At 43.9% G+C, this 72,089-nt stretch overlaps 1 protein-coding gene across 1 annotated transcript; it reads right to left on the bottom strand.

Annotated features, from left to right (window-relative positions):
• Positions 1 to 47,969: 47,969 nt before the first annotated feature.
• Positions 47,970 to 48,506, bottom strand: LOC116905884 (60S ribosomal protein L19-like; the record flags this gene model as incomplete). Its single annotated transcript, XM_032908874.1, has 1 exon — positions 47,970 to 48,506. A coding segment is annotated over exon 1 (537 nt), but the record flags the coding sequence as incomplete, so codon positions are not given.
• Positions 48,507 to 72,089: the final 23,583 nt, after the last annotated feature.

Consider the following 72,089-nt stretch of genomic DNA (forward strand, 5'->3'; position numbering starts at 1 on the left):
ACCGCAGTTTCAGATGGCTGCGAGCGACCATGTGCATGCTGAAGACGGAGTTTTGGTCCTCTGTAAGAGCAACAAGCGCTCTAAATCACCGAGCCACCTCTCCGGCACCTCATAGTATGCTAAAACACATCTGATGCAAAGGGGGGACTGAAAACGACCTGTAACAGTTAAGTAATTGCCAGCAGCATTTATTGGAAAGAAACCACACTTCTTGATTTAAAATGCCCTCCCTTTCTGGTGGGCCACAGTACTGCAGGTCTGTTTCATAATTTCTGACTGTACTCCTTGTTCTGCCTTTGTTCATAATACTTACCTCACCAAGCTCCTCGGGTGTCACCTGTGCTTCTGTATCTCACAAAGGCAACTTAAGCAACGAAGAGATTATTTTAGCTGAGAGGAGGGCAAGTAGTCTTCTCTAGGGAAGAGCATACCAATTGGTTATCCAACACCAAATGGCCAGTCCTGAAACATGCACATACATGAACATTACATGGACTGATAAGATAATGTTTGTATATTTAGGAATACATACATATAAACATTCATGTAACAACAATGAGAAAAGAGGCCATGAATATGTGAGCAAGCAAGAGAAAAAAATACATGGGAGGGTTTGAAGGGAAGAGAGGGAAGAGGAGAAATATATAATTACATCATAATACCAAAAAGCTTTGAAAATTCTAATAATGTTTCTAAAAGGAGAACCAGAATTAGTGTAGAAAAAAATTAAGGAGAACAGATAGTTTTGAGGGAAAATAACAACCAAAATCCTGAAGAAATTCACTTGACATAATCGGGTCTCTACTTGAGAGATGTCACTACTAGACCAAGGAAGAGCTACAGGTACACACCAAGTTATGGATTCAGGAAGCATCCGGAAGGTCTGACTCAAAGGGGAGGGGAACACTCCACCATTTAGAAGTGCTATCTGTGAACTGAGCGAACACTGGAGGGAGATCTGAGAGAGTCTAAGTTGTAATTTTGGGTGCCTAGGAGACATCTTAGCAGACCCATTAAGTAGACTATGCATGAAAACAGAAATTTGTGAGAATGGAGTGGAAGATACAAATCAGGGACTGTTTGTGTTTCTTCACTGTGAGAATATACCTGAGGCAGACCACCTAAAAGGAGGCTTCAGAGTCATGACTCAAGATGCCTAGCCTCTAATCAATGGCCTTGTTGCTTTTAGACATTCGGTGAAACGGTGACTCATATTTGAAAGCATGTGACACAGGACACCTGTCACCTCATGGAATCAGGTGGGCAAGGTGAGAAAGGTGCTGAGTCCTAATAGGTCCCTCAAGTCCAAGTCCCCAAAGCTTCCACCACCTGCCAATAGTACCAGGGCGGTTACCAAAAGTTTTCACACGTTTTTGGGGGACACTCCAATTCAACTTAGCTCAGAGTTCACCCACACATAGAGGAACAAATAGGATTCCACAGGTATATACAATTGCTGTAGAGTTAAAATCGCCACTAAAAAGTGTCTAGGTCCTGAGGAAGTTGAAATCAGCACAGTCAGGTTCAGGGAAAGAAGCTGATGTGGTAATGGTGAAGACTTTAAGAGGATTTGGGCTGGAGAGATGGCTCAGTGGTTAAGAGCACTGACTGCTCTTCCTGAGGTCCTGAATTCAAATCCCAGCAACCACATGGTGGCTCAGAACCATCTTTAATGAGATCTGATGCCCTCTTCTGGTGTGTCTGAAGACAGCTACAGTATACTTATATATAATAAATAAATCTTTAAAAAAAAAATAAATAAGAGGATTTGAGGACCTGAGTGGGAAGGGAAGACTACAGAGTTTAATTTGGTGATCTTAACCCATTGGAAAAAAAAATCCTTAACTATTTTTATAAAAATTACATTTCTAATGGACCTTTCTGAAAAGAATCATGTCATGATTCCTAGCCTAGTACTAGATTCTCCAGCCAAAATCAGCAGGTAAGCTCACCTGTGGGGTTGGGCCACAAGCTCATAGGCTCTTGAAAAAGATTACCCTTCTCTGCTTACAAGGTCAGGTGTCTTTCTTCCTCCCAGTAGAGGGTAGGATAGGAGCTTTCTCAGAGCTACTCAACAGGCAGGATTTAGGAGCACACCTGTATCAGCATGGGGCAGGCAGGCACTTCATTTGAAGTCAACAAGATGCCTCACTAAGATTAATGTCATTACCCTGTTGAATCAGTCTGTCAGATTGATGCTATCAGACTGCAAAAAGGAGACACTGTAAATTCAAACAAGCAAGAAGAAACTCAAATATATCCAGGGCTAGGCTTGCCCATTAGTTTTCTTAAGACAGAGAGCCAAGGGAAGATGGGCATCAGGCTACACACGGTGGCCACTGAAGCCTGGTGGGTCCACCTGGCCGTTCTCTTTGGTCAATAAAGCACAGTTGAGTATGCTGCATCAGGCTATCCTGGGCCCTGAGGATAGAGCACACACAGGTTACACTCTAGTGGTGGACAGACAAATAACGGACTGAGAGGAAAATATAATCAAGGGAGAGGAGTGAGAATGGCTAGAGGTACTCCTGGGTGTTTGATTAGATCATTCCATGACAGAAGCAAGTACTGAGAGAAGAAGGTGTCTTAGCAGCAGGTCCAACCCGAGATAGATAGACTGGGTAGGACTTCCCACCTGACCACACATGCTAGACAGAGCGAGTTTAAAGTCTCTGATGAGGTAGAGTCTGACAAAACTGCTCAACTGTCTATGTTTTAGCCCTTTCAGCTGGAATACCAAATACACGACCCAGGGTATCTCGAAGGGGCACAACTCTTACTTTCAAAGTTACGCGTTAGAAATTCATAATTCCAAAGCCTCAGAACTTCTAAAATAGCACAACTTCTAGGTTCATACGTCTTAAAACACCACAATCATAAATTCAACTTTTGTTTCATGTTTCATGTCTTTAAAAGCAGGAGGAGGGAGCTGATGAGATATTCAGTAGGAAAGGGTGCTTGCTTTCAAGCCTGACAGCCTGAGCTCTGTTCTTGGAACCCACATGGTGGAAGAAAAGAACCAGTTCTCCAAAGTTTTCCTCTGTTTCTCATATTCTTTCTCTCTTTCCCTCCTCCTTCCCTTCCCCTCCTCCTTCCCTTCCCTCCCCCTCCTCTCTCCCTCCCCCTCTTTCTCTTTCTCCTCTTCCAGAAGTGGAAACTTCAGGTTTCTTGAGAAAGTCAGTTAGGTCAAATGATGTTTTGTTGGGGCACACAGGTAAAGGATATTTTGCTAAAGCAGACAGACACATGCAAGGACACATGATGTTTAGCAGGAATATAAATATAACCCAACAGGCAATGCTATATGGTATTAGTACCCTCTACCACTCTTTTTCAGCCATTCCTTGTGACCTCATAGAGAGAAATGCACCAAAAACTTCTGGTGGTGTCCTGGTGGCTTCTTGCTGCTTCGGTGGACTCCGGTCGATTGGCAGAGTGAAGTTGAAGTTGATAACAGACTTAAGAGTTTTGCTTAGACAGACTCACTTGGCGTTTTGCTGAGGCAAGACCCATGGGAGGACACGTGATGTTTGGAGGGAATCTAATTAGGACTCAATGGACAGTGATGGCTGGCTTGCCTGGCTAGCTTTGCAGCACTTCATTGGTCTCACATCTTTGTCCTCACTGATCTTCACTTTGTTAGAGAGGCATAGCAGAGAACTTTCCCTGGTGTCCCTGCTGGTTCTGGTTGCTCCTGCTGACTGGTGCTTTGGCAGAGGCCTGACTCTTTCTGCTGTTTGTGCTACCACTGAAGATTCATGTTTACTATCCTGACACTACTGAGTTTGACTTCTGGTATCCTGACCATTGGAGATCGAAGCTGCCCCAAAGAACTATTTCTAGAGAGGTCCGCTTCCCATGTATCCTAATAACTTTTTTCCCCTACTACCTCTGGCGGGTGGTGGGCTAGAAGGGGGGTGAAAGCATTTAAGAACCTTTATTAAAGGTAAGTTTTGAAAAATCAAAGCCAACACCTCCTCCACAGAATAAATAAATAAATATTAAAAAAAATAAATTTTTAAAAGTCCCAAGTTAAAAAAAAAAGTAGTATTGCAAACAGACTTTGAAATTGTAGAACAAAATTTTAAAATGGAGCTTTACTAAAAAGCTAATGTGTTCCTGACAGTCCCTGTACAGCAGGATGGCGGAGATGACTGACAGTTTGGCGGCCACCAGCCCACCCTGCTGAGCACAGAATCTTCCTCTTGCGTTCATGGTGATGGCCATGGTCAGACAAACAGGAACACCTTCTGTTTCATTTGACCAGTGAGGGTGGCTCTCACTGCCATGACGTGACCAGATGCAGGGTCCAGGACAGCTTGGAAGTCACTTCTTCCCTGTGAACCCCAGAATTGGCTTTTCCAGGACTGGGGTGGGGCACAGGCTTCCTACGTACTATCAGCTTGTACATCCTCAGACTGCGGGCTAGTGTTCACAGAGGTCCTTGGTAGTTATCGTGTGTAGGCTCTGCAATACGTCACGGCCCAGTACCAGGGACTCCCCCCCTAGGCTCATCCTTAAGACTTTCTTTATCTTTCATGTTTGCAAATTGTTCAAACAGTTTGAACTCTTTATCATCTTTGGTCTGTGCTTCATGCAATCACCAATACAAACACCCATTTATTATTGATTATCTTGTTTAAAACCCACCTCCTGGGCCAGGTGTGGTGGTGGTGGTGGTGGTGATGGTGGTACCCGCCTTTAATCCCAGCGCTCAGGCAGGCAGGGATAGGTGGTGGGTCTCTGTGAATGGGAGGCCAGCCTGGTCTCAAGTTCCAGGAAGCCAGGGCTACACAGAGAAACTGTCTCAGAAAATGAACCACAAAGCTCCCTTCCTGTACCTCTTGTTAAAGCTGGCTACTCTCATGTAGTATAGTACTCCATGCCCTGTAAAGTATCAGTGTAGTGCGGTGTACAGACACACACACACACACACACACACACACACACACACACACACACACACACGCAGATCTGCCCCTAGGGCCCATTCTGAACCGAGTATCTGCATGCCCCCTAGTGCCTCCTACAACGTGGCTGGCCAAATTCATCCAAAGAATAGGCATATAAAAGCATTCACAATACAATTCACTCTGAGTAGCTGTTCCTTGGTTTTCCTCCTTTATAGTTCCTCTTTAAAACCTGGAGCTGACTTCAGTGTCCTCCCAAGTCTTAGTCATTCTATTCAGTAACTGGGCCAGGATTGTGATTTTGACAGAGAAAATGCCATGGCCTCCAGAGAAGCATCTTTGTTAGGAGGGGTCCTTCCTTCCAGGTTGGACTCTGAGTGCTGCCCTATCTCGTAAGTGCTCTCTCTCTCAGCCCATTAGTGAGCAGCACGGCCAAGAAAAAGTCAAGAGGTGATGCTTAATTTTTCTTGGTCTAGAAGTGCAGTCAGGGAAGGAGCAGCCAGCCCCCTCCCCAAGGTGCCGAGGCTTTTAACTGTGAGGCCTAACTGAGGTTCTTGAGAATGAAAAGGCACTCTTGAAACCTTCAGAAGTTAAAAATGGAGATGAATTTAAGTTATTAATTTGAAATCTAAGTTTACAACATAAAGACGATTACCAGGAACAATGATGAAGAACAAAAGAAAAATTACGGCCAAATAGCGTCACATTTTGCAACTTTAAAACTTTCACCGTGCCATTTCACACACACTCAGGCACAAAAATAATCTTCTGGAACACTTTTGCTACAAGAAAATTACTTATATATTTCAATTAGAAGAACAAAAAAAGAACGATCCTTTTCAACATCCCCCCTCCCCCCAAGAATAATGAGAGTAACCAACAATGGGTCCAAAATCATTCTTTTTTCCACATCGGAGAAGGCTGGCCAGCGCGACCAGCCAGTCTCCTGATTCTGTGGATGCCCTCAGAAGACTGCTATTTACCAAACTTTCCTCAATGGGTCAGCTATTTCATTAGCTAAGCACAATTTGTAGATCCCACTCTTTCACCTGGAGAGGAAGAATAGCGGGAGGGGAGCGAGGGGAGGGGGCTGAAGGGTAGCCCCAGGGCAGCCGGGCGGGGCGCTTGCTTTCTTCCCCTCTCCTCCTAAGTCCCCGCAAGTATCACTGAAGTGTGACCAGCCACCGCCACAGGAGGATGGCTGGGAACCACCCCGACCAAGCTCGGCTTCCTTTGAGCCCAAAGAGATCAAGGGGTTTGGTGTTTACTCGTTGGAGAATGCCCTCCCACTCCCACCACAACACACCACCTTTCCAAGAAGTAAAAAAACAAAAAAACAAAAACCCAAACCCAGAGCCTCCTGCTGCAGGGAGCCCCGAGGTTTTACCTGTCTTTAATTTATGCAGCATTTTTTTGCAATTGTGCTACCTCGGCAGGTGTGACCGCGCTTTCGCAGAGCCTCGGTGCTATTTTACCTGCTTGAATCTGTCAAAAATCCATTTGTATGCGCCCGGCTAATGTACTAGAAATAAAAGCCCCGACCTGTCAGGCAAACTCGCTGCACCTGTTCCAAGCAGTTAAATTGTCCCATCTGCCACTAGCCCGGGAGATCAAAGGCCCTCCCCAGGAGGGGGCCTGGAACCCCGGCGAGGATGGGGCTCCTGGGCCCGGGGTTTAAGAGGATGGCGAGGAGCCCCGCAGAGAGGGTGCGGGCGCCGGCTACCTGAAGGAGCCTTTGTTCGGCCCGGGCGCCGAGAGCGCATTCTTTCACACCAGGAACGGCGGGAGAAGACGTTCATTCAGTCCGCTTACTTGGTGACGTAGTTGGGGCATTCATGTGTTTTTAACCTTGAATAATTTTTGTCTCTAAGCTCCAAACAAGCCTTATCCTGTCCACAGGTCAGTTTTGTTACAGAGGCCAATTAGCAGTGCTACCTTTGCCTGGGGCAACAAGCCAAGCGGTGCAGGCAGTGGCGGGGTAGGCCCTAGGAGAGGCGACTAGGAACTCCGGAGGGCTGTAATTTGAAAGGGGGGCCTTTGAAGCATTTACCTTACATGGGACGCCATTGTCACTGCAGGGTGTTTGATCTTAAAATAATTTACTTAATGATCTCACCATGGGAGCAATTGGCAGAGTAAGATTAGGCTGGAAGGCCTAATGGATATGGGAAAAGTTAAAATTGCTCAGGGGAAGGTATGTACAGACTGAGATTCGTTGGTGTGGTGTGTTCATTACTCCCAGGGGCGTAAAGCCCAGCCATGGCCGTTAGCAACCCACAGCTTATCTAAGAAAAGCAGAGGCAGCCTCTCCAGGGATGTCAGGGTTTGTGGGGATCAACTCTCTTGCTGCCCTGTGCTGCACACCGGAACTGGGAAATCGAATCAGGGTTGGATATAGATGGGAAGGTGCAGTTCTGTCCCCCTTCGGTGGACACAAGGTGATTGACATTGTTATGGAGGAAGCGTTTTAAATGAGCATAGTTGTAACTCGTGTCCTATGTCTTACATTCCTGCCAATGAGGCTTCCGTGGCCACCTGGAAGACACAGGAGAGGTTGGATGCTATCTCAGGACAAAAGCACTGCAGGTCTGAATCTTCTCCGATTTCAGGCTTCCTTCACTGTTCAACGTGTTTTTAATTTCAGTCGCCACAGCCTCTTGTGAAAAGCATCATATTATTCTCAATTATGAAATCAAAATGGATTAGTAGTCTAAGAATTGCCATTCCAATTTATGCGTTCGATGCTCCAACCTAGAACTGGGGTGTGATGGGCTAGGTACAGTTGCTAGTTAGTGTGGAATTCCTGCTATACAGGTTCTTAGGAAAGCAAAGCAAATGCAAGCAGCATGGCGGCAGTTCTTTCTGGAGAGCAAAACATAAAAGGGATGGTTCTAAATATATTTACAGGTCAGGGAACATTAGTCTGATTCTCCAAGATAGCCCCCCCCGCCCCTTCCCCCCCTTCTCTGTCTTTCTCCCTCCCTCTCCCCCTCCCCCTTTCCACATCCCCTCCCCCACTCTGGCAGTGTGATGGAAAGACAGTGAAACTAAATATTAGCTTGTGTTCATGCAAGAAACTGTGACCATGCATCCCAGTTTGCTTGTGCAAAGGTGTGGCCCACAAGCCTTTAAAGTCTGTTTCAGGTTTGTCTGTTGAGATAAACCCAGGAATCTTCAGCTATCAGAGCAAAATAGCGCTCCTTTGAACTTTTCTTTCTAGGCCTTAACCTGTATTGAAAAAGTAACAACTTATTAATGGGCTTCAGTAACTTCTGCTGGGGCGTGCGGGGTCCTCGGTCTTCATCAAAGTTGATAAACCGTTCGCATTCGGCCCTTGTTAAGTGACTTGTTAAATATCACGGAGCTCATGCTTTTCTTCTGGGGCCAAGAAGGGCAGCAGATGGGAACTGGCAACCAGCCAAAGAAGATGATATATGGAAAATGAGAAACTAGGCGCAGATAGTGTGGGAACTAAGGTGACATCATGTGTGAGAACCCCAGCTGGCCCTATGCAGGAAATAGAAGTTCAGTCTTGTACTCCTCTGAAATCAGTCTTCTCTCCTTGTTCACAGGAGTCTGTCAAGTCTGGTATGACTGAAGCTGTGTGCAGTCAGTAACTTCGAATGGTAAGGTTGTTTATAACACTCGGATCCTTCTGGAGAAAATCCGTGGAGAACACGCACTGAGCACACGCACCTAGGTGTCCTGTAGGTAAGTAACAACGGGGCAGCCTTTCTGCATCCTTCTTTCCGTTTGTTTTCCATTCCCCCTAATGCTATCTTTACAGGAAATTTGGTTGTGTTTGTCATAAGGGGTTATAACAGTTTAGAAGCCGAGAAGGGAATAGGTTATCCCTACCAAGAACTATTGATGATAAAGAAAAGGGGGGCTGGCGAGTTGGCTCAGCTAGTTTAGAATGCTAGCTGTTCTCCCGAAGGACCCAGGTTCAAGTCCCAGTAGCCACAGAGTAACTCACAACTATCTGTAACTTCAGTTCCAGGTGACCCAACACTCTCACACAGACATACATGCAGGCAAAACACAAATGCATATAAAACTAAAATGAAAAACAGTTTTAAAAGAGAAAGAAAATAGAATAATTAGGAAAGATAGGAGAGCTGGAATATTAACATTTTAATAAACTTGGAAGTATTCTTTCATTACCCCCCCTTTCCTTCCTAGTCTCCTTCTTTCTCTTTAGCTACATCACATCCACCCTCCATGTGACTCTACTCCTCACTTTATTAACGCTGTGTTAATTTTTTGTCTCACTCTTCTACGATTTCATCAGGTCTCTGTCTCACGTTATTTCTTACCCTGTGTAAACCTTTTCTTCCTCTCAATCTCTTCCTGAAAGTCCAGGATCTAAATTTAAAGATCAGAATTTGGTGTTTGAATATTAGCCATCTTTTTGAAAAGACATCACCAATCAGTAATGACTCGATTTTTCCAAGCCAAGGCCACAAATCATCAAGCTTGTTCTCAGATCTCCCAATCTGCCTGGGGACATGTGGGTCAAGGTGCACTTGACCATCTCTCACAGAGCAGGCAAACGCTGAGACATCCTCAGCTTGCTCTCACAAAGCAAGGAACAACTGCTCTGTAAGTAGCTGCACTCACGCTGAAGGACAATCAGAAGGAGATGGGTGAAAAGACTAGGTCGGGGGTCAAGCCACTTACCCACCCCCTCCCGCCCAGCTCTCCTCCCCTCCCTGCTGATTGCAGTGCTAAGTGTCAGGTACTCCCACTGGCCTAGAACCATCATCTCATCCAGAAGACACATAAATTCCACCCAGGTAGTTCTAAAATCACCCAGCTGATCATTCAATTTATATACAGTATCAAGTGTTCATTTCAGAGCTGTGATTTCAGACCCACTGACCTACCAGTCCTTGACATGTGCTTTGCCGGGGCCCTCCAAGACATAAGAGTAACTTTTTAGTACTTGCAGAAAAAGCAATTGAAGTTCATTTCTCACAGATTACAGGCCCATCAGAAATGAAAATATCTTCAAATGGCCAACAGGCAATTTTCAAACACCTATCGCTGATGGTAGAATGACCCTGTCCGGCGCCTACTGGACAGGACTTGGGACTTCTCGTACTGGCCTTACAGGTCTTTGTGTTCTGTCACCTCTAAGTCTCTGAGAAGACATTACATCACCAGGAAACAGATATCACCAGGATCTCTGTATGATTTTTATTTGTTAATTTTTCTCATGTCCCATTTTACTCTTTATACAATTGGCAGGCGTGATGCTGAATCTGGAGGGGAACTGGTGGTTTAATCCAGTTTGCATGGCTTCTAGAGAGATGGAGGTAGGCAGTGGTGTACTCACTCAAGCTAGAAGCATCTCTGTCAGGAGATGCCAGAGGAGGTCTGCTGAGGAAGTGACATTGTGCTGTTCCTCTCTCTGTGGTTCTTCCAGCTCCATACCCTTCTTCCTCTATCTTACAAGGAAGATCATGGCCACTGTTTCCTATAAAATGCACCTCTGCTCTCTGCTTTGTCCCCATAGGCAGTTTCCTCTCACTGCTGTCTGAATCCGATTCGCAGGAATCTTGGGAACTTGAAAGACAGCTAATCCTGCCCCAGGAACCCCCAAAGGTCACTTTAAGATGATATGCACAGTAGTTTTGAAGTACTACAACCAGTGTCTTCACAAATTCCAGGATGGGAACTCCTAGAAAATTAGTCCCCTGGCTGAATACTACAGTCTCTTTCTCAAATAGCTTCAATTAAAGGGGGGGGGGTGGCAGGATGCGTTTTTATGTTTAAATGATGAAAGAAAGAAAAAGAAAGATAGATCCCAAGTCCCAAATCACCCAAGTTCTTAAAGATTACTGCAGAGACTTCCCTTTCTTTAAAATGACTGCCATAAGGCAACATCCAAATAGGTAAATTCTAAATTTGGCCCGAGTTTGTCAGTCACGTGACCTTAAACAATCTTCCATCTTTCTTTCATCCATCATTTTGCTCTCCCATCTCAAGGATAAACATCAGTAACAATGTAGCCTTAAAACGGAAACAAATCTCTTATCTGTTCAAATAGGTTGGGGGTAGGGGGCCAGTAGACATTTCCTTTAGGTGTAGAACGCAAGTGATTTACAATGTATACTTTCAGATTAGCAAATTATATATGTTAGCACACCCCAGTGAGAGGCAGAGGCGGAAAGATCAGGAGTTTGAGATTAGGTCCTGCATCATAGTAAATTAGAGTCCAGCCCAAGAGACACTGTTTCAAAACCACAAGGACTTTCAGAAAAGCATGTGTTACAGGGAATCTTGCTGTAACTCCTGGCAAGTCGAGTTTTAGTGTTTCCAGAAGGGGACTTCAATTCGGTTGTCCCCAGGCCAAAAGATGCTGGAATGCTTAGAAATCTGTTCCCTATAATAGGTACCAGGGGATGCTTATTTGTCATGTCTTGTTAACGGTTCCTACTGTGGTAGTTAGTGTAGTGCTGGATCCAGCAGCTGCCTCCAAAGACCAAGCTCGTACTCTAATTGATGAAGACCTCTCTAGAGAAAGACTTCCCTCAAGGCAAGGCCCTCTCCCAGTCGGGGTTTAACCCCTCTCTACATAGGTGGTGATAAGGAAGTACGATTCCTTATTCTCTTATTCCTCCACTGCAGGGCATAAGAATGCAGTGAAGAACCAGTTACTGTCACTGCAAGTGAAGTAGTAGAGGGGAAGAACCAAGTTTGCATTTGAACTTTAACTAGAAATGAAAGGAAGCAGGGAGCAGAAGCCAAAGGGGGAAGGCTTAGGTTGGCCCCACCCATGAAAGGATTACTGTTTAACCTATCAACATCTTGACACCTGTAACTCTGAACACTAGACTCCTCCCACATCCTTTTTGAGGTTTGGGTCTCTTGCCTCCACTCAGGCTACAGGAAGTCACCTCAGCCCCATAGCTTTCTGGGAGTGCCTGGGGCCTTCTTGGTCTTATTTTGCAGTTTGATTCTTCTGTTCACTCAAGGTCGGTGGTAACTGTCTTTTTCTTTGTCAGAAGCCTGGGACATGTGGCTCAGTATAGCTAGCTATATAGCTTGGGGAGTCCTTTTCAGACACAGCTATTGGATAATTTCAGGCCTAGAATTTACTCCCCATCTGTCTTTATATGGGTTTCTTTTGTCATCCTGTCAGATAGGAAGAGGAGGACACCATTACATTGCAGCAAAGGGCAGTTAGTAGCCACTTTGGTCAACCAGACAGGTTCCAGTTGTTTGAGGAGGAGGGGTACTACTATTGCATCAGCTTTGGGTACCAACCAAAGCTCTCTTTGGTCCTCTGTGCCTATTTAGCTTGCTTGCCTCATCTTCACATCCCCAAAGGTATAGTTCCTGCAAGCCCATCCAATAAACTTCCTGCTTGAACAATCATGAGAATTCTTCCCCAGAATTGGACTTGAGTTTGTAAAATGTAAATGCTGCTCCTGGGTAAGTGCTTCATAGTCTCAGGAAAGTGAGATAGCTTTCTCTGGTACACTCATCAGACAGGTGCTGTACCTGAGACTAAACCTTAGTGTCTGGCTATTGACCCAAGAGGCTCTTGCAGAGATAGTAAGAGGCATGTGGGTATCCGTTGTAACTTTTCCTTTAACAGGCAGTGAGACACTGCCTTTGTTAGATGGCACCAACTCCTCATGTGGGCCCAGAGAGCAACTAAACATAGGTTGACGGCCTGGTACCTGGCATCTCTGCCTTCAATCGTGTCTGTCTCTTGTACTTAGGATCAGACGCCTGTCTGATTCTGCACAGGAGTGATCACTCACGGTATTCCTTTGCCTGATCAATTTCTTCTCCCTGCAAGGCTGAAGGAACAGAGGCATTGCTGTCCTAAACCTGCAGTCACCTTTGGATTCTAGGAAGGGCAAACCAGGACAGGACATTCCCTGGGTAGGGACAGTTATCCATGAAGGCCAGGTCACACCCTATTCAGGGTGGTCATCCATGTTGGCTAGACCATTCCCTGAACAAGAAATGATCTCATTAGAATCAGCCTACCCTTCAAGCCAATTCTTAGGATTGCTTAGCAGGACCAGAGCTAAGCCTTCACTAGAACTGCTTGATCGTACAAACCCCCTTACCCTAACCCCTCCTCTACTTAAATCTGATGCTCACACCAGTATATCAAAGATGAACTTGTGAGGCCGGAGAGATGGCTTAGTGGTTAAGAGCTCTTGCTGCTCTTCTGGAAGGTTCAAATCTGGTTCATAAGCACCATGTCAGGAGACTCAAAAACAGCCTGTGACTTCAGATCCAAGATGATACATCTCTGGCCTCCACAGGCACCTGCATGCACACACACACACACACACACACACACACACACACACACACACACACACACACACAGGATGCAGGGAAAATCTGGATCCCCTCTTGGGGTTCTCAGTATCACTAAGAAAAGGCTTTAGGAACATACTCAAACAGAAGGTCAAGGACAATTTTGTTATAGTTTAAAGAAAGACCTCAGGGCAGGCACCTGCCCAGAGGAGTAAAAAGTGGGGTTGGGGAGCCATGCCATTGAATCAGATGTGGAGCATTGATGAAGTGAGTAAGTGTCTGTGAGGCTGGACGAGGGGGAGGGGGAGGGGAAGGGAAGAGGGGAAAGGGGATGAAAATTGAATTTAGAAAGGAGATAGACAAAAAGGAGAAGTTACCTTTTTTTAAAAAAAAAAAATACCTCAGAAAGCAAACAGACTTAAGACTCTCAGCAAGGCTGCAGTCTGAGTTACTATCCCAGAGGCAGGAATTCTGGGAAGGAAGAAGTACAGTATCTCATTAAAGGACTAACTATCCCACCCACGTCTCTCTGGCAGGATGGTAAAGATCAGCATCCCTCTAAAGATGGTCCCTTAGTCCAAGTGACTGAAGTGTCCACCCAAGCCAGACAGTTCACTCTCCTAACCAGGAGTTTTGGTGTGTTGTTGTTGTTCCATACTCTAACAATAGCACACAATTAAAACTTGGAAAAGAAAATCATTTCAAAAAAAGGAAATGGAGTTGGAGCCATTGGATCCTTTTTTATTTCTTCTGAATGTGTCTGCTGTTGAGTGACTGTCTCTGCTGTTGACCGGTTCTCTTCTCTTTGAGTGGCTGAGTGAAGCCCCCTGGGCTCCAGGAGCTGGATGGACCTTATGACCTGAAACTCCAGTTATACTAGTGAATATATTAACTCGTGAGGCTCTTCCTTCACTAACTCACCTTTACTCTTCGTTTCTATCCATGGCTGTTAACAAAAACTCGCTGTGTGCCAGTCTCCGGCCCTGGAGTGTGCTGGTTGCCCCATGGGGGAACAGCGCTGCTGCAGACATCTTGCCTCCCGGAACTTCCGTGTTCATGGTACGGACCCCAGCAGGGGCTGACTCTGCTCCCGCACCTCCTTCTCCAGCTTTTGGTGCTTGGTCCCCAGGGACTGTCAGAATCTATCAGTGCTGGCTGACCGGTGGAGTGTGTGGGAAGTTTCCAATTCTCTGTATTCACACCTGGCACAGACCTGGCTGCTCGACCTGAGTGCCTTGTTTCAAAGCCGATCTCATCAGAGCTGATGTCTGAATCGCCTCTTTTTTTTTTTTAAACAGAGGGCAGATTTTGCTCAAGTTAAATGATCAGTTACCTAAGCAGGTCACTGGCACCTGCTACAATTCCAACAGGCCAGGAGGGGTCTCTAGTTCTTTGATTGAGTTCATGGAAGCCTCTAAAGTCCCCCTGGAGGCCTAGAGGCTCAGGCTAGTGACCAGAGAGCAGAAACCCTTCTTTGTGCTCCTGGGCAATCCCTCTGGGGCCTATTCACTGCCTGGAATCCCTACTGCTTCCTCAGCCTGGGGGGATTTTCATCGTACCCTGAAAATCCTCTGATTGGCAAGCTCAGTGCACACCAATTAGCTTCTTTGCTTTGCCCCAGGGCAGGTGTTTGGGGAACTAAAGGTTCCTGTGACTTGGTTTGGGCCTTTGAGTTTGCTCTGAGTCTTTGAGTTTGTTCTGCTGAGCAGTTTTTGTTTTGACAGTATTTTTATCGGACAGGATTTAGGAGATGTTTTTCAACCTGTGGATGGTCGGCAGCAGTTACTGCCCCAGAGTCCACCTTTAGCTGGAAAAGCTAGAGAAATATAAACAAACTTAGTGACCAAATGAGCACCTTGTTCTTCCCCTTAACTGCTAACTACAGCATCAGGTACTGGGCCTCTGGTGACTACTACCTAGTGTTAGTACTGGCCGAGGTACTGGCCCTGTGTAGTGTTAAGTAGCCCCACTTTGAGCCAGTGTACTTCAATTCAATCTTATCGATTCTGAACTTGACTTTAAATGACCTTTTAAAATGAATGGACTAATCAGTTATGAGTCCTCCCGTAACTCATCTATTCTAGAATTTGCTTTATAACTTTCTTCTGTGAATCCCCCCTCCCCCAGCTCCCCTCTAGTGCTGAGAGGCAGCAGTGAGAGCTTAGATTCAGGTTTCCTGGACTCAGGTCAACCCACTCTGCCCAGTTAGCTGGGTAGCCTTAGGCAAGTTGCTTAACCTCTCTGCTCCATGGTTGCCTGTCTGAAACTTGATTAGGAAGACCATTGTGCAGATTAAAGTCTTACAGCAGAGACACAGGAAACATATTCTACACTTACAGGATCTCACTCTGCTTGTATTTATATTACCTTGCCTTGGTCTGTTCAATCTTAAGAGATCTTAAAACACTGTCCTCTATGTCACTAGCCCTTTTGTGCCAAAGCACAGGAGACGATTTGGGACATTTAACATCTGCCTCCTAGGCTAGTGCTTCAGTTTGTTGAGGACTTGAGAGGGTGGACACCCTGTTTGTAACCTAGGAGAGGGGTGGAGGTGAATTTTTTTTAAAGTGTTTTTCTGCCAGCCTCTGAGTGGGTTTACTAACTTTAATGGGCAGTGAATGTGGAGAAGGAGGTTAGTGTTCTATACAAACTCCCCTTTTGAAAAGATCCCAGGAAGGGTCAAAGACCAGGAAGTACACTCACTGTACTTCTGGCTTTCAGCTGAATTAGACTGGCAAACAGGAATGCAGGCCTGAATCACACCCCGTTCCGGGAGCCTTTCTCTTTGCATCATAATGAACCTCGGCCCAACAGAGGCAAATTGCTAGGAGATTCAAAAGGATAAACTCTAATTTCTATTAAGCCGCTATTCTAACTACAGCAGCTGCTTGTGAAAGCAAAACCCAGAACCTCCCGGTTCACGGCTTCCTCCAAGGTGCATCTCTGTGGTACCTGAGGAAGGCTGTGTGTTTGCTGACAGGCTAAACGTTCACTGTACACAGAGCCAGCACTTCTCCTTGTCGCCCAGCACCATCTACTTCTTTAGCAGCGATCTCGTTATTTTAAAGCTGTCTCCATTCTCTTCCCAACACCGTAATTAGAAGCTGAAAAGCCTCCAGCACTTCTCGAACCCAGTCAGGTCTCAGGATGAACAAAAATTTCTCCAGGGATTCAACAGGTGACCCTGGTTAAGCCAGGGAGTGAAGCACCGTGGCCCACAGCTAGGCAGCTGGTGGTCTGTTGAGGTGTTACCCAGAAAACCCATCCAGGTTTGAGATTCTGGGTGATGGCTGTGTTCTAACTGGGTCTCTCTTTTGTTGGTTTTGTGTAGCTTTCGTTTTTTTTCCTGTGGAGAAAGGTGGGAAAGCCTGTTGGTGCTCTGGGAAGAGTTCTTGGTGTCCCTGAGAAGTGGGAGGTGTTTTGTAACCAGTTGAATCAGGTAGAGAGTTGAAGTGCTATAAATAGTTGACTGAATGAGGAAGAGGGGGGGGAGGGGGAGGAGGAGGGAGGAGGGGGAGGAGCAGGGGTAGGAGAAGAGAGGAAGGAGGAGGGAGGGGTGAGAAGGAAGGAGGAGGAGGAGCTTTTAAGGTGGACTAGTTTTAAGGTGGAATGGATTATCTGCTTTCCTGGATCACGTTCTTGTTTGGTGTTTTGCACTCTTTCCCACTACTGATTCTGAACTCTGACCAAGTGTTAGTATTTCACATGAGTATAAAACCCATGAGATATTCTCTCTCTCTCTCTCTCTCTCTCTCTCTCTCTCTCTCTCTCTCTCTGTGTGTGTGTGTGTGTGTGTGTGTGTAGAAAAACAGGAAAGGGGAAATGAGAATGGGAAGAAAAGGACAAAGATGAAGGTTGGAAGAAAAAATTCAAAGGAAAACTAAGAAGCAGTATATTTTCATGTTTCTCCTGGGTCTGCTGCTAAACTTGAACCCCCTTGCTTGAGCACCTCTGTGCCCCTTTCTATGTCATCAGTGACCTTGGGACTATTAGGTGGAGGAAGGGGAAATGTATCCTGGCATCTACAGCCCTTCCAGGGAACGCTCTCTGACACTGGGTACAAATGAGAGCCTGCCTGACATGCATCCTCATTCACGGGAAGCATCTGAAATGTGAAGAAGAATCTTGGGAGGCTTTTTTTTTTTAAACTTTATTTTAGATTCTGCAGGTGAAACACTGAACTCTGAAAAATGGGCCCTGTCAGCACCGTTTTTCATAAATCTACCCATCTGTCATGTGTTTCTTCTGGTTCCTGTTTGCTAATTGTCACATGGTATTTCTCTTATTTCTTTAATCTCCAGGACACAATGAAGCCTATCAATCAGCATAAACCACCGGAAGCTTCCTCATCTCTTAGATCCCTTCCCCGCTTCCAGGGTTGTAGCTTCAGAGTCTCCATATCCTACCGGCCAGCACCCTCCCTGAGGAAACTCTTCAGAAGCACACTGGTTCTCTCTTCTTTGCCTCCTGCTGTCCCCACCCTACCATCAAGGAGCTCAAGAAGTATGGTCTGACGCTCAAATCAATAGGAAGTGGAACCAAGTTCCCTGGGTAGACAGGGGAGGGACCCTATTTCTATTTTGCCTGGCCACAGTGGACAGCAATTACTTACTTACCTGAACACAACAGTTATTCCTGTGCAGGACAACCTTTCTGACTGAAAAGAGAAAAGAAACGGGAAAAGAAAGGGAAAATGAGTTAGAATTATTTCCTAATTTGCCTTGATGACAATGATGTTGTCAGGCGGTCCCAACTGTCCTGGAACTTTCTATGTAGCAAAGGGTGACCTTGAACATCTGAATCTCTTCCTCAGCCTCCTAAGTGCTGAGTGCTGAGTTACTGGTGCACACCAACACACCCAATTTATGGAGTGCTAAGCATGGGACCCAGGGCTTGTGCATGCCAGCCAGCTGAGCATTCTATCATCCAAGCTATATCCCATGATTATTTTAAAAGCTAAGTCTTGAGTTGATATTGAACTCAATGGTTTTCCTTCCCTCTCTTCCCCACATTAATCTACTGTGAAGCCCATGGCAGATCGCACTGGGCTCCTAAGTAGCAAAGGCTGTGGATGGATGCCCTGTAAAGTATGTCTCTGCCTGTAATTAGGTAGAACCAAAGCTCTAAGATCCAGGACAGAAATCTCATTTTTATCCATCTATCGATCTCTCTATTTATTTTACACATGTGGGTACTTTGTCTGCATATATGCACACCAGAAGAGAACATTGGATCCTACGGGATTACAGTTATGGATGAGCTGCCATGAAGGTAAGGTACTGGGAATTGAACTCAGGTCCTCTGGAAGAGTAACTGTTGCTCTTAACCACTGAGTCATCTCTCCGCTCCTAGAAATCTTATTTTTTGATCCAGCAGAAGGAAAATAGGAAGGTTCCTCTTTCCATTATTAAGTTCTAGAAAAGTCAAGCCCAGTACCAAGGCTTCATTTGGAGTCCGGTGATTCCACTAGTCGTCCATGGTCATCAGCTGTTTGTCAGGGACCATTTAAGGACCAATGGTTTTGTTCAGAAGTGAAGTGTGCGGGAGACTTTTAGAAGAAAAATTAAAATTGAGCATTTGAGGATGTCAGAGAACATAAGCAGCTCTGCACCTAGAGAAGGCATGGACAGTCCACAGAGGTCGGTCAGTAAGGATATCATTGAGGAGCTAACTTGCTGTGGTTTGGAAGGACTGCTGGGTAGGCATGACCATGGCGGCTGATCACAGTGCTGTCATGAACAGACCACTCTCCACGCTCCCGCTGCTGTGCCTGCCCTGGAATGATGCCCTTAGACTGTGAGCCCGAATGAACCTCTCTGTTCCTTTAAGTGTCTGGTCTCAGTTTCAGAAGAGTTGACTCTCATAGACAGCCACTTCCCAGCTGTGCCACCACTGCAGGAACCAGAAAAATCTGTACGAGAATCTACAGTGACCTCAAAATTAAATGCTGGATTTAAAAAGAGAAACTGTTTCAGTGACTCGTTCTACCCACTTTTAATTAGTTAAAGGCTTGTAGAAGCACTCACTCTCTTTGGGAATGCCGAGAAGTGGTCTGGTTTATTAAAAACAATAACATCCTAAGAGAGATTTAGGCATTTTATGTAATCAGATTGACTTATCAACACACATGCTATTTATCCAACCTTTGAAAAATACCAGAAACCTGTGCCCAGCTGCTTTTGAGATCAGTGCCGTTCTATTGGAGTTCTCTTGCTATGATAAGACACTTTGCCCAAAACCAACTGGGGAGGAAAAAGTTTATTTCAGCTCATACTTTAGGTAACAGTACATCACCGAGGGGAGTCAAGGCATAAACTCAAGGGATGAATGTGAAAGCAAGGACTGAACCAGAGGACACGGAGGAGAGCTGCTTACTGGCTTGCATCCCATGTCTTGCTCAGCTTGCTCTCTTATACACACACTCCAGGCCCAACTATCCAGGATGGGCCCACTCACATCAATCTGGGCCTTCCCATATCAGGCATCAATCAAGAAAATTTCCCACAGACATGCTCACAGGCCAACCTGGTAAGAGGCAATTCCTCCATTGAGATCCCCTCTTCCAAAGTATGTCTCGATTTGTGTGAAGTTGATGCACAGGCTGTCTGCAAGCCCTGGTTTAAGTCACTGGTGCAAGCCTGACAGGGGAGCTGGACACAAGCACCTGCCCATGGGAAGGTGAATGCTCACTTAGGAAAAGCAGACAGGTCATCAAAGATGGGGCTGGGAACTGTGACAGCCAACTGCAGGCCAGAAGAGCTCCAGACAGGTGGGGAGAAATTCTGGAGAGTTCTGCAAGGGGCTTTAGCTGCTGGACAGGGGCAATACAGTGGCCAGGAGGGACATGGTTGACAGAAGGAGCAGGAAAGAAGAAACAGAGCCAGTCCCCAAACATCATCTTGGGCACAGTGGAGGCAAGACCACACAGAAGGGACGGTAAACACTTGAGCAGAGAGAGGGCTGTATCCAGACCTGGCAGAGAAGACAATGATGGGGGAGGGCCTGAGAGCAATTTTGTTTGATGACTGCAGGGAATTGGAAGTCGGCAACCATGGGCTGGATGTTTATACTCCCTCAAATTCAGACTGGAACCCCTGTGTGATGGTCTTTATAGCAGGGCCTTTGGATGGTGGTGATGGGTCATGGCAGTGGACTCCCCAGGGATGGTACACCAGCAGTTTTTAAAGAATCCCACAGGGATCCCTTGTTCCTTTCACCAGGTGAGGACATAGCAGGAAGGTGCCATCTATGGACGAGGAAGTGACTTTTACCAAACATGGAATCTATAGGTAACTCTAGCCTCTGGAAGAAATCAGTCTCTGTATTGATACTCCACACTGCCTAGGAGCACAGAGACAATAGGTTAAGTGGCTAGAAGGGAAATGAGCTAGGTGATCCCTGGCTGGGAGGGTGACCAAGGGAGCTGAAGTCCTTGATACATTTCCCTCTCTCCTTGACACAGCTAGTCATTCTCTAAGTCCAGTCAGTTTTCCTCTGTCATATCTCAAAAACTACCCTGTCCTGACCTAGCTACTTGCACTTCAGTAATTACTTCCTTAACCTTGGCCTCCTGTCTCAAGGATTAAAACATGAACCAGACCAAGACATCCCCTGAGTTTAAACTCCGTTGTGCCTCCAACATAAAACTTATTCTTTCAACATCGCCTCTGAAGTCCTTAGAATCTAGAGTCGGCCAACACTGGTGGCTTTGCAAGCCTTAGTTTCAAAAATTGTTTTTAGAACATGACATCTTCTCCTGTGCTGTATCGTTGAACTTCTCTCTTCCACAAGACTCCTTTGCTGTTCTTTTTGGTTTTCCTCTTGAAACATGGTCTCATGCAACCTAGGCTGGTCTCAAGGTTGCTATATATCCAGGGATGCCTTTGATCTCCCCCAGCCACCACCTCTGTAATGCTCAGATTACAGGCCTGTTGCACCATACCCAATTTAGGAGAAGCTGAGGACTAAACCCAAGACTCGCATGCTTGGTAGGCATTCTACCAACTGAGCTGCGTCCTCAGCGCCTTCGCCAGTTTCTGAAGGGTTGAGCAAACGACCAGTCAAGAAAGCCATGTCAAGAAAAACTAGTGAGTTCTGCCTATGGAGAAATAATTCACCACCACGTTTGCCTAGAAATGAGCATTTAAAGATGGAGAATCAGTGCTGGGATTCATCTCACAGCCCCGTGCACTCCAGATGTCCCTTGCTGCTATTATACCCGAGTATGAACCAGTGAGAATCCACAGACAACACCGAAATGCTGAGTTCAGATGCTCAGCAGAAAATGTCCTCCTCAACTTTGGTACACAGAGTGAAGCGCTGGCCAGTGACTCCAAATGAAAGACCCTGGCTTTTATTCCTAAACCGCAGGAAACAAGCAATTAACAGGGCTGGGGATTTGTATAGAGCTTTAAGCACCTTTTCAAAAGATGGCAGTAGGTCGGTTTCCTCTCTGTTCCTCCAAGGCCCTTTGAGCTAAAGGACCCATCTAATTCTTTTCCAATGCTGACGTCATTGGAATCCAAAAGCTCCTTAATTCAAAGGCATCTAAAAGTCCTAATACAGGGTTCAGCTGCCAGAGCCAGCCTGCCTCCAGGTGCTGCTATTTTGAGGGCGCGGGGTGGTGCTGAAGCATTCTAGGTTGCTGTCTGCCTTACACCACCCTGAGCTGGTTTCTGGCAGGTCACAGGCCTCCTATTCCCATATCGCCAAACTCGATGCCAGTAGCTTTTGCCAGACAGCCCCTGCCTCCTTCCTGAAACCCCTTCTCAGTCCCTTGTTCTCCTCTTAGCTTCTCATCTTCCCAGCTCTCAGCATGTGCCTTAGTGTTCCCATCACTGTGGTGAGACACCATGGTCACAGCAACTCTTACAAAGGAAGACCTTTCATTAGGGCTGGCTTACAGTTTCAGAGGCTTAGTCGATCATCATCATGGCGGCGAGCATGGCAGCGTGCAGTCAGATACGGTGCTGGAGAAGGAGCTGAGAGTTCTACACTTGAACCAAAGGCAGCAGAAGGAGACTGTGTACCACACTAGGTGTAGCTTATGCATATGAGACCTCAAAATCTGGCCCCACAGTGAGACACTTCCTCTAACAAGGCCATACCTACTCTAAAAATACCATATCTCCTCATAGAGCCATTCCCATGAGCCAAGCATTCAAACACTTGAGTCTGGGGGTGAGGGGTGGGGAGGGCATTCTTATTCGAACCACAGCAACATGGCCCTGCCCACAACGTCATTTAGAATTTCTACTCCTATTTGTCTTCATTTATACAGGCCACCATCTAGTCCCATGGCTCCCAGGGTTACTTACAGGCTGGTAATGTCTAAATTTATGTTTGATACTCAGCCTGAGTTGCTGGCTGCAGGAGCAAAATTGTACACATTGTTTACAATGACAGTGATTTCATGTTGAAGACTAGACAGCAGCAAGGGTGAAGTATTTACCAAAAAGACACATACTTCATGCTGGGGTTCTGCCTCCAGTTCCTGGGAGCCCAGTGTTACCCAGCACTGTCTTCCTTCCAACTGCACCCTAGAGGTATGTATACAAGCACCTGCCTGCTAGCTCCCTTTGGAGGTTTATCTCAACCCAACCCATTCTAGCTGTATTTCCCAGCTCCTGCAAATGGCACCCCCTATTTCTGCAGCTCAGATAAAAAAAAAAGAGAGAGAGAGAAATGTAAGAGTCATAAGATGTGGAGGAATGCAGTGAGATGCTGACTTCTAGTTGTGGCATAGCTGTCACACTCATGAACTCAGAGCAGCCATGAACACCTGTACAAGGTCAAGTTAGCCAAAATTCCCGCCTTGGTGGGAAGGTGATCCCCAGGCCTCACTGAAGAGCTACTGGCAGGTGATAGCTGCTGGGGAGGGAGAACCATTCCTTTCTGAGGGTGTGGTCACCAGTAGATGTCCCTACATCCACGCACATGTGCACAGCACTAATTGACTTAGTGGGTTAACAAATCCAACAAGAAGATGGTGGGGTGTGGGGGAAGTGATGTTAGGGGCATTGGCAGGGAGAAACGATCATATCTCAGTGTATGCGTGTGTTAAATTGTCAATGATAAAGATAAAAACTTTAGATGCTGCCCTTGGATTTCCCCCTTTTATTTTCAAAGCATGTATCTAACTCTTTGGTAAATCATATTTACCTTCAATTTGTAGCTCAAATTACTTCTCTAACATGTGGAACATCTTGGACTCAACATATATACAAGCAGGCAGGTGGGCAGATAGACACAGACAGACACACACACAACACACACAGACACACACACAATACTTATAGTGCATACTCCTTAGGATGTATGAAATTACATATCTGTCATACAGGCTATCTTAGGGTTTCTATTGCTGTGAAGAAACACGATGACCACAACAACTCTTGTAAAGGAAAATATTTGATCGGGGTTGGCTAACAGTCTCCTGCTGGACAGGTTAGTCCATTTGTATTCATAGGTAGAATCATGGTGGCATGCAGGTAGACATAGTGCTGGAGAAGGAGCTGAGAGTTCTGAATCTTGATCCAGAAGCACCAGGAGACTGAACTGAAATGGGTATAGCTTAAGCCCAGGAGACTTCAAAGCCTGCCCCCACAGTGACATACTTCCTCCAACAAGACCACACCTACTCCCAAAAGGCCACACCTCCTAGTAGTGCCACTCTCTATGGGCCAAGCATGCACACACATGAGTCTATGAAGGCCATATCTATTCAAACCACCACACATAGCTTCGCTGACATCCAAGAGAGAAAAAAGAGGCACTATGTCCCAGCAGGATTACTCATTCTCCTTCCTAGTCTGCCTCTTCCCATGGACCAGCTTCACACACAGGCACAAGAACCCTTGCCTCTGTTCTAAATTGGGTTCCTGTTGTATATCTCCTTATATCCTGTTTTTTGAGGAAATCCACAGGCCAGGTCATGAAAGGTAGAAGTTTTAAGGTTGTCCCCCTAGACAAAAGTTTAGAGGAGAAGAAAGAAACTGGTTGGGCCCTGGAACTGCAATTACACCAGCCAGTTCAGCAACTCTCTCCCAGGGACTAACTGACCATAATGTTAGATTAAAATCTTAAAGAACAATCTTGAGAAACAGGAAGCTTCTCCTTGTGATTTTTCACTGGTATTCTCGACATTTTCCAATGACGCCCTCCCTATCCCCTAGGGTTGTGGTTTCTTCCTTTAAATACCTCTTCTCCGAGCCACTTGAGGTTGAACTCCTCTGCCCCTGCGTGGGATATGAGTCTCGACCCCAGTGCACTTGTTCCTATCAATAAACCTCGTGTTTATTACAACAAGGATGGTCTCATGTGAGTCCTATGGGGGTCGCGTCATCCTGAGACTTGAGTGAGGGTCTCCCCGCTCCGGGGGTCTTTCAGTCATTGTTACCAGGGGCCTTTCCCTAGTATATTATCTTCAACTTTACAGCTCAAATTTCATTTTATAACTAGCTTTTAACTAACAACAAAAATATAAATGTTGTACATACTAGTGGGGTACCCAGTAATGCTTCAGAATACACACACACACACACACACAGGGGGCTAATGTTTAGACGAGGGCAAATAATCTACTTATCTCCTCATACATCTTCCTTCCTTCCTTTTTCCTTTCCTTTTCTTCTTCCTTTCCTCCTCCTCCTCCTCTTCCTCTTCCCCCTCCTCCTCCTTTTTCTCTCCTCTCTCTCTCTCTCTCTCTCTCTCTCTCTCTCTCTCATTTTGTAAATGAGCCCAGGTTGGCCTCTAACTCATATAGATCAGGATGACTTTGAACGCTCCTGTCTCCATCTGTTTCTTGGGTAGCGGATTACAGGTGTGAGCTCTGGGTTTTCTGTGGTGGTAGAGTTGAACTTGGTTTTCATGTATGCTAAGTAAGCACTCTACTGACTGGGCTACATACTTCTTCAACTTCATTATTTTTCTGTGGGAAAAGGCATTAAAATGCATATTTTCTAGGTTTTTGAAATGCACAGTATAGTAGCAATTGACATTCACTCCCAAGTCCAGATCTTTTTGCCCCTTTTAGAGCTCAAATAGTCACTCAGAAGTGTCTTCCCATCTCTCCTTAGCAACAATAGATTCTTTCATTCATTACCACCTTTGGTTCTCAGTCAGAAACAACTAGTCAAATGCAGACCTCAGTGAAGCGAAAACCCCTCAAGCTTTAGGACCCGTCCTTTGCTGGGGCTCATAGGACATGGGAGAGGACAGTCCTAGTGAGCTTTCCTGGGAGTCTGAGAAGAGGAAGTAGCTCCTTGTGCTTTTAATTTTTTAATCAAGAAAAATTTAACTTTATCCCCCCCCCTGTTTCTCTGTCTCTCTGTCTCTCTGTCTCTCTGTCTCTCTGTCTCTCTCTCTCTGTGTGTGTATGTGTGTGTATGTGTGTGTGTGTGTGTGTGTGTGTGTGTGTGTGTGTGTGTGTGTGACGGTAAGAGGATAATTTGTAGACAGTGGTTCTCTCCCCCCATCCTGTTGGCAAACTCAATTCATCAAGCTTGCCCATAAGCGCTTTGCCCACTTAGCTACCTTGCCTTCCCTGCTACAGATTCTAAGTAAATGTTTTTGAATTGTTTAGTAGAGACTTGAAAACATAATCTACCTCAGGGTTATCTGACCAAATAAGTTTCATGGTGATTTCACCTGGATCTTTTGGGTTTTCAGCCACATCCCTGGTACTGAGAGACTCCCAGTCAGGGCCAGTTTCAAGCAAGAAAGAAATGCAACTGTTGAGCTTGGGACAGGGTTAGGTTGGTGGGCAGCTTGCCTATTGTGGAGGAAGCCTAGCTTTGGTCCCTAGCACAGTGCAAATCAGGTGGAATACCTGGAGCTGCAACACTGGGAGGTGGGGGTGGAGAGAAGATCTACATTCAAAAAGTTACCCTGGGCTACAAGAACCTCATGGCCAGCCTGGGCTACATAAATCTCAAGGTTAGCCTGGGGTGATGAGTTTATAAAAAGATAAAGAGTTCTATGGAGGTGTGGTAAGGTATGAGGAAAGGAGGTGCCTTAGTGGGCCCATCCCTTCCCCCTGAGGGACCAGAGTTTATTCAGGACATGGGGAGGGGAGTTAAGAGGGTAGTAGGGGTAGAGAAAGAGAGGGAGAAGGAGAGGGAGAGGGAGAGGAAGAGAGGAGTAGAAGAGTAGAGACCGTACATGAGCACATGGAGAGAGGGGAGAGGGGAGTGGGGAGAGAAGGGACAAAAGGAGAAGAGGGTAAGAGATAGACAGCAAGAGACCAAGAGAGTGAGGTGGGCACAAGCACCCTTTTATAGTGTCAGGCATATCTGGCTGTTGTCAGGTAACTGTGGGAGGAGCATACCTGCTGTTGCCAGGTAACTGTGGGGGGGTGGAGCTTAGACAGAATGCTAACATGGGGAACATGAGAAAAGGCAACTGTTATTATCCTAGGACATTTCATTTGCATCAAACACAGCTTCAGAAACCACAATCACTAACATCTGCTTAGCAATGCCATCATCTCTCAACAATCTACCCCACCCTCATACACAAACATTCTAGAAGACCTTGCTGCTGCCATCTGCTGAGAAAAGCACAGGACACGCTGTGCTTCCCACCGAACACAAGAAAACCACAGGAAGACCCTGAAGTTAAGAAACAAAACAACACTAAACAAAAACAAACAAACAAACAAACAAACAAGCACCCAGTTTTCTATTCTTTACAATTCTGGTTGACCAGTCTTTGAATGGTCGAGCTGCAGGCAGGTTATCTATCTTAAATGTCACCCACTGTCCTGTCAGTGGGCAGGGACAAAACAAGCAGATGGCTGAAGAATGGGACGGAGGATGAAGGGCAGATGGGGAAGGAAAGCACTTCCTGCTGATGTTCGGCTCTTGGTTGGGGCGAGTTGTATGTGCAGAAAATTCTGCTGGAAAAGTTTACAGGAGTTGGACTTTGGGAAACACTGTGAGATTGGATTACATCTTTACAATAATTGTTCACATAAATGGACTCAGCACACAGGAGAAGCCTATATTGACTTTCTGTTTCCCCAGAAGGGGGAGGAAAGTACCACACAAGCTTTTCTTTAACTTACAATGGCAATCTTCTAATAGCAGCACTGACTAGCTCCAAAATACAGGATTCAGAGGTTGATAATCATCTTTGGGCTCTGGTTATTACATGCAATTTCTCACATTCATTCAGCTTTCTTCATATACCTCTTACTAAAGCGACTCCCTTAACAATGAAAGCTTTTATGGAGCCCATTACACTGGAGAGCTAACCACTTCTGGGTTCCTTTCTTTCTCTTTTTCCCCCCCTTTCCTCCTTCATCGTCTTTTATTGGCTCCCTGGAATATTTATGGCTGTCTTTGTTCTCACTGCAACAGTGTGCCTCTGGCTGTGTGTGGTCACTTCTGTCCTTCTTGTTGTTATTTGACAGGTAATAGATGTGTATGTTGATGTTTGGGTGGTGCCATCAATGTAGACATTTCTGTTCATCTCGTCATTGCTGTTTTGGCCCTACAAAGTTTGCTCCCTCCTTGAAACTCTCTCCTGCAACCACATCATGTAAAACTAACTCTGTGCTCTGTTTCCTGATGAACACGGGAGTCCCCTGAGGAAGGGGTCCAACAGGGAACAAAATTCCCCTTCCTAGACACAGAGCGAACAAATTAAGCTCCCTGACAGTGTCAGGAACAGATTTACATCAGACAACAGAACAAGGAAACTTGGTCTCCAAGGCCAGTGGACACCGGTGCTGTGCATGGGTGAAGAGAGGTGTGCTCTTCCTGCTGTGTTCAACGACCTCCCTTAGTGAATGAAAATGGAAAACAGAAGAAAAGAAAGCAAACACAACTGGTCCTGGGTTTCTGCTTCAGATGAATGGACAGACAGAAAGGATGAAGGAAGGAAGGAAGGAAGGAAGGAAGGAAGGAAGGAAGGAGGAAGGAAAGAAGGAAGGGGAAAAGAAAGGAATGACTGCTGCCCCTAGGAATGGTGGAGGAAACATTTTCATGTGCCAGGTGTGGGAGAGCACAGCCAGAGGCAGGGACATTTGGAGGAGTCCAGAGTGGATATGACCTTGAACCATGTAGGGAGATGGGGAGGGAAAGCAAGAGGGGAGACCAAGGGAACCGGGAGAGCAGCAGCCAGGAGGCCTAAGGTACAAAGAGGACAGGTAACCAAGATGGATGGATTATATAGGAAGAACCTCTGAGGATTTGGCAGCTCAGCTCATGGGCTGGAGAAGTTCAGGGTACAAGTTCAGGGCAGCTTATACCAGCCAGGAGAACCCAATAACAGGTGCAGGAAGAACCTGGCAGCCAGGTCCGCTTTGATAAGTTTACTAGGCACCTCAGTCATCTGTCCCAGGTTCGAGACTTAACACTTAGAGGTTGTAGTATTGACACTAGAGTCTCTGGTGCACACTGAACTCACTTTGCCTTTCTAGATGGTGCTGGTGGCCCAATCTCCTAGAAAAAGACAGCATCTTGCTTAGCCTCAGTTTCTACACTTGTGAGATGGGACTAGCAGTGTTTCCATCACAGAGTTGGTGGGATGGATTGGAATAATACAGTCAAGCAAAGGCTTACAGACCACCCAGCCCTTGTTAGCCCAACTCTGAATACCTTGTTAGCTCCCCGTCTGTATTACCAGCTCCACGAAGGAACACACATGGCTTGTTTGACTCAGCGCAGTATCTAAATACCTAGAAGTCAGCTGGTGTTGAGGAGTATTTATTGCAGGCACTCAGCACCAGTTAACCAAAGAAACTTGATTTAAGCCTAAGGAAGCCACAGCCTTCCATAGGACCTGTTGTCCAGTTACCAGGCCATCTGTGGAGGAATCAACAAAAAGAACTTCAGGGGGTTTCACCTCCAAATATTACTCAAAACGATGCATAAAACAACACAGAACGCACCTTGTTTTGCTTTTCTTTTTGGCCTCACATTCACACAGGCCTGCTTGCTTGCTTGCTCAATCTTGCTTCTCCTGGAGCTGTTTTTTAAGCTTCCCCTACAGCAGGGCTGGGGGTGTCCTCTGTATCATCTTAGTGTAGCTTCTGCCCAATGTACTGAGACCAGTAGGGACAGAAAACTTTGTCCAAAAACTGTAAGGAAGTCAGATCCCTTGGCTTTTCAAAGACATTTAAAACCTGGGTTCTCCTTATTGTAATAATATGCAATATGTTAGGACAGTACTCTTTCTGAATTTATTTCAACAGATGCCCCCAAGGCACCATGTAGCAGGTGGCAGGTGGGTGTGTAATTTTCTTAACCTGTAGTTTTACTTCCCTAGGGATTTCCGCTTTCTTCATGGTTACTTCAGACGACTGGGTGAGTTAACATAACTCATCGTGTTCCGCTGCACAGTCAGCTCCATGAGGGATCCACAGGTGACTGTGCCGCTGAAAGAGGGGAACAGAAATGCTTAGAGTTGACATAGTCTACCTGACGGCTTGTGCTGTGACCCCGTTCCCTTTGGCATGCTCCCCTGGATATATGTTGTATGGGTCAGCAGTACTCTGTGTTTAGCCTGGTCCAGCATCATCAATCTGGCTGCTCCCCGTACGCACCAGCTGTGGAGAATGTTGTCATCAATGCAGAGATCAAGGACTTAGTATTTGTCAATCATGGGGAATCTATAAATCATGGACTGCTTTAATCCAGCTAGGGACATCTTCACCAAGGACACCTTGCTGTTTTAGCTGCTGCAAAGGAAACAGGTAGGCCTTTACTGAATGCTCCTGGTGGCCAGTGAGAGCATGGGCTGTTAGCATAAGCAAAGAGTGCATCAGAACTGCGGGCTCTCAGGCTGGAGAGATGGCTCAGAGGTTGGGAGCGCTGACTGCTCTTCCAGGGGTCCTGAGTTTGATTCCCACCAACCACATGGCGGCTCACAACCATCAGTCGTGGGATCCGACACCCTCTTCTGGTGTGTCTGAAGACAGCTACAGTGTACTCATATGGTTAAAGTAAACAAATATTTTATTTTAAAAAAGACAAATTGTAAAAACAAAAACAAAACCGCTGACTCATTCCCTGCTCATCTCTCAGAAGCTGACACTTAGTCACCTTAGTGAACAGGAAAGGTCTGTGCTGCTGAGTTGCCCTGGGGCTTCTGAGGCACCAATGAAATCATGCAGGACAGAGAGGAGGAGGGTTGCAAGAATCAGTCCCTTTACTGGTCACTCCCCAGACAACAAAAACGTGTTTTCAGAGGGAGATACAGTCACTCAGTGAGAAGGGTCTTTCTCCTGTCAGGAAAGACGGAGAGGGAAAGTCTGGGTTGTGCTGGTGTAGAGGATGGCAGCTTGGTTTGCCTGCCTGGAGCGGCCCAGGGCATCCTCATGAAACCACAGCCTTGGGGTTCAGGATGTGTGCTGTTAGAAGAGACCTGACTGGAACAGCTCCATCCACTTAGTGACCTGGGACGCTGGACATTTGCTGAAGCTGTAAGAACACAACTGGGGAAGAAAGAGGGGCAAAGGCACAGCGAATGATCATCTGTCTTCCATCTGCAATCATTGTGCAGTCTGCCTCCCTGCACTAGGCCTGCAAGATCCAGTCACACCACTGCGCCCTCTCAGTGTGAATAAAAACGAAGCTGAATGAGATCCTCAAAGGTAAACCCACTCTCATGATTTGTGGAATTGCATAGTCATCGGGTGCAGAAGTGGGGACATTGGGGCCATCCTAGGCTACCTTCTTCAATCACGGAAAAAAACAGTGTTTCCCATTTATTTCCTGGTTTGAATAAGCACGTTGTGTCTGACCTCAGAGATCAAGAAGGAAAGAATAAGAAGGAGATACGGTATTGGTTGTTTTAATTTCTAGCAACCATTAGTTGATCACTCAGAATGTTGACCTTGAGCAGTTAGGATGATGGCTGTTAACCAAGTACAATTGTGTGTGTGGTGTTGCGTGTAGATATGCACATATGTATGCAGGTGTGCATGCAGGTATGTGTGCAGGTGTGCATGCAGGTGCGTGTGTGCAGGTGTGTGTGCAGGTGTGCATGCAGAGGCCATAGGTCCACTTCAGGTGTCCTCCACCTTATTTTTTGAGACCTCTTCTCTCACTAAGCCTGGCCTTGCTACTTCAGCTAGACAGGCTGTGCGTCAAATCTCTGGGGATATGCCTGCCGCTGCCTCCCTAGCACTGGGGTTAAAGGCACACATGGCCATGCTGAGTTTTTACAGAAGTGTTGGGGATCTGAACTCAAGTCCTCATGATACCACAGCAAGACTTTTTCGCATAGCACCGAAACCTCAGCAAAGAGCAATTTTAGTTACCAATTCATGTTATGCAAGTTATAGACACCATTGCCCCTCCTCCCGAGTGTTCTGAGGACAGAACTCTGGACTTCAGGCATGCTAAGCAAATGTTCTTTGAGTTACATCCTCAGTCCCAGAGATAGTTTTGGTTATCAAATGGTGGAAGGGCATTGTTGCTAGGCAACTGACTGATTGCCAGGCAGCAAGGCACAGGACAGCGGCCAGGACTCTTGATCTCGTGTAATTAGTGCCAAGGCTGAGAAGTGCTGGGGTAGAGAGCAATCCAGGATATTCAGAATGAGTGTAGTGAATAACTGCAAAGAAACCTTCTCAGCCAGGACTTCCTGTCTACACAATAAACACAAAGTCCCTCAATATTGGGGAGTGCTTTAGAAGTCCCCATAGACAACAAGATTCCCAGATGTTCATGTCCCTCACATAAAATTCCATGACTCTTGAATAAAACACACAACACACACTCTCTCACCCACTTCTGTGTTTATTCTATCCATTGTAAATGACAAGTAAATGTAACAAATCTTTCGGATAATGATGAAGAAAACCTTACATTTGTTGGTAAAATTGTTATTATTATTTTTAAACAGAAATCTCCTATAGCCAAGGCAGGCCTTGAACTTGTGATTTCCTTCCATTTGTGTATTGAGATTATAGGTGTGCACCACTGTACCTAGTTGGGTGTAATTAAACAATATTATTTTGTATAGTGTGCATATTGGATGTGGTATGCAGAAGCATGTAGATGCACACACATGAATGTATACACAAAGGCCAGAGGAGCATCAAACATTTCCTCTATCACTACCCATCTTATTTTCTGAGACACAGTTTGTCACCTAACACAAAGCTTGTCTGGCTGGCCAGCAAGTTCGCACAATCTGTCTGTCTTTACCCCCAACACTGAGGTTGAATACCACTTTCTACAAAAAAAGCTGAGGATTTGAACTCAGGTCTGTTCGATTTCACAGTTAAATGCTCTCACCCACCTGACCATCTTCGTCTCGCAGGTGTAACTTTAAAAATACGTTTTTATTTGTGTCTGGGGAAGGAGAGGAGTAGGGGAGATGTATAAGCGCATACAAGCCGTGGTGCGCATGTGGAGGTCAGAGGATAACTTTGTGACTTCAGCTCTCTCCTTCCACCTTTGTGTGAGTTCCAGGATTCAAACTCAGGTGGCCAGGTTTATGCAGCAAGAGTTTTTGCCCCACTGAGCCATCTCCCTGGCCCCATATGTAAATTTTAAAGAATAGTTTTGATTCGTGGTTAGTTGAACCGCTCATAGAAACTTCTGACTGTGCTCATGACTGTGAAGACGCCAGGGCTCTTTGTTAACAAGCTGTCCTTTCCTACCTGTTCAGGTTATCAGTGATCTCCAGGCTAAACACCAGCAGCTGTGTGGGAACTGCTTCTCTGACCCTTCCCTACTGCGGGCAGGTGAGAAGCCAAGCGCCTTGCTTCCCAGAATTCCTTGCAGATGGCGTTCTGGGTGCGAGCTCCACACACTTACCAGAGGCTTGGACAGCTTTCTGTTGGCTATATTGGTTTCTCATGACAGTTTCTCTATGATCAGGGACTACCTTTGTGGAACTGAGAAGCAGATATGGTGTGACAGCAAAGACAGCTTCTGTGTATTAGCACGTTGGGGCGTGGCAAGGTGTGAGCGGGAGGGGTTGGGTTGGCGGGGAGAGCTCCAGTTAAATACAATGGAATCCAAATCCCTTTGGCTGTGGCAAAGCTGGCTTTCACCATGAGCCAGCGACTTGGATTAATTTCATAGTTCCTGTCAAAAGCCTTTGTGGTTCCTGTGATTTTGCAATGAATTCTTTATTTCTTTTTTTTGTGCTGGAGGCTGCCAGATCCATGTGCATGCTAAGCGCATATGTTCCCATCGATCTCTGCTCTACCCGTTCTCTTTAACCTAACCAGATTATATCCCTCACAGCAAAATACTAGCTAATGCGTGAGACAGGAGAGGTACGCATAAGTCTTTACCCTCCGGTTGGAGGCCAGGAAAAGAATTTTCAGGCTCATGTGTTAGCATTGGGGATGTGAGTTTCATGAGTAGAATTAAGAGCTGTGCGGCCTTTGCTGGCTGAGCAGTTTCCCATATCTCTCCCACAATGGAGGAAGACCGTGAACACCTTTTACTAAGGGGTGAGAAGTGAGGTCCTGGAAAACAAACCACATTTCATTCATCTTTCAGTCTTGTATCTAGCAAAGTGCACATATTATCCCTCAAAAAGAATTAAATACTTAGAGTAGAGGTGTGGGAGCCTTAATATGGTTTTGGCGCGGTAGGCTAAGAGAGAGGGAGAAGAGGGAGAAAGGTGTTGGTATTAGCTAGACACAAAATTGAGCCTAGGGGCATGTGAATTGTGTGAATCAGCATTCAGCAGGCACCAATGACTATATCCCACAGAGTTCAAGCAGAAAAGGGCCAGGAGCAGATACAAATTAAGGCTGATTTTGAGGACTTGGTTTATGTGATTCCAGGACCGCAAGTCTGAATTCCACAGGAAATGTGATCAGGAGAGGTGGGTGACAACTTATGAGCACAGGGGCAAGCTGCTGCCCAAGGTAGCTGCTTCCCCATGCCTGTCTCAGAAAGTCAGGAGAGAGTACGCCCAAATGTATACATAATAATACACAAAAAAACATAAAAGTTAAAAAAAATAGGATAGGGAGTAATCGAGGAAGACACTCGACATCTGGCTGTTGGTTCTCATGTAAAGGCACACATGCACACACATGAACACACAGCGCATATGCACGCATCCATGCACAATTTCCTCAAGAGATTTTATTGATATTGATAGACAGCTTTTAAACCAGCAATGAATTGCCTCGCATGAACCAACTGTTTATAAGCAGAAATATAACTCTGATTTGCACTGGAGAGTGAACCGCCCACCCTTGTATGGAAAGATGTCCTCTATCACTGTTAGGACCCTGGCTCCAGAACCATTTTACAATAAATTAGTGAGCAATTAATTAAGCCTTCTGTATATGGCTCATGACAACTGCCAGTGACTTTTTAAGACAATCAAAAAGGCCCTAGAGTGTTAAGAGTCAGGAGTCACGACATTCTCTGGCCCACATCCCAGCAGCTTTGTGATTGATTACCTGTATGAACTTGGACAAACTGCTTAGTTGTTTTATGCCTCAGTTTCCCCACCTGCAAGAGGAAGGTAAAACCAATGCCTACCTCATGGTGGTGTTTTTCAGATTCAATGAAGACGATGGATGCTCTTTGGATATATTTGTGCGGTGTCTGGCACGTAAGAACTTTCCAGTAAATATGCGATGTCATTATCACCTAGCTCTGTAATGTTTGAAGCAAAATGGAAAAACGGGTTTATTTTTTTTTTCAGGAAACACAATAAATGGCTATCCATGCATTTCAGCTGCGAATATTTCTATCTGGTTGTACTTTATTTCTCCTTAACGACAGGTCCATTCAAATTATATTATCCTGATGGCCGGATCATACTGTACTGAAAAGGTCCTTGTATGGCAGGCACACCTCTCCTAGGACATCATTAAGCATCCTCACATCGCGGAGTCTTTTTCATGAGTACGGCTATTATCCACTGAGTCTAATTATTGAATATGGCCGTACCATTTGTAAGCATGACCATAAAGCAATAAAAATAACAGCGTTGGAATAATTACATTTTTTGAGACTTCTGTGGAGAGAAAAGCCAGTGGAACTATCACCTCGCTCAACCCCACTAGAAATGATGGGGAATGAAACAGCTTTCTCACTCCGTGGTGCTGTTTATGAGACTCTCTCCAGACAATTCATTCCTTCTAAAGTGACATGAAAAATCAATTAATTTTAATGGTGGATAACAGATTACAGTGTTTAATAGTTCATCCGATTTCATGCCGCAAAGCGAACAAGACAATGTTGTGTAAATCTAATAAGAGTTGTGGGGGCCCTTTCGACTGTTTGTCAAAAGCAAAGAAGAATGGGGATATCAGGAGCCAGCTACAAACTAAAGCAATGTAACTAGTTCATATACATTGTATCGATTAGTTCATATACAAAGTAAAGCGAGGAGCATAAGGCATATGTACCCAGTGTTATAAGCTTTTTAAAAAAATTTTTTTATTATAAAGTGTTTGCTGTTCCTTTTTATTGTGTGTGATGTGTACAGAGATCAAGGACAACTTGTGGGAGTCAGCTCCCTCTTTCCACCATGTAGGAAGCAGGGTTCAAACTCAAGTTGTCAGGCTTGGAGACAGACATCATTGTCTGCTGAGCCACCTCACCGGCCTTTCATTTCTTTTAAAACTCCTCCATTAAGCATCCTGTAAAACAGAGCCTGTCCGTGCAAGACAGCAGCATGGAAGGATACAGCCTTTGCTCTTGTAAACATAAATATAATCTGAAAGTACTGATGATAAAAAGATTTTCAGGAGAGGCTATCATAAACATATGAAGAGAGGTACCGGTTCTCAGTTTCCATCCATCTGCATGGTTGAACATGGCCTAGTTTTCCTAATCAGCAATTCTGATTCTTAAATAATACCACTTAAGCTTTGACAAGCTACTGCTGTCTCACAGTCATTAGCACAGTTGAGACATTTACCCAGTACCCTTCCTCAATTTTCAGACCAATTTCTATCCCTATGAGGACAAAGTAGACCCAAGCAGTTTCACTAGAAAGTTTCGTTTAAAGATACTGTTAGGTAGTGGCTTTGAAATAGTCTCAGGGCTGAGCAGTGAAGGACTTACAGGGTCACGGATGCCTGGTGCCTATCGATTCTGCTAGTTAATAAAGAGTTAAACAGAGCAGTGTGGCCTTTTATCTTTATTTATTTTTTTTAAAGGCATTTTGAAGGTGCTGAAGAGGGGAGGCCTGGTCCTAAGTGGTCATGTGGCTACCGCCATTCATCTTGGTAGTGACTATCTGTCAAAAGTGGCAAGAGTCCCTGTTAACAGCCCTGACCTGAGCAGTAATGAAGGGAGAGTGCACGGCAAAGTGTCCATTATCAGCAGGTCGGGAGCAGTAAATTGGAGCAGTTTGCTTCAATCTCGCTGTAAGTTGAAATGTAAGATAGGTGGGGATCAGCAAGAGGCAATTTCATCCTATGATCATTTTTGTCAGATCGCATCAGACTGGCGACTTAGTTCCATGCATGATTTCAATTAACCAAATCCGGCTAGAATGTCTCTGCTGCTGCGGGAGGCTCGTTTCTAAGCCCGGCTCCTGGGTATTTATTATTTAAACCCATCTCAGTGCTCACGAGTCTAAGACACCTGGATGTTACAAAGAAGACTGATTTCTTCTGGATAGTCACTGTGTCGTGTGACCCAACATCAGGGCTTGTCTGCAAATGTCCAAAGTCATATGTCTGTTTCTAATGACCAGCAGTGGTGGAGCTCAACTATGAAGCACATGTATGCTCATCCTTGCCGAAGGGATCTCTCTTTTGGGTGACCAGGACGACCAGCACTCAGGATCTGCTCTTGTGCTAGCCACAAGAAGTCAGGGGGATGGGGAGAAGCTGAACGCTGATGCTTTAACTCCTAGATGCCAGAAAACCATTACTTGCTGACAGAAGTGAACTCTTGGCTTGGTGGTTTATTAAAATGTCTTTACAAGTTCATAAGCAATGTCATCTCTGCTTTCAAGGGATTTATAATCCAGGAGATGAAATATATATACACTAACCGCTGGGGTGAAAGCAGGAAGTATCATTAAAAACAACAACCCTGCAGAAATGTAAAGAGGTCATTTTTTGGACTGGGATGTCAGAACAAATGTGAAGAAGACAGACATTTAAACTGTGTCTCCATGACAAGTAGGATGCTTCCAGGTGACGCCGGAAAGTGGCCATGTGCCCTTTTCTATTTCTGCATATCAATCTGCAATCACCACTCCACCACTTTAATGCCACTAACTTACAGTCATGGTCCTCATGGGTTAGGACCGCTGGCTGCTGTGTTCTTTGCCTAGGAGATTATTCATCTGGGACCAAGTGTCCTCTGGGGCTCCAATCCCACGGGGGCTTCAGCCCCTCCTCTAAGGAGTGTAGTTTTGGGCTCACAGTCCCTTGTCTTACTGGCTGCCAACTGGGGAACTGTTACTGGTAATTCTGAGCTCCTAAGGGACACTTGCTGTTTCCAGACAAGTGGTCTCTCCTCAGCAAGGCACTTCTTTCCCCTCTCAAGACCAGCAGGAGGAGGCTCTCTGTCCTCAGCCAGCTAATACCAGCTGCTGTGTAGGTCAGTGACAATTCTCTGAGACACTCCTTTATCCTTTCCCATGAGTCTTGTCCCATGAGCTCTCTGTAGGGATGCAAACACTCCCATAACTTGTTAGAAAGCAGGATGGAGGTGGAGATGGGTTGAGACAACATGAAGTCTGTGAATGTGTATAGACTTTATTCTCTCCGAACCGGTTGTTTTGTTTGTTTCTTTGGGACAAGGTCTCATGCAGTGCAGGCTGGTCAGGAACTTGGCCAAAGAGGGCCTCGAACTCAGATCTGCTGCATCGACCTCCCAATATTGTGACTATAGGTATGTGCCTCATGCCTGGATTTACGAGTGCATGTTCCACACTTGATCCACTTCTTAGCCACTGCTCAGCCCTCGTGCTCAACAGCATAGTAGACTGTGCAATGCAGGGAAAAACTCCTTTACTGAAGTGTGAGTTGGAGGGATGACTTAACATTAGCCTTTAGAAGTTTGCTGCCATTCTGTTTTCAGGTTCTTCTGTATTTCCTCTTTAAACTAAAAAAAAAAAATCTTTTCCTTCTTCCCAATACTCTTAAATCCACTGAAAATCTCCCTTGGGGCTTAGATACTTCCAGAAGGCTTTTGACCTGCAGGGTCTTTCAATCAGTTCTAAGAGTTTTCTTTTAGTATTTCTTTGGCAAGTTCTACTTTTCCATTTTTTCTTTCTTTTCTGAACTATGAAATTTTCATTCTTCATCTCTCTCTCTCTCTCTCTCTCTCTCTCTCTCTCTCTCTCTCTTTCTCTCTCACACCGTTTGGCCTAATTTAGAGTATTATTTTTTGTTTTGTTTTGTTTTTTACGCTACCTTCTAATTAAAGTTAATTTTTTGTTATGTTTTCTTTATATTTTCAAGAACTTCCCTTTAGGGAGGGAGAACCTGTCGAGACCATAACCAGAGGTTAGGCATGCCCCCCACCTCCACCCCCGGATTAGGGATGAGACCACACATCCATCTCCAAAATTTTAACCCAGAATTGCTCCTGTCTAGAGGAAATACAGGGACAAAGAGTGGAGCAGAGATGGAAGAAAAGGCCATCCAGAGACTGCCCCACCTGGGGATTTATCACACATCAGACACCTAACCCAGACATTATTATTGATGCCAAGAAGTGCATGCTGACAGGAGCCTGCTACAGCTGTTTCCTGAGAGGCTCTGCCAAATCCTGACCAATATAGACGTGGATGCTCGAAGCCAACCATTGGACTGATCACAGGGACCCCAATGGAGGAGTTAGGGGAAGGACTGAAGGAGCTGAAAGGGCCTTATCTGGCCTCAATGGGAAGGGAGGCCCTTGGTCCTGTGAAAGCTTGATGCCCCAGTATAGAGGAAAGCTAGGGTGGTGAGACAGGAGTATGTAGGTGGATGGGGAGCACCCTCATAGAAACAGGGTAAGGGGGTATGGGATAGGGGGTTTGCAGAGGGGAAACCAGGAAAGAGGATAACATTTGAAATGTAAATAAGTAAAATATTTTTAAAAAATCCTTCCATTTAATGCTATTCTTTTTTTAAAATTTATTTATTTTATTTATGTGTACAAGTGTGCACATGTGTGTACTGTGTGCACACTTGGTGAAGTCAGAGGCCAGAAGAGGGCACCAGATATACTAAAACTGGATGCTTACGAGATGCCATGTTAGTGTGGTAAGAGCTTTTAACTGCTGAGCCACCTCTTCAGCATTTTCTTATTGTTTTCATTCTGTGGTCAAAGACTTTTAAAACATGTCTTATAATACTGTGTATGTGCACACACATGCACACACATATGTGCAAAAACACATGCGAATCACACAAATGTACACATGTAGACATATACATACATGCATGGATGCATACATACATGCCAGTAACACATGTATATGAAAATATGTGCACATGTGTATATGTGTGTATGTATGTATGTATGTATGTATGTATGTGTTTACATGCACTCGTGAGTATATGGGAGGATAGTTTTAAACTAGAGGAGAGACAGTATTTATTGCTTTTATTTAAAGCTTTAGCTAAAGAGATACCCAAAGGCCCTTCAGCCACGTGGTCTGCCCACACAGGGGGAACTACTATAACGTGTAGGTATGTGATGAGAGATGGAAGGGAGAGAGAAAGACAAGTAGAACGGTTTGAATGTTATGAAGAGAGAGGGAACTGGAGATGCAAGGATAGAGAGGAATAGCCCGATGTGAGTAGCCTGCCCTGCCACCTGAGGCCATGATGAAACCCCAGCCCACCTGCCACTAATGCCCATGTCTGGGTTCATGGCCACGCAGAAAGCAGAGATCTGTGTTGATGTCCGTGGCTCATACCAGCAAAGGTCATGTGGACATCCCTGGTCTGGGCTGCCGCTTAGACCACATTGATATCCAAAGGCTGTGCAGAGATGACCTTGTCCCTCGCCAACTGAAGCATCCAGGAGAGGAAACCTGCACCTTGCCTGGGCAGCATAGTAAAGCTGGCCTTAGTGGTCGGTGCGCGGGTAAGCCGGCGCTGAAGCCAAAGACCTGGTCTCACCACTTGTCTGCTGTGAGACCAGGGAGAGATACCCTTCCTCCTTTCACCCCTTGCCTTGTAGAGCTGGCCCTGAGGTCATGAGAGTAAGAGAGTGGGTTCTGCACCTCGCCGGAGCTGCACAGTTGAGCTTACCTTGTTGGTGGAAGAGCCGCCTCCAAAGGCATAAGAGTGGGAGACCTGCTCTACCTCTTACCTTACCTCTCACCTTAGGGTGAGCTACCCTAGGCAGTTTTGGAGAGCTGGCGGGTGGGTGCAGGAGAGCTGGTGGGCTGACCAGCTCGGCTATCACCCGGGCCCAGATCCAGGGCTTTGAGTTGGCCAACCCTGACATCTACCTCATCTATGAACTATTGGGACACACGAAATGGCTGGCCGTGCAGATCCAAAGCTGCGGGGTCTCCGTGATGCAGAGCAACCAACCACCAGATATCTGAGAGGGGTCCCAGCGAGCGTCCAGTATAGCGCAGCAGAAGCTAGAGGCCTGAAAACAGACCAGTGACTCACAGCAACGAACACTTGCAAGTAAAGGTGTGTGGACAAAAGGGACACACTGTGACGTACTACAGCTTCCATGGCAAATTTTGAAAAAAATATTTTATTTTGGTGGGGGAGTTGCAAGGGTGGAGGGCTGATATAAAGGGACAGAGAGATGAGTGGGATGAGTGGGATGTAAACTTCACGAAGAATCAATAAAGAGTTGAAAAAAATTTAGTTATCATACAAGTTGAAGGTTTCTTTTTGACATATATCTATATATGTCATGTTGACATATGTGTGTGTGTGTGTGTGTGTGTGTGTGTGTGTGTGTGGAGGGGAGACTACATTTTATTTTTTCTAGGAGACTGGATTTAAAAGTTCACACCCCATCTACTCGAAACTCAAGTGAAAATTGTGTTTCTGCTTAGAGAGTGAGACACACCTTCTGCTCCTGGTAGAGGGAGGGAGAGAGAATAGAAATCACAGCTGTGCTCTGAGCTCTCAATTTCTAGCTGGTTCTTTCCTCGTTGTATTATTATTTTTAAATGTTTTCACCTAGCCTCTCAGTTGCCGAAAATTCTATCTCCAGTGTTTTTTACCTTAAAAAAAAATCACAAAAACAGATAACTTTCTTGAGAAGCCTACATCATCCTAGGGAGCATAATACTGTTCTCTTTTTAAACCTCTCCATGTTTCACACCCATACTTAAATCTATATTGAAACTGTTTCATAATAAACTCAATCTCACTCTATAAAATCTCCCCAAGACAAAACTTACAAAACCAACTTGAGGGTTAACTTTTGACACATGGCTACGGCTATGACGTAGGTACGTATCTTTTTTTTTTTTTTTCAGGTTAGAGCAGAGATGAGCTCCAGGGCAAGCATAGCAAGAGGCAACAAGAGTTGAAACCTGGCACAGCACAGTCTACAACATTTCTGTAATGGTGTAGAAGAAATATTCATTTAGAAACTACTAAGGCGGCTAGAGAGATGGCTCCATACTTAAGAGCATTGGCTGCTCTTCCAGGACCTGGGTTCCATTCTCAGCACCCTTATGACAACCTTATATAACTCAAGTTCCAGGGTATCTGGTGCCCTCTTCTGGTCTAAGAGCACACATGGTGCACATGCATACAGTCAGAAGACTATACACATAAATAAAATTAAAAAAAATAAAATTAGTCAGTAAGAATTTTATTTCTGGTCATGTTTATGTGACATGGGGCAAACCATTTCACCTCTTTGGACTCCAGTTTTTATCTTTTCAGAGATCTTTCCATATTTCTTCTCAGGGTTCAGAAGTATATTGTGTGCTTATTTCTTCTAAGCTCTTAAGACTGAAGAAATAAGCAAAACATAGAAGACCCAGGAAATAAATGAAACTTCAGGAAGCTCCAGAAAATTACAAGACTTACAAGGCCCCTCCTCAAGGTTGCAAAAGAAGTATATAACTTCTAGGGAACAGAAGACTTCAGGGCCAAGATGCTTGTAAATTGTCATGGGATTCAGCTTTTGTGAGTTGTCACCCATGTGACAACAATGAGAGTTTTGGTGCAGCAGCTAGATTTAGGTTATCCTCTCTCCTGGAAGTGATCTCTCACCCATATTTCTGTAAATAATATCGATAAAATCACTGTTTTAGTAAACAAGCTGTACCCGGAATTGCTTCTTTAGTGTGTCTTCAGTATCCTATCTATGTGAATAGACATTTGTGTATGTCCCCCTAGGGGAAGCCACACAGCTCTATGGGGTATTCTTGGTGCTAATTTGTTAAGCTGTAGTCTGGAATTTGGAAGATTCTATCATTGAAAATGCACACATCATTAATATAATATTCTAGGAAAACTTTGAAAGTGGAAGAGACTGTAATTTTGAACCAATTTAAAAAAGAATACAGGACTAGGAATATCCAATAAGACTTTGTCATATGCCCTTCACAGCTCTCTTTTCCAGTCTGTGGAGAATCACTCAGAGGAAGAGAAAAACTACATAACTGTTCTCACATCACTCTGAAGTTCACACATGAGAGTTTGATATAGAACATGTCCTTCAGAGTACATACATTTTGCCCTTATTCTGAGCACAAACCTGTACATACTTGCATTTTCTTGGGCATTTGCTAAAATGTTGAGACTAATTGACTAGTACAAAAAATATATGGGATGTACGGAAATAAAGAGGTAGAGATAATGTTTCACATTCTTAGCATGCATCTATTTAAAACATAAGAAAAACTAATTTGGAAGACACTAGTAATAGCCAAGATGGTTGAAGAAATAGAAGACAGGGTGGGAAGGTGCTTGGTTTAAGTATTGCAGTTTCCCTAAGGATTTAAGTTCAATACCAGATCCATGTGAAATCAAGCAAACAAACACATCCAGGCACGGTAATGTATGCTTGAAATCCCAGGCCTTGGAGAAGGGAGGCAGACAGCTTCCTGGGGCTTCCTGGGACTTCCTGGGGCTTCCTGGCCAGCCATCTAAACCTATGTGGTAAGTTCCAGGTCAATTAGAGATAATGTCTCAAAATAAGGTGGTGTCACCTGAGGAATGACACTTCACTCCAAGTTGTCCTCTGGATATCACATTCATATATATACACTCATAGATACATGTATGTGTGTATGTATTGTATCTGCACACACACATACATGTGTACAAACATACAGAACTGGAAGACAGTTCCCTTCAAGAATGATAAATATAATTAAATCACTTAGTCATTCAAAACAACTCAAAATGGAAACAGAGACTCATTCTGCTGAAGGAGGGTGGCTAATCTGCTCACTGGCAACCGTGATGCTTTTTTTTTTGTAGCAAAATAATAATAACTACTACTACTAATAACAATAATCCTTCATTGACCTACTCTTAATAGCTCTGAATAGCTAAGATTCTTGCTTAAATTTAATTAAATAGAGTATCCTTTAGAGGACTGGTTGAACTATTTCAAATTCACTTAACGTGGCAGAGCGCCAGACACAGAGAACTCTGCTATGTCACAGACGTCTCCTCCCCGCGCTCTTCGTGTAGAACAGTGAGAGGCATCAGGTGAGTTCTCCCAAGGAGCCCATAGAAATTGGAAAATGAGCTATCTAGGGTATTCAAGATGAGCATCTCCGGAGACTGAGAAGTCAGCCGGAGGCTCGCTGAGGACCTTTAACCCTTTATGGTATTCTGCCACCTCTCGCTCTCTAAGCCCTGGTTTCTTAACACTGTGATCAGATTTAGCTCCCAGTAGTGGCACATGTAACACATATAGAAATCTAAAATACGTGTGGGGAAGCAGAAGCAGGTCTGCCTCTTTAATACATGTGTGGTCATAATACGGAGTATTGAATATCCTACAATAATTTACTGGCTCCTTTTAAGTGTTTGTGCTGGCGCTTAATACCCATATAAATACACTAATGGAATTGTTTAGAATGTTTTACACACATTCACATGATATTTCAAACACATTTATCCTTTGTCACTTCTCAACCCCTCCCATCTGTTAATCCCTTTCCTCTTCTCAATCAATCTCTTTCTTACATTTATGTCTGTCTTCTTTTTGTTCTTTTCTTTTTTACCCTCTTTATTTATTGTGACCCAACATATTTTATGGTTAGGGTTGCTCACAGAAGTGTGGATAAGGGTTTGTTTATAGGACCGTGACATCGTGCGAGTGGCTCCGCCCCCAAAAGGAGTGTTTTTCCCTTCTCTGCCAACTTTTTTTTTTTTTTTTTCTTTTTGGAGCTGGGGACCGAACCCAGGGCCTTGCGCTTGCTAGGCAAGCACTCTACCACTGAGCTAAATCCCCAACCCCCTCTGCCAACTATTAACTTGGTAAATATCCTCAGGGATGGATGAAGGACTCCACGAGCCCCTCCCCCTTCCATGGCACTGTCGATTGGTTCGATCAACGCGCAGCCCCTGCATAGGCGATCAGAGCTGCTGTGGGTTCCAGAGTGTAGCCGCCATGTCTTGCCTGGAGGACAGCATTCCGCACTGCTCTCCACCTTGCTACAATCTTATTTTCTTACTGCCCTTTCTCCCAGGCTATTTCTCAGTGTGTGTCGTAGATAAATAGGAAGATGACTGAGTTCTCTGTGTTAGTTCTGTATCTGACCACCTTGCTGAAAATGATTATCAGCCCTTAGAGTTGTCTGACGGTCTTTCGGGTCTCATATACTGGATAATGCCATCTGCAAAATAAAAAATGTTTTGGCTTTTTATTCTTTCTGGGTCCTCTTTGCCTTCTCTGTTGAATGGCTCTAGCTAAGACTTAAAGGACTGTCTTGAAAGGAATGTGGAAAGTGGACAGCCTTGTTCTGTGTTGGATTTTAGTGGACATGTTTTGAGGATTTCTTACTTAGCATGATGCTGGCTTTAGGTTTGACATAAAAAGCCTTTGTTGTGATTAATTCTCTCCAGTCCTAGTCTTCTCAGAACTTTTATCATGAAGGGATATTTGATTTCGTCGAAGACCTCTCTTGTATTTAGTGAGGTCGTTGGATAATTTCTGTTCTTGAGCCCACTTGTGTACTTATTAAATCTATGATTGTCATAGATTGAACTATCTCCACATTTTTGGGATGATACCAACTTGATCATAGTAAGTGATCTTTTAGATGTATTTTGAATTTATTTTGCAAGTGTTTAATTGAGATTGGTTTGTAATTTTGTTTTGTTGTTTGCTGCAAGCTCCTTTGATACCCTCTACCCATGCCCCCATTGGTCCCAAGAATGCATCAGCAGTTCCTGATTGGCTGGCATTATTTGCACCAGCAATCCTTGCTCTCTCGGGCAGTCCTCAGTTAGGTCCTCCTGCAGGAGGTGCCTCTGCAGCCGCATGACCCCCAGGGTTCACACAGAGGCAGCCCTGTCATTCCTGCTACAGTTGTTGCATGCCTTTTGCTTTCAGAGCAATCCTAGCTTCATAAAATGAATTTAGAATCATTTATTCCTTTTTTTTATTTCATGGACTAACTTGGGAAGGATTGATAGGAGTTCTCCTTCAAAGAATTAGTAGGATTTCTCAGCGAATCCATCTGGGCCTTGGAAAATTTTTCATTACACCATCAATCTCTCATTGGTTGTTATATATTTGTTTAAATTATTTATCTCATCTTGGTATAATTTTGGTAAGTTATATTCATCTACAAATTAACCAATTTATTTTAGTGTTTCCCCAATTTGGCAGAATATGTTTTTAAGCTATGTTCTTATTATTTGTTTTAAATTTTTTTGGGATTTTATGCAATATCTCCCTTTTAATCTTCAATTTTATTATTGAGTTAGCTCTCTCTCTCTCCCTCTCTCTCTCTCTCTCTCTCTCTCTCTGTTTACCTTGTTTGAGGGTTTCACACCCTCATCTGTCTTTATGATAATAAGACACACATGTTCAGATATAACTTAAAAAAATCAACTAATGTAAATTATAACTTCAGTTTGAATATTTTCTTTCAAATTATAAAGTTACTGATGCAAAAAAAGGGACTCTATTGTCTTCTGACTTCTTTGCTCAGCAGCACTTGGGCACATACATAGCACCCGATGACTATTGGATATGGAAAACCATGGTGCAGAGCCTGGGCTAAGCTATGAGCAAATCACTTCTTTCCTTTGTATCTGAACCCCCGTCACAAGAAGAAGAGCTAAAGGTCATGAAGTTGCTAGGCACCATAGAAGCTATCTAGGTCAAGATGTTGGAGAGCTGAGATGGTTCTTACTGTCAATCAAGACCAGATTGGATATTCTGTTCTGAAATGCTTAGGTTGGAAAATGTTTCAGATTCGGGACTTTAAAAAAAAAGAAGACAACAGATTTTAGAGTATCTACAGATGCATAATTATGTAACTGGTAGACCATAGGTCTAAGTACAAAATTCATCCGTGCTTCCTATACCTATACATGTTGTGCGTGATAATTTTAACTTTTTATAACAATTGCACTGCACCCCTCGTTTGAGACCAGGTTTGGAGTGTCCTACTTGAGGAGTCAAACCATTGCTGACAAGGTTTTCAGATTAGGAGCATCCTACCTGGAGCATGTACAGAGCTAGAGAAAGGGGTTAAGAAGAAACGTGCTAAGACTTTCAGGCTGCAGAAGGTGACTTGGGCTCAATAGTGTACCTTCCAAGGCAAGCTAAACAGAGGGTTCGTATTTTCTGAGTCTATTCAAATAACTAGTAACTTGAGAAAATTTTATGAGGGAACTCTGCCTTTCTCAATTGTGCTGGCTTGAGTAGGAATAGGCGCACATATTTCAACGTGCGGTTGTTATGGAGTGGCACTATTTGACAGGGATTAGGAAATATGCTCTTGTTGAAGTGGGTGTGACCTTGTAGGAGAAAGCGTCACTGGGAAGTGGGGCAGCTTTGGGGTTCCAAATGCTCAAGCCAGGCCCACTATCTCGTTCCCACTTCCTGCTTCCTGCCAAACCAGTTGTAGAACTCTCGGCTCCTCCCCAGCACCGTGTCTTCCCGTGGGAAGCCGTGCTTCCAGCCCTGCTGAAAATGTACTCCTCTGAACTGTAAGCCAGCCCCAATGAAATGCTTTCCTTTATAAGAATCGCTGTGTTCGTGGTGTCTCTCTCAGCAATAGAACATTGACTAAGACATCGATGGCTACCTTTACTACCTACAAAACATAACATACACACACATTATTCTTTCAACCCTGCCAACAAGGCTTAGAGTGAACAGTTCTGCTGCCTAGGAGAGGTCACTGTACACTGAAGTTCGTAGAAGACCATCCATCACCTACAGCACCATCCGCTCCCGAATTTAACTCCTCAGCTCTTAGCACACTTCAAGTGCTGCCTTGTGGCAAGCAGAGGCAGGCAGGTCTCTGTGCATCCAAGGTCGTCTGGTTTACATATGGAGGAATTCTAGGGCAGCCAAGCTACCTGTCGAGACCCTCTTTAAAACAAGCAAATGACAATAAAAAGGAAGCTACCAGGAACCATCGGAGATGCGAAGTGAAGACTGGAGATTGTGAGCTTATGGCTACGGAGAAGGAAGAAAACCTTTTGACTGCAATTTAGGGCATTTACAAGATATCACAAGAAAAGAGGACTGAACATGGCCTCGGAGAGTTAGAGACAGGGACCTAAGCAAGAAAAGTTCAGTATGGGAGAGGCGGAAGTTAGACCTTCAGTCAGCAAATGACTGACACATGAAATGGGAGGAGCTCTCAGTGGGGAAAACTCTGGAAGAGAAAAAGAGAAGAATGACGTGGAGTCTGCATCTTTCTTTCTTTCTTTCTTTCTTTCTTTCTTTCTTTCTTTCTTTCTTTCTTTCTTTCTTTCTTTCTTTCGACAAAGGCTTGTTTTATTTTAATGACTGATCCACGTGAGGCCACAGCCTGGCCACTGCGGGCCTTCTCTGCCTTCAGTTTGTGGATGCGCTCCATGAGAATCCGCTTGTTTTTGAACACATTCCCTTTGACCTTCAGGTGCGGGCTGTGATACATATGGTGGTCAATCTTCTTAGATTCCAGGTATCTCCTGAGAAGCCGGCACAGGATCCTCATCCTTCTCATCCAGGTCACCTTCTCGGGCATCCGAGCGTTGGCAGTACCCTTCCACTTCCCTATGCCCATATGCCTGCCCTTCCGTCGGGCCAAGGTGTTCTTCCGGCATCGAGCCTGGGAATGGACAGTCACAGGCTTCGGGATGATCAGGCCATCTTTGATCAGCTTCCTGATATGCTGACAGGAGTTGGCATTGGAGATTTCGTTGGTTTCATTAGGGTCCAACCAGACCTTCTTTTTACCACAGCAGAGGACACTAGAGGCGAGCCTCTTCTGTAGCCTGAGCATGGCTGCAGACACAGCAGCGAAAAGAATGGGTGGATCTTTCTAAGTGGGAAGAGAGGAGAGCATGACTTATGGGCGACATCCCTCAGAAAGAAGGCGGCAACAGGAAATGCAGAGATTGAGGACAGGGCTGGATACAGGGAAAGAGGATGGTGCTGGATGAGGGGAGACAAGATGGCTCAGAATGCAGGGAGAGAAAATGGGGCTGGACCAGTGGAAGGTCTCTGAGAGAGAGGAAAGTAAGGAGTGGATTTGTACCTCCAGCTTTAGGAAGGAGAATGGAGGAGTGGTTCAGGACAACAGAGGTAGGTCCTCATGGGCTGGGGGAAGGAACCTGACTGAGCTAGCTCAGTTAAGATGACTTCTCTTTTTAAAATACACATCCCGCAGCTATTATTAACAAAACAACAGTGGACTAAGACATCCTGCACCCCCAGCCCCCAGCTACAATCATACTCGAGGTCATAAAAAAGAAAAACTGAAGAGAATTGGCTCATAAGCGACAAAATATGTCAGCACAACTAGGAAGACACAGGGAAATGAGTTCCATTTCTTTAAGTTCACAAAAGAAATGAACTAACTTCACGCAACTAAAACAAAATCTTTGCCTAGTATTAGAGGCAAGCACAACTTTAAAGGTTACCCAGGTAGATGAAGTTGATTGCTTAGTTCCTGCCTGAGGTGTAGCCAGGTGAGCTGTGCAGCCAATGTGGAAAGTCAAACTTTTCATTTCTGTTCCTATAGCATCCCTCAAAATGATGTATAAATAAGAACCCGCTGAATTAAGCAGGTGATGCCCAGCACCGAATCCAGTGATTAATGGCCCCTGCACAGTAATTTATGGGAAAATAAATTTATGGGAGCCTGGGCGTTATCATGACCATCTTTACCAAGTACGATCGCTCAATACATGTATAAGATATCGCCCTCCCTAGAAAACACAAAACAAATGTACATTATCTATTTTCTCCCGTGTTATGAACCTCGGCAGACAGATTCTGCTGACATCCCTGAGAAGACAGACCGTCTCTGCTTAACACGCTTAAAAACATATTTTCCTATGTTAACCCGACACTGTAGAGTTCCACTGCCAGGAAGAGAGCTAGTAGGTCAAAATAAAGAATTCTATATATACTGTTTATACTTACGCCTCATCCTTAAAAGGCAACGTGTGTGTGTGTGTGTGTGTGTGTGTGTGTGTGTGTGTGTGTGTGTGTGTGTGTGTGCTGAATGAATAGAAACGCTTCCCAATGGAAATAGAGAATTTAAAATGGCTGGAGAATCACTGCTTATTTCTGCACGGATTTTTAAAGAGCAGCTTTAGCCTTTCACGCTTGCCTTACGACGCTGGAAAAGATCCGGATCCGTGATACACAAAGAAGTTTATTTGATATATAGAGTGGAGCCATAAGCCATATTTTATGCATAACAGTGATTAAACGGAAGGTTGATATATTTCCCCAGGACGAGAACCACGGAGAAAGGCTCGCATTTTCATAACTTCCCTTTTGGGGGGCATTTTTAAATTATTTAAGTCGAAGAATAAAATGACTTGTTTGTGAATTTACATGCTCTTTTTAATCATCTTTAGGTAATGCTGAGATGGCAGAGACGCTAAATTACAGGCAGCAGTGGGAATCTGCCGTGTAAAAGGCACGGGATCATTTCGTCTATGGGCCCATGAGGAATATTCTGTTCGAGAAGTGGAGACAGAAGAAAATTACCTAACTCGTGAAGCGCACATTAGGAGCAGAGTCAGCGGCTGTGAATGCGTATCCGACAACAAACCATTATGTGTCTTTGGTTTAATTACATGCGCTTACCACACACCTGTACCGGAGTGGAGGCTGCTCTCTGCTTTGAGCCGTGGTTTTCTCTATCAAAACAGCATTAGCATTACGAAGCTTATCAAGGCTCTGTAACGTTCTCTGGCTGGAGTCCTTTAATCTGTTCACAACCTGAATAAGACCCGGTGGCGGTGGGTGGTGGTGGTGGGGGGACTAAGAAACATTTTAATCACATTAGCAAATGATTTCTAAATTTAGAGCTGGAGTGAATTTTATAAGCACAGAGAGAAACACCAGCAAATCACCACTAAGCCTTTGTAAATCAACCTGCTACTTAGGAGGAAAATTAAAAAGTTAGATGGATTCAACATTTAATTTTTTTTCCCCCCTGGAGCTCCATCTTCAAGAATCTTAATTATCTGCTGTGATCCAGAGTACTTCAGAGCAGGATACTCTCGAACTTCCAAATACTTAGTCGTGGACAGCTCTTAGCACATCACGTCAAACTGATGATCCAGACAATGTTATCCTTGAAATCATCGCAGCTAAATAGAAATATTGATACAATGGGAAAATTGCACAGTTTAAGTAGTTGCGTATAGGTAACTGTTTCAAAAAGAAAGAAACTCCATGAAATAGTTCATTTATACACATTACCCACACCCCTTACTTCTAACCCTAACCCTTCTGGTTTGACACACAGCGCAGTTGTGTCTAAAGCATGCTAACATCATGCCTCACTCCACATCCATCCTTCAATCCAGTGGTCCTCGCTTTGCAGAAAGACACACGTGAGCACGCACCACAGCAGGCCACACATCCCGACGAACACAATCCTATTATCACAACGAAAATGATACCATTTCAGAGGCATAAACAACAAATGGTGCCCAATGCCCAGAGAAAATTAAAATTCTATTTGGGATTCCCACAGGGTCTTGGATTCAGTCCCACAGATGAAGTTTGATAGTTTCTCAGGAAGATAAAAGCTTAATAATAAGGGGTTTGGACCCATGAAAAATATGATAATAATAATAGCAAGAATAATGTGATTGATTTATAAATCCATACCAGCAAGGAACAGATGGTGGTGTGAAAAAAATGCACTCATTTTAGTACAGGCTCTTAACAGGAAACAAATATGAACTGTATTTTTTACAAATACAGAAAACTCACCCACAAAGATGCAAATGGATTTTTAGAAATAAATCTCTAGTAAGTTTTAAGATAAAAAAGCACCAAGTATGATGGATAGAGCAAAAAAAATAAACAATTATTTCCTACTGATGATATATTTTAAGGACTTTATGAGCCCTTCATTCACGAATTAGAGACACTTAAGTAAATAGGTCATGTTTAAATGTTACATTTTAAGTTCCCAAATGAATTTACCTGTATTTATATAGATTATCTATCAGATCTTTTTACGTAGAAATAATTGTTTTGTTCAACACTGCTACAAAAATTTTCTCATGAATTGCTTTTAACAATGAGGTCATCCGCAATGAGCAGAAGAATGAATGATGTTTTAAAATTTAGATTATTTCTACAACGTCTATTACGTATTTTTGCAAGTCAGCAAATTGTTTCATTTTTCTCTCTCTCGTATGGTAATTTAATCTGGGTATTTATTTCATTTTCCATAACCTATTGGAAGAGAGACTAACTACCCTCCAGTATACACTATTACATTATACATTCAAAACGGACACTATAAATTATGTGATCTAACAAAAAACGATTAATGGTTTATGGGGAAGAGACAACCATGAAACCTCAGCTGCTGGCAACAGGATGCTATTTTCCTGTTCCCTGCTGGGGGAAAAAAAGGAACCCACAGAGTCTCTGTTTAAAGAATTTTATTGCAGTCATTCTCTTTGACATGTCACTGTTTATAAGGAGAAGGGACATAAGGGGCCCCAGGTTGACTTTAAGTCTCTGCCATGGACCAACCAGACAGCAGAACATGTATTCTAAAGCTATGCCTCCAGTACCCTTTGATGCGGGTTCATCCTGAGACAGTTTGTGACGGTGGAGCGGGATGGTGGTATTATTCTGCTGTATGTCCTGGGCCAGAGGTGCACATGCCAGCTACACTTCCTCTCTGCTTGTTAGCAGTGAGTGGGAAAGACCTCTTCATGAATAAATTGACTTGGTAGGGGCTGGGGAGATGTCACAGAAGATAAAAAGTAGTTGCCATTGTAGGCATGAGCACCTGAGGTAGGAACCACAGAACCTGTGTGAAGCTGTGTATTGTGACCTGCACGTGCAATTGTAGCACTCCTATTGGTCCAGATCGCCCAACAGAGACTGAGCACTAAGTCAAGGGTGTCGTCTAATCCCCCACGTTGTCCACACTCACATAAACATGCACACATTACTATCATATGCACACATAAAATCAAAGTAAAATGTAAAATGACTGTTTAAGTTCTTAAGCCTTTATGACTACTTTGGAATTAGCCAGAGGTCATTTGAATGGAGATGTCCTTTTGTGAGGCTATGTTATTGAAATAAAGTGTATTTTCACAATACATCAGTACAATGGGGATAACCTTTGTGCATACACACACACACACACACACACACACACACACACACACACACCATAGAATATAGAATACATAATACAGAATGCAGAATACAGAATATAGAATACAGAATACAGAATTAATAGTTGTGTCTGTGGTTGTATTTACAAATTGGGTCTTCACAGTGAAATGACAGTACAGTGTATTGGATCAAGTATAAAGCCAATAACTGGTGTCTTGATCAGAGAAAGGGAAGGGAAATTCTAATATAGAGGATTCAGACAGAGTGAATGTCATGTAAGAATAGAGGCAGACATTGGGTGGTACCACTGTAAATGAATATCTGCTGGTAACCTACCAGGAACAAGAGGAGGATTCACTCCTTTGTCCTGCAGAAGCCTGGACCCGGGACTTGGGACCTGGGACCTGGGACCTGGGACATCCTGAACTGCAAGAAAACCCATTTGTGCTGTTGTAAGCCCCCAGAGGTGCAGATAAGAAACAACCATCCACTTTCTGTCTGGAGAGTTCTTGATTTCCAACTGTCCTAGGACCATAGACTCATCTTCTGTTGTGAGGTCCTTTTTATCTATCCTCATTGCCACTAAAATCACTGACGGCTTGAAAGAAAACAATGCCATTGAAAGTTGGAAGTCAAGACTGCTGTGGGCTGAGGCCTAGGAAAGCGCTCATTCCCTCGTATTGAGAGCTGCAGCTTCTATCTCCGGTTGCCTCTGGTTCAACTTCCACTATCAATGGGAACTGGATTCCCTATGAAAAATGAGCATATCAACCACTTAATAATAATGGTGTATTAAAATTTTAAACTTCCCAGGAAGAGGAAAAAAAAGCTATTGGCAGAATTAGAAGCTTTTGGTGGATTGTACAGAGTTCCTATGTTTTGTACAATGAGTATGACTTGTTTCCTTTTTAAAAGAAAGAAAAATCAATAGGTTCCTGCCTGTGTAAGGTATGAATTTCTGTTTTTCTAGATCTGATGTTTGCCTGACATGGTACAAAAAAAATAAGGCAACTGGCTGTAGGACCACCATCATTTTCTTGCCTTGTAATTTTTTGTTAAACACACACACACACACACACACACACACACACACACACACACACACACACGCAGTCAGGATAGCACTCGCATACACATACATTCCTAGGAAAGAAGTTCGCTTTATCAGCACCAAATGTGGAGAGAAACCACTTTTCTACCTGGTCCTTAACCCATTCTGCCCACCCTCACACACTTTCTGTTTTGAGTAAGTCCTTTGAACCTCTAATTAGAGGAAATCGGCCTGTCTGTGATCAGAGACCTGACAGGATATGAACGAGGACCCCAAGGTTTCCAAATGCCCACTGAGTCACACTGGAGAATGCCCTGAGTACACAGTAACAGGTGCAGCACCTGGAGGGGACGCTCAGGATCTAGCTCTGATTCCTAGAAATTGTGCTGTATGGGATATGAATGTGAAAAATATCTTGGAGGTTTATGGCACCATCAATTTTTAAAAACCAAAACTCTTTCAAGACTTCTTGTTAATCTCAGAGCAAACAATATCGTTAAAACAACTTATGAGGGCAGAAGGATTCAGACCTGCTCTGCCAACTACATTCCCCAAGCTCCCCATTCTGCTTCATATTGCCTTCAGCCCCTCAGATGTGACGTTCTCACATAGCACGGGCATGTACAATAGTTCTCTTTAGCTGAGGCTTGCTTTGCATGCATTCAGTTACACACAGCCAGCTGCATTCTAAAGTATCACACGGAAGATTCTGGAAGTTAAGAATGTACACATTTGGTTGGGGATTTGGCTCAGTGGTAGACCGCTTGCCTAGCAAACGCAAGGCCCTGGGTTCGGTCCCCAGCTCCGAAAAAAAAAAAAAAAAAAAAAAAAAAAAAAGAATGTACACATTTTGAATCAAGCTTCTTTCTACTTTGACACACTCCTTGTCCTGTGTATCCACGTTGCCTATGCAATCCACCCACCTGCCACTTCCCACCATCTCAGATATTGTATAGACTTTCCTGGCATTGCAGGCAAAGTATATATTTGTGTATATAAATCCAACACACACAGACACACAGTATGCACAGGGTTTTAGGAAGTCACAGAGGATCTCAAGGTGTGTCTCCCTCTACCTACAATTCTTCTCTTTGCCCTTGCACTTTACATTTCTGCTGGGGTCTCTGTTTCCTTGAGTAACCTTCTGTTGCCTTTCACAGTCAAATGCCTATACTTTATCCTACACTATTGTAACATTCTCCTTCTCAGCACTGACCAATAGGGGAATCTTACATGATTAGTGCGATTAATTCATCATTGCCTATTACAGTCTATAGGATTTGTGATTTAGGTGGTTTTGGGGATTAAATGCAGGACACATGCTAAGTAAGCATCCAACCATTGAGATGCATCCACACTACTTTTCATTCTTGTTTTTGTATTTATTTCAGAACCTTGTCTCGCTAAGTGGCTCAGGCTGATCTTGAACTCCGTCTACAGCTCAGGTAGGCCTTGAACTTGCAACCCTCCTGCCTCAAGTATACAAGGCTATGCCTCCACACCCAGCTGATTTTTTTCTTTCTTTCGTTTTGTTATGTTTAGTTTTTGTTATCACTGGACCACTTAGACAGTGCCTGGCCCATACCAGATGCTAAGCAAATACTTAGTGAGAAGATTTATAAGTGAGCTAGAAATACAAACTTTTCAATTTAATGTTGGTATTAATTGAACACATGTGGTGCTTTTCCTGAGTTCCATTGCTGGGATCATAGAAAGCCCACTCTGCACACAACTGTAGGGGACTGGAATTCTTCCCTACTACCTTGTGATTTCAAGGAAACTGACTTCTGGAAGTCAGGCTTCTAGCTGCCATTTTCTCTCCCATGTCATTGCAGCTGCCACTGTGTCTGCTAATGACATGGGGGATGAGAGGCTGTTTGTATATGCTGGAATCTCCCTCCACAGTGAAGGCAGCAGCCAGGCTTGCTTGCCGTTTAACTGGACTCTTTCATACCTGTTCTGGGCATCAAGAATGACAAGAAAATTAGGGAAATGGAAACCTCCCACATACATTACAAAAATGAACTGGAAAGTCCGTAAAGGCCACCAGGATGCAAGGCCTTGCCTCTGCCTGTTTGAAGGCTAAGTAGCCTGTGTTTGGAAGTCTGATCAGGTTGCAAATCTGCAAAATCACAGCCATAGTGCCAGCTCCCTATGCAATATGCATCCAAAGAGACCTGAGTGCATTATTCCTTCCAAAGTCAGGTACAATTGAAGCCACTAAATTGACTCTGCATCTTCCTGTCTTGGGCAGTGACAGAGGAATAGCAAGGATTTTGTGTGTGTGTGTGTGTGTGTGTGTGTGTGTGTGTGTGTGTGTGTGTGTTTTCGTTTTGTTTTGTTTTACTAAAAATGCTCATTTTTAACCAACCCCTTCTTTGAAGATTTCTCTATAAGAAATGCTATAGAACGGGATCTTTACTTTATAGAAGATGGCAGAAGACCAGCAAATCAATGTCGGGATCCAGGGACCGCTGTTAGTGCCTCAAAGATTTACCTAGTATCTGTGTTCTTCTGCCAGCAATGTTATGTGGAATCGAGGTCACAATTTATTGTAAACCTATAGGGACTCATATCAGAAGGAAACTCTTCATGCCTGTGCATATATGTCCACATGCTCGGAGGGCTAGCTGCATGTACACACAGCCCCATCTGGAAAGGTGCCCAGAAGATTGGCACCAACCCTTGATAGGTCATACTAATTACATCCAAGGAAAACATGGTCATAGAGGTCTCACATAACAGGAAAATGGATTTCAGTGCCCACTTATCTAATTCCCCCATTAAGCACTCTACAGTGATGTAGGGGGTCACTTGTCTAATGCATTCATCTCCACAAAAGGCCCACCATCTTCTCACTCTACCCCCATCCCTTATGTAGTAAAATCATTCCACACATTCCACAACTGTTTTGAGAATGATTGCCATAATCACTGGACAGAAAATGGAAGCAAAGACAGCAAGGGAATCACATAATCAAACCCTTCATCAACTTGGTCTTACTTAGTTCACTCGTATGAAGCACCTGTGGTGGTTTGAATAGGCTTGGCTTATGGGAAGTGGCACTATTTGGGGTGTGGTCTTGTTGGAGAAAGTGTGTCGCTGTCAGGATGGGCTTTGAGGTCTCTATGTTCAAGTTCCACTTGGTAGATTAAGATGTAGAATTCTAGGCAATTCCATTACCATGTCTGCCTGCAGGCTGCCATGATTTCCATGATAGTAATGGATGGAACCTCTGAGACTGTAAGCCAGACCCAATTAACTGTTTTTCTTTATAAGCGTTGTCTTGGTCATGGTGTATCTTCACAGCAATGAAACCTAATCTAAGACAGCACCCCTAAGCAAGGATTACATTTCCAAAGTTCACTGTGTCATGTCCCGAATGACAGTTAGCTTTTGTTGAATGGCTACTACATGGCAAGCACTGTCCTGATAGTCATCTCTGAGTCAGTTCAGATCCCCTGATTACTGCTGTAAACACTGATATTTAGAGAGATTAAGCAGCTTGTTCAATGTCAAATACACAATGTGTGGTTGGTGGATACAGGATGTGAACCCGACAGCCTGATTCACAGTTAGTTGGTATTTATTTGGCCTTCCTATTTTAAACTATTTTATAGAGATTACTAACATCTAATGGAGAAGTACTATAGAGTCCACAGTTAAGATCTGTATATGGAGAAAGCTTTGAGATCAGTCAGGTGCTCTGGTGTGTGAGCCTTTGTTCTCACCCCCATACATGAACTAATCCCTTCATCCATACTTATAAAATGTCACTTCTATAGCTCACTGACAGTCCCTTATCACTCCAGGAAGCTAAAACTCAACCACTCTATGAATATGGACATGAACTTTGTGAGGGAAACCTTGCTCCGGAACTGAAGTCTACATTGATTTAAAAATCTCAACTTCTAAATAGCACTATGTTCTTAAAGACTGTCTTTTCTCCAGCCCTGTGCCCTAATATTTTCACCCAAGTTCATAAACACTCTCTATTCCCTTAGGACCAGAGAAATCAAGAAAAGGATCACCCAGTTAGCTGATTTTGTCAGCACATGATCCATTAATCCCTTGACACTTGTTTAATTAGACAACCCCCGGTGGGAGGAAATGGCCTTTCTGTAGGCTTCCTGTCTGGTCAGACTGAAGACTGATATCACTCAAGCCTTCATGGCTGTTAGCACTTTGCTGCTTGTGCCTGCAACATCGAGTGAAGCTGGTTTGCAAAATAATTCTCCACTGTACAGATGGTCAGATTTGTATCTGCTTGAAGACTAGAGAAATAATGGGAAGAAGATGATGTGTCTGTGAGGGGTGTTCAGGCAGCATCAGGACCAGGAGCTGGATGCTTGGAGGCTGTGACTTGCTGAAGTACTCCTTCTTGTTCCTACATTTTGACAGATTCTGGTTTGTAAAAATCACATTCATTTGGATTAGAGTGATGGCTCAGCAGTTAAGAGACTAGCTGCTCTTTCAACAGACTGGGGATCAATCTCCAATACTCACATGGTAATTTACAACCATCTTTAATGCCAGTCCCACAGGGTATCTGATGCCTTCTTCTGGGCTCTGTGGGCATCAGGCAGACCATGTAGTACATTGACACACATCCAGGCAAACACCCATACATGTAAATACAATTAAGAGTTTAAAATATTCTTTTAAAAATTACTTCCAGCTCTTCTGGTTACACATGTGAAGAGTTCCCTTTAGAAACAGATTTCCAGGGTTAAAGTCTGTGTGCCCCCTAGGCTGGTTTCTTGCTAAGTTCCTATCTCATCTTTCTTCTTAAAATTCTACTCTTTGGAACCTTCTCAGGGTTGTTTCTTGGCAAAACAATATAAGCGGACATCCGCAGCTACATGAACCTTTTGACCCTACCAAGGTGAGAAGGTATTTTCCCTTTTGTGTCTTGTGGATAATGTACACTGTCTTGTCACATATGAGCAGTGAGGCTCCTGATGTTGAAATATACCCTCTACCCTAAGTGATTGTGGATATGGGAGCTGTAGCCTCCAGCAGCCCAACAGCCCAGGGAATCTTTCATCTATCTATCTATCTATCTATCTATCTATCTATCTATCTATCTATCTATCTATCTCTCTATATCTCTCTATCTCTCTATCTCTCTATCTCTCTATCTCTCTGCCTATCTATCTATCTATCTATCTATCTATCTATCTTTTTATCTTTCCTTCTACCCACCCATCATCTATCTATCTTTCTGTCTGTCTGTCTGTCTGTCTGTCTATCTTTCTTTCCTTCCTTCCATCCATTATCTATCTATCTATCTATCTATCTATCTATCTATGTATGTATCTATGTGTCTATCTATCTATGTGTCTATGTGTTTATTTAATTATTTATTAATACATCTGAATGGAGAAGTTTGGCTCATTGTATATAGATGAATGAGGAAACTGGCTTGGCTAACCTGGGTAGGAGGGGCCTATAAGGGGGAGTCTCAGGCTATAAACACCAGGGAAGAGAAAGCCCTGGTAGCTACTTTCTGCAAACACTGGATTTAGCTAAAAGTTGATCATTCCTAATATCTGTACTTGGTCCAGAAAAAGGCTTGGTCATCCCTGTGTTTGTCTGAGCCATTGGGGTACTTGATATCACCATGGTTAATAGGATATTTCTCAAGTTTTGACATTGGTATTGAATAATCAAGGCATCCATTTGTTTTGAATATCCTCGAGTAATGGGTTGTTCTGTTGTTGTTGTTGCTGTGGCTTTGCTTTGACTTGATTTGGCACCACATGGTAAACAGCAGCACTGCTCAAAGCAAAGCATTTCGAAAGCTTTGCTGAGATGATGCCATGACTACTGTATAGCATTACTACCACCTGCCTTCAAGATTTTCTTCCTGAAGTTTTTTTCCACCCAGGGTCTAGAAACAGAAACTTGAGGGCTTCAGTCCTCATCTGTGTATTAGAGTAAAGGTAACGTTTCCAGTAGTGAAGATGATCACACCCTCATGTGTGCTAGGAAGTACTCTTGCATGAAGCCACTAAGTTAGATGCCCAGGCCTGGCTTGTGTTCCCAGAAGCTCCCTTCTACTCATGAGCAGTGCTCTGCTTCTTAGGTAAGCCTCTGCACACAGGCAGAGTCCATAATACATGCCTTTTATTTCACTCACTTGGACTTTGCTAGGCTCTCATATTTTCACAAGGAAGTTCCAACCCTACTCCTGGTTTGACATTCTGTTACGGTGCAGTTCTAATGGTGACTAGAAATAGAGAACATATGCTCACAATTTTAGCCACTGAGAGCAAATCACATGATTTCTATATCTCAAAAGCTGAACTCAGTATGTACAGTTCATGGAGGTCCTCTGGAAGAGTATCGCTGATGTGCTTGGAACTCTTTATACTCCCAACTGTCTCCAGAATTGCTTTTGATTTGGTTATGTGCCCATACCCTTTGCCATAAGTCAGACACTTCTGGGACACTGGGAGTCCCAAGTATGAGGTACATCAAGAACAATTTCTTCCTGATGATTGCAAATGAAGAATTGAGCTTCTCCTGAACACAAGGAAAACAGGGGGAAAAAATCAACCTGAGATAAATACAGACATATAAATATGCTGAAATAAGAAAACTATGCAAGAAAAAAATGTAAATTTTCCTTGATGTTGGCTATAAAGAACATAATAGTTTGAAAACTATCTGGTGTGAGTGAAGCAGTGTTCACACCCTCAACTCCAAGTCATAGGAGTTCATTTCCCTAGAGAACAAGGAGAAGATAGATGATCCATTTCATAAACCAACTGAAGTTTGTCTAATCACACAGCACAGCAGACAAATTTTAATACTGAGAGAGAGAGAGAGAGAGAGAGAGAGAGAGAGAGAGAGAGAGAGAGAGAGAGAGAGAGATTGTTCCTTATGTTTGTTTGGTGTTGGGTTTTGCTGTACAGTATGAAAAAGAATGGTCAGGACTCCTAGCCTGACCTTTTCATCAAGATACCTTTCATAACACTGTTCAACTCTAAGTGTAGAAGTGTGGTGAAAATAAAAAATGGTAGAACTGTTCCCCCATGCACGTACCCTGGTGGTTGCGCTCTTGCTAGTTCTGGCTCCAGCGGGCCTTTGGAACTGGTGCTGATTTATCTCAGCAGCTTCATAGTGCCCCCAAGTACTTTCTCACCCAGGCAGTTCCCCATCTCCATCTTGATTCTCGTCCAATGACAGGCCTCATTTTATCCTGTCTGCCTTCACCGGGATAATGACATCAACCTACATAGAAGGAGGATTCTGGAGTTAAAAGATAAGAGAAAAACAAAAACGTAATTGTTACAAATAAAAAGTATAGACTTTCTGTTCTGAGGTGGAGTGGTTGTGGGGGGCGATTCCCCCTCAGCATCCCTTGCTACCTTCAGCAGTCTGAAAAGCAGACCTGAGGTCATGAGAACAGGAGAACTAATCCCTACCCCTCACTGGCTGTAGCACTTGGGAGAGTAGGGCTCTATGCCTCGCCTGGGCAGCAGAGTAGAACTGCCTCTGAAGGAGTGAGCCAGCCCATGGGTATAAGTGCAGGAGAGCTAACTCTGCCCTGTGCTGATGGCGGCATTGGGTGGCTTAGTCAGAGCAGTGTTGGAGAACTCACCTGGTAGTGTGGGTCAAGGAGAGTCAGTGAGCTAACCAGCCTAGCTACCACCCAGGCCCAGATCCAGGGATCTGAGTTGGCCCACCATAAAACCTATACCATCTATACGAACTGTTGGAGGCACGAAAGGGCTGGTCCTGCTGATCCAGCACTGCAGGATCTCCATGACACAGGACAACAACAGAATAACCAGAAGGAATCCTAGTGAGGGTCCAATATTGATGGCGTGAGAGAAGTCAGTCACCTCAAACCAGACCAACAACTCATTGCAACGAACATTTGCAAAGTGAAGATGTATGGACAGAGGTGTACACTGTGAGACAAAACTGTGACACCACAGCTTCCACAACCAGAGGTTTACTGTGCTTAGTTTGGTTTGTGTGATTTTTATTTTCTTTTGGTGGGGGAAGATGCAAGGGTGGAGGGCAGATGTGAGGGGACAGGGAGATAGATGTGTGGAACTGGGGTGCATGATGTGCAATTCACAAAGAACCAATAAAAGTTTAAATAAAAAAGTCAAGACAGAAAAAAGCCAAAATTCCAATGTTTAAATATATTGGCACCACAAAAGAAGAGCCTCTCTTTCGAATGTCTCTAGAAAAATGTGCTCAAGAGTTTAGAAAGCAAATGTACAATAAATGTAAATGAACACAAATACACAAACTTTGGGTAATTATTTGGATTGCAAGTGATAACAAATTTAACGTTCAAACAACCTGATGAAATAACTGAATGAGGGAGAATAATAAAACCTCCCATCTGTGTTTGAAAGATGACAGGAGAGATTTGTGACTGCTGAAATGCAAAGAGGTAAGAGAAGATAAAAATATTATGTTACCCATGAGATCAGACTAAAATAATAATAACTCCCAAATGCAGAGACCAGAGCAATGAGTAAAACAGTAGCCACAGATAGAACAGAAGAAGAAAGCCTCCCTAAAGCATTATAGGTCTAGGCAAAATTATTAACATAAGCAACATAATTCTAAATAAGCTGAATTTTAAACCTAAAGTCAAAAAAAAAGGGAGAAATTGTCTAATGACTGCTCAAAAAGTGCAGTAGTGGGAAACTCTTGTTTCTCTTTGTCATTATTTACTGAGAGACAAACAAGGGTATGACTGTTGTATAAACTCAAAGCATTCAAAAGCCTAGAAAGGAGAATTCTGTGTGACGTCCCAGTGGAGTAAGGGAGGAAAGGCTTAGCTGGTAAAAGTGTTTACTATGTAAGTGTTGCTTTGAGTTTGGATACATAAACCTGTAACCCCAGCTGCCAGACAGCTGAACCCAAATCCAGCAGGCTCCGGCTTCACACACGAATGCACACACATGAACATATGCATCAACCACGTGCATATACATTCGTAAGTAAATAAACAAATGAATCTGGATGATGGGCGACTGTAAGAAGACAGCCACCCAGGCAGAGGCTGAAAAGCCGAGTCTCTATGTGTTCTTCCCGAGTGGTTTCTCCTTCCTTGAGGATGGATGACACCTATAGCCAAGAGAAAGGAAGAGAGAAAGTAAGAAAGCTGTAACAGAACCCGTGATGCACAACGAATTACGGAGGTGTGCCAGCTGATGTAAAACTTTGAGATTCATCGCTTTTTTTTTTTTTTTTTATTAACTTGAGTATTTCTTTTTTTTTTTTTTTTTTTTTTATTAACTTGAGTATTTCTTATATACATTTCGATTGTTATTCCCTTTCCTGTTTCGGGCAAACATCCCCCCCCCCTCCCTTCCTTATGGGTGTTCCCTCCCAACCCTCCCCCATTGCTGCCCTCTCCCCAACAGTCTAGTTCACTAGGGGTTCAGTCTTAGCAGGACCCAGGGCTTCCCCCTTCCACTGGTGCTCTTACTATGATATTCATTGCAACCTACGAGGTCAGAGTCCAGGGTCAGTCCATGTATAGTCTTTGGGTAGTGGCTTAGTCCCTGGAAGCTCTAGTTGGTTGGCATTGCTGTACATATGGGGTCTCGAGCTCCTTCAAGCTCTTCCAGTTCTTTCTCTGATTCCTTCAACAGGGGTCCTGTTCTCAGTTCAGTGGTTTCCTGCTGGCATACGCCTCTGTATTTGCTGTATTCTGGCTGTGTCTCTCAGGAGCGATCTGCATTCACATTTTGATCATCCGTCTTGAGTTTCATTTGTTCTAGGCATCTAGGGTAATTCAAGCATTTGGGCTAATAGCCACTTATCAATGAGTGCATACCATGTATGTCTTTCTGTGATTGGGTTAGCTCACTCAGGATGATAGTTTCAGTTCCAACCATTTGCCTCACAATTTCATAAAGTCATTGTTTTTGATAGCTGAGTAATATTCCATTGTGTAGATGTACCACATTTTCTGTATCCATTCCTCTGTTGAAGGGCATCTGGGTTCTTTCCAGCTTCTGGCTATTATAAATAAGGCTGCGATGAACATAGTGGAGCACGTGTCTTTTTTATATGTTGGGGCATCTTTTGGGTATATGCCCAGGAGAGGTATAGCTGGATCCTCAGGCAGTTCAATGTCCAATTTTCTGAGGAACCTCCAGACTGATTTCCAGAATGGTTGTAGCAGTCTGCAACCCCACCAACAATGGAGGAGTGTTCCCCCTTTCTCCACATCCTCGCCAGCATTTGTTGTCACCTGAGTTTTTGATCTTAGCCATTCTCACTGGTGTGAGGTGAAATCTCAGGGTTGTTTTGATTTGCATTTCCCTTATGACTAACGATGTTGAACATTTCTTTAGGTGTTTCTCAGCCATTCGGCATTCCTCAGCTGTGAATTCTCTGTTTAGCTCTGAACCCCATTTTTAATAGGGTTATTTGCCTCCCTGCTGTCTAACTTCTTCAGTTCTTTGTATATTTTGGATATAAGCCCTCTATCTGTTGTAGGATTGGTAAAGATCTTTTCCCAATCTGTTGGTTGCCGTTTTGTCCTAACCACAGTGTCCTTTGCCTTACAGAAGCTTTGCAGTTTTATGAGATCCCATTTGTCGATTCTTGATCTTAGAGCATAAGCCATGGGTGTTTTGTTCAGGAAATTTTTTCCAGTGCCCATGTGTTCCAAATGCTTCCTAGTTTTTCTTCTATTAGTTTGAGTGTATCTGGTTTGATGTGGAGGTCCTTGATCCACTTGGACTTAAGCTTTGTACAGGGTGATAAGCATGGATCGATCTGCATTCTTCTACATGTTGACCTCCAGTTGAACCAGCACCATTTGCTGAAAATGCTATCTTTTTTCCATTGGATGGTTTTGGCTCCTTTGTCAAAAAATCAAGTGACCATAGGTGTGTGGGTTCATTTCTGGGTCTTCAATTCTGTTCCATTGGTCTATCTGTCTGTCTCTGTACCAATACCATGCAGTTTTATCACTATTGCTCTGTAATACTGCTTGAGATCTGGGATAGTGATTCCCCCTGAAGTCCTTTTATTGTTGAGGATAGTTTTAGCTATCCTGGGTTTTTTGTCATTCCAGATGAATTTGCAAATTGTTCTGTCTAACTCTTTGAAGAATTGGATTGGTATTTTGATGGGGATTGCATTGAATCTGTAGATCGCTTTTGGTAAAATGGCCATTTTTACTATATTAATCCTGCCAATCCATGAGCATGGGAGATCTTTCCACCTTCTGAGGTCTTCTTCAATTTCTTTCTTCAGTGTCTTGAAGTTCTTATTGTACAGATCTTTCCTTGCTTGGTTAAAGTCACCCCGAGTACTTTTATATTATTTGGATCTATTATGAAGGGTGTCATTTCCCTAATTTCTTTCTCGGCCTGTTTCTCTTTTGTGTAGAGAAGGCTACTGATTTATTTGAGTTAATTTTATACCCAGCCACTTTGCTGAAGTTGTTTATCAGCTTTAGTAGTTCTCTGGTGGAACTTTTGGGATCACTTAAATATACTATCATATCATCTGCAAATAGTGATATTTTGACTTCTTCTTTTTTCCGATCTGTATCCCTTGACCTCCTTTTTTTGTTGTCTGATTGCTCTGGCTAGAACTTCAAGAACTATATTGAATAAGTAGGGAGAGTGGGCAGCCTTGTCTAGTCCCTGATTTTAGTGGGATTGCTTCAAGTTTCTCTCCATTTAGTTTAATGTTAGCAACTGGTTTGCTGTATATGGCTTTTACTATGTTTAGGTATGGGCCTTGAATTCCTATTCTTTCCAGGACTTTTATCATGAAGGGGTGTTGAATTTTGTCAAATGCTTTCTCAGCATCTAATGAAATGATCATGTGGTTTTGTTCTTTCAGTTTGTTTATATAATGGATCACGTTGATGGTTTTCAGATATTAAACCATCCCTGCATGCCTGGGATGAAGCCTACTTGATCATGGTGAATGATTGTTTTGATGTGCTCTTGGATTCGGTTTGCCAGAATTTTATTGAGTATTTTTGCATCGATATTCATAAGGGAAATTGGTCTGAAGTTCTCTTTCTTTGTTGGGTCTTTGTGTGGTTTAGGTATAAGAGTAATTGTGGCTTCATAGAAGGAATTCGGTAGTGCTCCATCTGTTTCAATTTTGTGGAATAGTTTGGATAATATTGGTACGAGGTCTTCTATGAAGGTCTGATAGAATTCTGCACTAAACCCGTCTGGACCTGGGCTCTTTTTGGTTGGGAGACGTTTAATGACTTCTTCTATTTCCTTAGGAGTTATGGGGTTGTTTAACTGGTTTATCTGTTCCTGATTTAACTTCGGTACCTGGTATCTGTCTAGGAAATTGTCCATTTCCTTCAGATTTTCAAGTTTTGTTGAATATAGGCTTTTATAGTAAGATCTGATGATTTTTTGAATTTCCTCTGAATCTGTAGTTATGTCTCCCTTTTCATTTCTGATTTTGTTAATTTGGACACACTCTCTGTGTCCTCTCGTTAGTCTGGCCAAGGGTTTATCTATCTTGTTGATTTTCTCAAAGAACCAACTTTTGGTTCTGTTGATTCTTTCTATGGTCCTTTTTGTTTCTACTTGGTTGATTTCGGCTCTGAGTTTGATTATTTCCTGCCTTCTACTCCTCCTGGGTGTATTTGCTTCTTTTTGTTCTAGAGCTTTTAGGTGTGCTGTCAAGCTGCTGACATATGCTCTTTCCTGTTTCTTTCTGCAGGCACTCAGCGCTATGAGTTTTCCTCTTAGCACAGCTTTCATTGTGTCCCATAAGTTTGGGTATGTTGTATCTTCATTTTCATTAAATTCTAAAAAGTCTTTAATTTCTTTCTTTATTTCTTCCTTGACCAGGTTATCATTGAGTAGAGCATTGTTCAATTTCCACGTATATGTGGGCATTCTTCCCTTATTGTTATTGAAGACCAGTTTTAGGCCGTGGTGGTCCGATAGCACGCATGGGATTATTTCTATCTTTCTGTACCTGTTGAGGCCCGTTTTTTGACCAATTATATGGTCAATTTTGGAGAAAGTACCATGAGGAGCTGAGAAGAAGGTATATCCTTTTGCTTTAGGGTAGAATGCTCTATAAATATCTGTTAAGTCCATTTGGCTCATGACTTCTCTTCGTCTGTCTACGTCTCTGTTTAATTTCTGTTTTCATGATCTGTCCATTGATGAGAGTGGGGTGTTGAAATCTCCTACTATTATTGTGTGAGGTGTAATGTGTGTTTTGAGCTTTAGTAAGGTTTCTTTTACGTATGTAGGTGCCCTTGTATTTGGGGCATAGATATTTAGGATTGAGAGTTCATCTTGGTGGATTTTTCCTTTGATGAATATGAAGTGTCCTTCCTTATCTTTTTTGATGACTTTTAGTTGAAAATTGATTTTATCTGATATTAGAATGGCTACTCCAGCTTGCTTCTTCTGACCATTTGCTTGGAAAGTTGTTTTCCAGCTTTTCACTCTGAGGTAGTGTCTGTCTTTGTCTCTGAGGTGTGTTTCCTGTAGGCAGCAGAATGCAGGGTCTTCGTTTCGTATCCAGTTTGTTAATCTATGTCTTTTTATTGGGGAGTTGAGGCCATTGATGTTGAGAGATATTAAGGAATAGTGATTATTGCTTCCGGTTGTATTCATATTTGGATGTGAGGTTATGTTTGTGTGCTTTTCTTCTCTTTGTTTTGTTGCCAAGACGATTAGTTTCTTGCTTCTTCTAGGGTATAGCTTGCCTCCTTATGTTGGGCTTTACCATTTATTATCCTTTGTAGTGCTGGATTTGTAGAAAGATATTGTGTAAATTTGATTTTGTCAGGGAATATCTTGGTTTCTCCATCTATGTTGATTGAGAGTTTTGCAGGATACAGTAACCTGGGCTGGCATTTGTGTTCTCTTAGGGTCTGTATGACATCAGTCCAGGATCTTCTGGCCTTCATTGTTTCTGGCGAAAAGTCTGGTGTGATTCTGATAGGTCTGCCTTTATATGTTACTTGACCTTTCTCCCTTACTGCTTTTAATATTCTTTCTTTTATTTTGTGCGTTTGGTGTTTTGACTATTATGTGACGGGAGGTGTTTCTTTTCTGGTCCAATCTATTTGGAGTTCTGTAGGCTTCTTGTATGCCTATGGGTATCTCTTTTTTAGGTTAGGGAAGTTTTCTTCTATGATTTTGTTGAAGATATTTACTGGTCCTTTGAGCTGGGAGTCTTCACTCTCTTCTATACCTATTATCCTTAGGTTTGATCTTCTCATTGAGTCCTGGATTTCCTGTATGTTTTGGACCAGTAGCTTTTTCCGCTTTACATTATCTTTGACAGTTGAGTCAATGATTTCTATGGAATCTTCTGCTCCTGAGATTCTCTCTTCCATCTCTTGTATTCTGTTGGTGATGCTTGTATCTACAGCTCCTTGTCTCTTCTTTTGGTTTTCTATATCCAGGGTTGTTTCCATGTGTTCTTTCTTGATTGCTTCTATTTCCATTTTTAATTCCTTCAACTGTTTGATTGTGTTTTCCTGGAATTCTTTCAGGGATTTTTGTGACTCCTCTCTGTAGGCTTCTACTTGTTTGTTTATGTTTTCCTGTGTTTCTCTAAGGGAGTTCTTCATGTCTTTCTTGAAGTCCTCCAACATCATGATCAAATATGATTTTGAAACTAGATCTTGCTTTTCTGGTGTGTTTGGATATTCCGTGTTTGCTTTGGTGGGAGAATTGGGCTCCGATGATGCCATGTAGTCTTGGTTTCTGTTGCTTGGGTTCCTGCGCTTGCCTCTCGCCATCAGATAATCTCTAGTGTTACTTTGTTCTGCTATTTCTGACAGTGGCTAGACTGTCTTATAAGCCTGTGTTTCAGGAGTGCTGTAGACCTGTTTTCCTGTTTTCTTTCAGCCAGTTATGGGGACAGAGTGTTCTGCTTTTTCGGTAGTAGTTTTTTCTTCTCTACAGGTCTTCAGCTGTTCCTGTGAGCCTGTGTCTTGAGTTCACCAGGCAAGTCGTTTGTAGCAGAAAAGTTTGTCTTACCTGTGGTCCCCAGGCTCAGGTTTGCTCGCGGGGTGTTGCCTATGAGCTCTCAACGGCCTCAGCAGCCAGGAAGATCTGCGCCGCCCCTTCCGGGAGGTTCCGTGCACCAGGGTTCCAGATAGCTTTTGTTTTCCTCTGGGGTCAGTACTGTGTGCAGCGTGCAGTCTCTTCTGGTTTCCCAGGCGTGTCCGCCTCTCTGAAGGTTTAGCTCGCCCTCCCACGGGATTTGGGTGCAGAGAACTGTTTATCCGGTCGGTCCCTTCGGGTGCGGTGTCTCAGACGCAGTGGATCTGCTGCTCCTGGGCCCTCCTCTACGGGTACCCAGAGGCCGAATACAGTATCCTCCTGGGCCAGGGATGTGGGCAGAGGTGGGCGGCGTTGGTGGTCTCCTCCGCTCTGCTGCCTCAGGAGTGCCCGCCCGACCAGGCGGCGAGAACTCCCCTCCAGGGGGCCTGGGAGCAGAGAGCTGCTGAAGGCAGGGATCCTCCGCTGGTCCGGGACTCTGGCCAAACACCGGAAGTGTCCGGCCCCAGAGGAATTCCGCCTCTGTGTGACCCAAGATCACCAGGCAAGTCGTTTGTAGCAGAAAAGTTTGTCTTACCTGTGGTCCCCAGGCTCAGGTTTGCTCGCGGGGTGTTGCCTATGAGCTCTCCACGGCCTCAGCAGCCAGGAAGATCTGCGCCGCCCCTTCCGGGAGGTTCCGTGCACCAGGGTTCCAGATAGCTTTTGTTTTCCTCTGGGGTCAGTACTGTGTGCAGCGTGCAGTCTCTTCTGGTTTCCCAGGCGTGTCCGCCTCTCTGAAGGTTTAGCTTCGCCCTCCCACGGGATTTGGGTGCAGAGAACTGTTTATCCGGTCGGTCCCTTCGGGTGCGGTGTCTCAGACGCAGTGGATCTGCTGCTCCTGGGCCCTCCTCTACGGGTACCCAGAGGCCGAATACAGTATCCTCCTGGGTCAGGGATGTGGGCAGAGGTGGGCGGCGTTGGTGGTCTCCTCCGCTCTGCTGCCTCAGGAGTGCCCGCCCGACCAGGCGGCCGAGATTCATCGCTCTTATAATTATTGCTAAAAGAGTAGATTCAAGAGTTTTATTTTTGTTTTTTAAAGATTCATAAAGGGTTGGAGAGATGGATCATCTGTTAAGAGCACTTATTCCTTGCCCTTCTGGAGAATCCAGGTTCGAATGCCAGCATCCACATGGTAGCTCACAATAAAGTTTGTCACTTCAGCTCCAGGGAAGCCAATGCCATCTTCTGGGCTCCATGAGTACCAAGCATGTGTGTAATTCGCAGGCATACAAATAGGCAAAACACCCATACACATAAGATAAAATAAATAAATATGTAAGAGATATATAAAATAATTTGAATCTATAATCCTAGTTAAGTTACAACCATTTAGATTTTTTTTAGATCAGTGTTTTTGTTTGAGTGTTATAGAGTTCAGGCCGGGTCTTCGACTCAATGTAGCTGAGGCTGGCCTTGACTCCTGACCTTCCTGCCTCAACCTCCCAAGTGCTAGGATTATAAGTAAATACCTATGTCCAGATTAAAAATTTTTGATTTAGAAAATTAATATTGAATAAAAATGTAAAAAGATATTGGCTTTGGGACAAATTTTATATATTTAGACAACTAATAGTTGAAAGCTTTCCTATTCCCTGTCCCTATAAACGATAGCAATAGAAGAATAACTGTGTGAATGGTAGATAGCAAAAAAACCAAACTAACAACAACAGCAAAACCCCACTGTTGTGAGACACAGTAAGATAACCAAACACCCATGGGGGAGCTTGGACAGGGCTATGATACAGAGTCATGTATCAGGTGGGAAAATTAAGACTGCAACAGTCAACAAGCTGCTTCTTTTCCATTTGGTCCTCAGTCAGCTGTAATACAAAAAGGGTTTGTTGTGATTTGAATTTAAATATGCTCATCTAACACTTTAAACATAAATACTTTGGTGGGTGGAAGATGGTCATGAAGTTTGCCTGAGAAGTGGATTCTATCTCCTCAGCTTTATTCAGTCGGACTTCTTCCTGACTTGCTTCTGGCTGGTAATGAGCAGCAAGTTGTAGCTAATTAAAAGATACAAAACTCCACACAAGTAGAACTATCCCAGATCAATGTGCAACAAAGACGCTATAGACAATAACGATGGATACTGTTACTGAAAACTAAGAGTAGATTTTAAGTGTTCATCTGTCAGTGTGTAGGCAGCTGTAACATGCACACCAGTCACAGTACCCACCAGGAAAAAGGAAATACTGCTCAGGAGAAGTTCGGTTCTTTTCCTGTGCTGATGTCAAGAAGAAATTGCCCCTTACAGGCCTCATGAAGAACATATGAGGTATACATGCTTACTAGATCCATTTAACTTTTCCATGATGTGCCCAAGCATCCAATGTTTGACTTGTTTATTTACTTCAGGCAGGGTCTCAGCTTTGCCTGAACCTCATTATGTATCAAGTCTGTCTCAAGCTCTCAGCAAACCCCTGCCTTTGCCCCTGAAGTATGGAGGTGATAGCCATGCACCCCCATGTGTAGCTAACAAATTTTATTTGTAAATAAACATAGTGACAGGTCTGACTTTATGTTGGTCTGAAGAATTCCATGTCAGAATGAACGACGTTTATAGAGATCCTGCAGGAGAAAGAGTCCACCTGGAGACAGAGCAAGGAGAATGAGATTCAAGGTTTCCCACTGAAAACAATACAGGAAAAACTATCTTGGATCTTTCAACCCAGCACAGCTGCCAGCTGTGTGTACCTGTGCAAGAGACTCTGAGAAAAAGCTAGATCATGTTTCAGGGGCTGTGCTGTGGAGTGCTTTGCCTTAAAACAATGGATGATCCTGATAGATACCTTTCTTCCTATTGAGTTGGTAAACTCTTTTCTTAATGCTAATTTATGCTGTATCAAAATCTGGCATGTCAAACTAGCAGCTTTCACGGTTTCCAGACAAGCAATTTTTGTGTTCACATCCATGGCTGCCATTTATTTCTATCAAATGAGGAGGGCTGCTGGGAAGCTTATTTGTACACACTGATATGGTTTGGAAGTGTCTCTCAAACACACAGGTGTTAAGGCTTGGTCCCCACCCTGTAGTGGCATTGGGTTAAGGTAAATCCTTTAACTCTGGTGGGTGGATGCTTGACTGTTGGGGACATATCCTTGATGGGGAAATTGGACTCATCCCCTTTTTAACTGTC

This window comes from Rattus rattus, chromosome 7 (assembly GCF_011064425.1).
Source record: "Rattus rattus isolate New Zealand chromosome 7, Rrattus_CSIRO_v1, whole genome shotgun sequence".
Taxonomy (NCBI): Eukaryota; Metazoa; Chordata; class Mammalia; order Rodentia; family Muridae; genus Rattus; species Rattus rattus.